Source organism: Mytilus californianus, unplaced genomic scaffold (genome assembly GCF_021869535.1).
Source record: "Mytilus californianus isolate M0D057914Y unplaced genomic scaffold, xbMytCali1.0.p SCAF_3, whole genome shotgun sequence".
In the NCBI taxonomy this organism is placed as follows: domain Eukaryota; kingdom Metazoa; phylum Mollusca; class Bivalvia; order Mytilida; family Mytilidae; genus Mytilus; species Mytilus californianus.
In genome coordinates this window covers 215,286-269,439 of record NW_026262679.1, presented here as the reverse complement: position 1 = coordinate 269,439, position 54,154 = coordinate 215,286, and the positions used below count along the sequence as shown (strand labels likewise).

General features: G+C 34.5%; 3 protein-coding genes and 1 long non-coding RNA gene across 4 annotated transcripts; 2 read left to right on the top strand and 2 right to left on the bottom strand.

Annotated features, from left to right (window-relative positions):
- The first annotated feature begins 12,928 nt into the window (after nucleotides 1-12,928).
- LOC127733780 (hillarin-like) lies at nucleotides 12,929-37,593 on the top strand. Its single transcript, XM_052243096.1, has 9 exons — nucleotides 12,929-12,992; nucleotides 13,427-13,528; nucleotides 27,653-27,772; nucleotides 28,222-28,469; nucleotides 29,170-30,271; nucleotides 31,423-31,588; nucleotides 32,243-32,517; nucleotides 34,639-34,824; nucleotides 36,698-37,593. The coding sequence occupies exons 2-9, from the start codon at nucleotides 13,445-13,447 to the stop codon at nucleotides 36,770-36,772; spliced, it is 2,256 nt and encodes a 751-aa protein (XP_052099056.1). The 5' UTR covers nucleotides 12,929-12,992; nucleotides 13,427-13,444; the 3' UTR covers nucleotides 36,773-37,593.
- Nucleotides 14,513-19,195, top strand: LOC127733782 (collagen alpha-2(VI) chain-like). Its single transcript, XM_052243097.1, has 3 exons — nucleotides 14,513-14,731; nucleotides 15,460-15,540; nucleotides 18,479-19,195. Exons 1-3 carry the CDS (start codon nucleotides 14,572-14,574, stop codon nucleotides 19,024-19,026), a joined length of 789 nt encoding a protein of 262 aa, XP_052099057.1. The 5' UTR covers nucleotides 14,513-14,571; the 3' UTR covers nucleotides 19,027-19,195.
- A 510-nt stretch (nucleotides 37,594-38,103) lies between the features above and the next one.
- Nucleotides 38,104-41,884, bottom strand: LOC127733783 (uncharacterized). Its single transcript, XR_007997152.1, has 3 exons — nucleotides 41,814-41,884; nucleotides 38,206-39,677; nucleotides 38,104-38,151 (listed from the first exon to the last, which is right to left on the bottom strand). It is a non-coding gene; the product is annotated as an uncharacterized LOC127733783 (long non-coding RNA).
- A 2,575-nt stretch (nucleotides 41,885-44,459) lies between these two features.
- LOC127733386 (uncharacterized) lies at nucleotides 44,460-51,712 on the bottom strand. Its single transcript, XM_052242757.1, has 3 exons — nucleotides 51,679-51,712; nucleotides 45,622-47,002; nucleotides 44,460-44,781 (listed from the first exon to the last, which is right to left on the bottom strand). The coding sequence occupies exons 1-3, from the start codon at nucleotides 51,684-51,686 to the stop codon at nucleotides 44,773-44,775; spliced, it is 1,398 nt and encodes a 465-aa protein (XP_052098717.1). The 5' UTR covers nucleotides 51,687-51,712; the 3' UTR covers nucleotides 44,460-44,772.
- Nucleotides 51,713-54,154: the final 2,442 nt, after the last annotated feature.

The window sequence follows — 54,154 nt, the reverse complement described above, 5'->3', positions numbered from 1 at the left end:
CCTTCTTACTCCTTCTACGACTACATGTACAATTTCAAGCTTGAACCTTTATATTGCGCCGAGTGTTTTACTTATATAGAGAGTGCATATATATTCTCAGGATTTTGTATTGTATAATTTTTCACGAATGACAGAGTGTTGAACTTTGTCTTTTCAAGTGAAATTTTGAATACAATTTGTAAGGTGCCTTTATATATTATCAAAATGTTAAAATGAGCAAACTCATTAAAAAAAATCACACATTTACACCATACAGTATACTTGAATAAGAATATGTATTTCATCAAGATATTGTTTGTATCTATCATTTTTACAACTAACAGAATGTTTAACCTTTTTTGATGGTTGCATTAAATGTGTCTTTTGAACACAACTATTTCTAATTGTATTGAATCGTCCTAAACATGCATGAAATATTTGACACACGGAAGTTGCGGTGGCATCACCCTTGTCTAATTTGGCTAGTAGGGTTAAGTTGAAGATTTGAATTTCTTTATAAGCTAATTATGCACCCAGTTAGGACGAAATGTAAGTAACCGGACAGGGGAAATGAAAACAAAATAACAAACACCATTCAGATCCCGTTACATATTGTCATACCTCTCCGTAAAAATAACGTTATTTGATATGCAGAATCGTCATCCCTTTTCTGTCAAATTCTTTGCATATCGGTCAAGTTTGACGCAATTTATCTAAAAAAACAGGGATAGTAACATGTTTGTTTCTATAAATGCACGGATTCAGAATACAATCATTGATATTCTGTTAGTTCTTAGTGTTTCTCCGTATATAAGAGATCGTAATGATTGAATAAGTGACGACGCTTGGCGTATTTATGAGGTCGTTTTCATTAAGCCTACTATGACATTTATTAGCACTTTCTTCAAGCTTTGTATTATCTAATTTAATAAAATAATCAATTTCCGACTCACTTTTATTATTTTTTTATAAACATTTTTGTCTCCCTTTTCTCCTTTCTCCCGCCCCTTCTCTCCTTTCTCCCGCCCCTCTCTCCTTTCTCCCGCCCTCTCTCTCCTTTCTCCCACCCCTTCTCTCCCTGACTCCCTTTACCCTGTCCGCCCCCTCACTATTAAACCCCTTTTTGGTTTTATAAAACAAAGAATAATTGACCAGGGTTTTCAAGAACAACATTCAAATATTTCAGCATCTCCAAAATTAACATTTTTCCAGAGTGTTTACAAAATGAGTGAACGTGCAGCCTATGTTGATGCTTTACGAAATGATCAGAAATAGAGAAATAGATCAGATCGATCCTCATTATGTAAATTAAGAGTTAGTGCTCATAACCTTGCCATTGAAAGAGGAAGATATTTAAAAGTGCCCAGGGGTCAAAGAATTTGTGAAATCTGCAAAAGTGGCGAAATTGAAAATGAACAGCACATGCTACTACACTGTAGAGGGTACTCCAGTATCAGATAGACTTTTGAATTCAAAATGTCCAAAATTACAAAAAATTAAAGGTATAGAGTGGGTGGCGCATATTCGCCGTGGACACATTTTCGCCGTTTTTGCAATTTTATCTGTAAATTTCGTGTCACTGTGCCTTTACCCAATTCTTGCCTAAATAGATGCTAAACGCTGTTTATAATGTTCAAACTGTTGATATTCCTTTTTACTCCATTTCCAATGTTATTCGCACATATAAAGAAATACGCAGGTGTTTTTGAACGATTTTGGCAATTATGTAAGATTTATATGGCACGCATGCGCAGTCATAAAGTAAATATTTGTTAGGAAAATCATATAGGAATGATCTCTCAAGATAATTCATGTAATTGCAAACAATTGTTTTTATAATATACCAGGATAATGAGGATGGTCAAATCATACATTGCGGCGAAAATGTGTCCCCCGTGGTACAAGAACAACTTGATTTCCTCTTGAGTTTGCGTTCATTTTAAAACATTTAAACAATGTTTTGAAGAGAATTCCTTTATCAAACATTTTTTTCATTTAGTAAACTTTCTGAAACCTACATAAAAAGTTTAAAATATTCAAATGCAGGTCGGATGTAGGTGGAAATGAATGAATTTTGCGGCGAATATGCGTCACCCACTCTAACCCCTCTGTACCATGAATATAAAACAAAGCTTATACTTAATAATAAATCTTACACGGTACTAAAACTATCTTCTTCTTTCATAACAAATTGTTTAAATGCGAGAAGTAATCTATTGCAATAGATTTTCATTATACATGTATCTTATATTCACTTTTGCATTTTACTACCATGTTTATCCATTCGGTCATTACCATTTATTGTAAATGGGTTTGTGCCAATAAATAAATAAATAAATATATAAATAAGCTTTATTTAGAGTCGGCAAGGTATACAAACAGTGACAACATAAGCTCTAATGAGCTTTTAACCGACATACAAGACATTTATAACAATACAACATTTAACAATACAACACATAATACACATGCAATAAATTACACAGCACAAAATGAAGCACTAAAAAGCATAATGGTAATAAGAAGAATATAAGCATAAGCTAGGTATTAAAGCTAAAAGCATATAAGTGTAAACTAGGCATAAAAGCTGGTAAAATGAATAGCATAAAATGTTTTAAAGAAAAAAAGGGGGTATGATCTAAATGGTAAATAATGTTAGCATAATATATTAACTAAAAATCTGCACAAACTGTGCACTTACAGCCATTTCCATTCCGTGACTTTAAAATATTTTTGAACTGACTAAAATTAGCAATTTTTCTAAAATCATCAGGTAGATCATTTCATAAAACAGCAGCTGTGTATTTAAAAGAGTTCTTACCATAGCTAGGTTGATGTTCGGACCCTAGGTATATCTACAATATTAGAATATCTAAAATTATATTTACAATCTTTCAATACAACTAAATCATGTAAACATGGTGGTGACAATTTATATAAAATTTTAAAACATTCAATAGCCATGTTACGCATACGTCTTATTTTCAGTGATGGAACCTTTGCTCATAAAAGAAGTTCATCATATGAACTAGCATAGTCTTCATATATGAATCGTGAAGCCCTTTCTTGAATTTTTTCTAATTTAGTGGTGTTATTTTTTTTGCAAAAATGCCATGCCAAAGGACAAAAATTAAAATTAGATAAAATAAATGTATGGAAAATGGTTTATGTTTATTAAATACAAAAATTAACAGAACATTCAGAACAATAAATTAAATAACACATATCTGAGAGGGTGATAGAGCAGATTGTTACCCCTCGAAAAGACATTGTCAACCTTGGCTTCGCCTCAGTTGACAATGTTTTCTCGGGGTAACAATCTGCTCTATCACCCTCTCAGCTATGTGTTATCTATATAATGTTAAAATTTTACCATTTAGATCATATCCTATTTTTACTATTTTATGCTCTGCATTTTACCAGCTTTCTAATGATGCTTAGTTTACTTTTTGTATGCTTTTAGCTTTTAGCTTTAATACCTAGTATGCTTTTAGCTTTAATACCTAGAATGCTTTAAGCTTTGATACCTAGCTTTTCATGTTTATCATCTGCTTATTACCACCATGCTTATAGTGCTTCATTTTATGTTATGTAACTTATTGCATGTGTATTATGTATTGTATTATTATGTTTTGTATGTCGGTTAAAAGCTCATTTAAGAATTGAATGCTTCTGTTTGTAAATTGATTGGGGTGTAAAAGCGTTGACCGAAGTACATTTTGTGTGAAGATTCTAAAAATGTGCGCACGGTCAACGCTTTTGCAACCCTATAAATATACTAAAAGAAGCATTCAATACTTATATGATTACATTGTTTTGCTAGGATCACGAAAACAAGATTTCTATCAAGTTTTTCATTTCTTTACCTGTGCACTTTATTGTGGAAGCTCGTGTCGTCATGAATGCTACATTTCATTATCAAATGAAAGTTGAATTTAGAATGACGCGTGATTGCTGTTAGCCAATCAAAATAACATATTATAATGAAACATACATGTAATGTAATTATTAGAGCTTACGTTATGTTCTTATTTGTATACTATTGCGACTCTAAATAAAACTTATATTTATTTATTTATTACAGGCACTTGTCTCTAAAAAAGATGAGGGTGGTAAATGGACCATATTAAAAGGGGGTGCTTGCACGGTAAAAACGTGACATAAGACATAATTTCGCGTTGAAAGTGAAATAATTTCTGTCATGAACGATGCACGAAAAATAAAGACTTTGATGTGAACCTTTTGTGACCAGGGCCGTAACTACCGATGAGGCAGACGAGGCAATTTCGTCTGATTTTCTGGCCGGCAAAAAAAAAAAATAATAAGACAAAAAAAAGAATATGGAGAAAGTTAGACATGCAGGGGTAGAAAACATCCTTGCATTTTGATATCAAGAATTAAGTAATGCATACTTCGAATAGTAATTAGTGTTGACGGGCAGCTTCTGTACTTTTATTTCAACTACATTAGGTATCGAACTCATTGCCTGATTACCATCGCCAGTAAACCGGCATTTGGTTCAGCAATTATGTATTTTCCGCGAAAAAGTCTCTTGAACAAGTTCAAACGTCAGATATTTTGGTTTCCCAGGAGAAGCTACTATTGACATTGGCGGTCGGTTCTTGCTCATGTGAGAGATCTTTTTCTGCCCTTTAGCATTTTATAAAGACATGACAGATTATGTGAATTAGCCATGCTTCACGTCCATCGTACGGACAAGGATTTGTATAGTGAGACTATGCAAACCCTTGGTACGGGTACGGACAATGTTGGGCAAGTGAACGCAGAAGCTGTTCTCACTGAAACGATGGGATCCTAGTGGCACAAGAAAGGTCGAAGAAGCATTCACATACAGTGACTATTATGACTATAGGTTCCAATCTTTGGACTTTATTAAAATGTTATTAAAATGTGTGTCATTTTTAATGAAGCATTGACCACACACACTTGTCCCGCTATTTATAATATAAAACATGTATCTTACTGTAAATTGATACATGTTTGATGGTACAAAATTCGAGGCAAGTATCTGTCAGCCGGCTCTGATAGCCTAATGCAGTTCTATATACGGTAAATATAAAATAAATACGGATGTAACAAGTTTTATTTAGGACCTTTATATTAAAAGTTTCGGCCGGGGGGGGGGGGGGGGGCTTTGCCCCTCCCCCTTGGACCCCCTATTAACCTGTGGGTCTCAGTCTGTAGCCGCCAAACGCCTGCCTCGTCTGTTTCCGATGCCTAGTTACGGCCCTGGTGACTGATTCACTGTCTTCCTGTATATATATAAACACTCTCTTTTAATACTTGATATCATCATCATCCCCTTACCCAACTATATCAGTCCTATTCAGGACCGATAACTCTGTCGATAAATATTGGCGGGTATACAATGTTGAAATGTATGCAATAACATATTTTTTGTACACAAGATAATTATTTTTAATGCCTAGATTTTGCTTAAAACATTGAATTAAAAAAATAAATGACAAAAATCATATGGAATGAAGTCTCGTTTAATTTTCTATGAAATAAAACAATCTATTAAATTAAAAATTTGAATTAGAATAATAATAATTTTTTTCAAACAATTATCGTGAAACATTAATATTTGTTTTTTCTTTAAGCAAAAATCAACTCATCGAAGAATTTTTCATAATGTTCACATTTTTTTTAAAGTTCTTGATGATATACATTTCTTTGGTAGTTTACACGGGAAAGAGAATTATATATTTGTACATTTTAGAAAGCTTGTGGATATCACTAAAAACTAAACTCTACATGTGTATATGTAACAGCCACTATGTTCCGTCAGTTACTTTGTTCCGGCGGAACTTTTCAACTAGTTATTTCGTTCCGATGGAACTTTCCAACTAGTTGTTTTATTCCAAGTGCAGTCGAAAAGTTCCGGAAAAAAAGTAGCTAGTTGAAAAGTCCCGAAACAATGTAGCTAGTTGAATAGTTCTGGCGGAACAGAACAACTAGTTACATCGTTCCGAATATACCATATTTCGTCCTTTTTGAAGAATGAGTATCAGTATATATAAGAGCAAATCATTAATTTACAAGAATACCCAACGCACTGAAAGGGGTTTCTTTGGGGACAAATATGCAAAATTTAAGTTGTATTTCATAGCTCACATAAAACGGAACAAGTTGCATTATCATGCAAATTTAGTATTCATAGTACCCTCAAGAGGGAAGAATACCCCCCTCCTCATGTGGTTCTTTGCATCAATTCTCCAAATGGAACTTTGTGACTGGTTGTTAAATTCTGTTGGAACTTTTGGGATAGTTTGTTAGTTCCGGTTTTGACTTATTTGCCAAAGAGGAACTTTGTGGCTAGTTGATAAGTTCCTTCTGACTATTGTAATCAGTATCTTGGTTTCCCTTTGAAAAGTTCAAATATAATATGTTGCGCTTTTACTTTGCATCAATTCTCCAAATGGAACTTTCTGCCTGGTTGATAAGTTCCGTTGCCCGGAACTTTTGGGCTAGTTTGTTAGTTCCGGTTTTGACTAATTTGGCAAAAAGGAACTTTCTAACTAGTTGATATGTTCCGTTGGAACTTTTCAACTAGTCACTTTGTTCCGGTGGAACTTTTAAACCAGAGGAAGAACAAAGTAACTAGTTAATAAGTTGCTCCGGAACTTTTCGGCTAGTTAGTTCTTTCCGCCCGGAACTTTCCAACGTCGGAACAAAAGAGCATTTACATATACAGGATGTTAATGTCACCTGATGGCTTCTAGTTTGACATGATTCCTTTACATTACCTGACAATTTGTCGTTCCGTAACATTACAACTTAAACGGAAAATTCGCGATTTTTTACTTACAGTTTGAATTGTCATTATAACATAAAATACATATTCACAAAGTTTTGTCGCTACATGTATACGTGCAGTAATAAAGATGAAAATCAATAATTAATATTTTTTTATTGACTACTTCCTGTAGTACGTGACGTCAACTCCTGGTATTGCATGCCGGGAGTTAAAGTACACTGTCATTTAAAGTCTTGGTCTTTGATCATATTTATTTTTATTTGATCAGTTTAAAAACGTAGAAATAATCTTAATAACTAATAATGAAGTGTTATAAAAAGAGAATATCATTTGAATGATCAAAACGATTTTTTATATATATATATATGAAATTGGTGTATCTAAACATGCTAAAGCGCGTTTTATTTACCTGATATGGTTAAAAAATGTACGGAAACACTCTAATCTAAATATTTGAAATCTTGGTATGTGTTACTTGGCCAAAAGGTGCTTACACGTATACCTAACAACAAAATTATTTTCATTTACCTGTGTTTAAAGTTATTGCAAATGGATGGTATTTTTGTTCGAGCATATTGTTTTTCTTTAATTGTTTAACATTTCTTACCGATATAACATGTTACTTTTATTATTCTTCCCTTAGTTTATTTATTTTGTATTCAAAATTATTTATTTTGTAAAAATATTTCCTTTCTCTATTGGTACTGTACAGGTATACCTAACAACAAAATTATTTTCATTTACCTGTGTTTAAAGTTATTGCAAATGGATGGTATTTTTGTTCGAGCATATTATTTTTCTTTAATTGTTTAACATTTCTTACCGATATAACATGTTACTTTTATTATTCTTCCCTTAGTTTATTTATTTTGTATTAACATTGTGTCATAGGTCAAATTTATTTGTTCAGTGTATGTTCAATGGTGTTAATATGTCCTTTGATTGAATTAAGCTATTTCAGTTGATATTTTATAGTGTGTCTTTCTATGTTGTGATGTTACACTATTGTTTCAGAAAAAGGGTGAAGGTTTGGTACCATTAAAACGTTTAAACCCGCTGCATTTGTTTGCACCTGTCCTAAGTCAGGAATCTGATGTTCAGTAGTTGTCGTTTGTTGATGTGGTTCATAAGTGTTTTTCGTTTCTCGTTTTTTATATAGATTAGACCGTAGGTTTTCCCGTTTGAATGGTTTTACACTAGTAATTTTTTGGGGCCCTTTATAGCTTACTGTTCGGTGTGAGCCAAGGTTCCGTGTTGAAGACCGTACTGTGACCTATAATGGTTTACTTTTATAAATTTTGACTTAGATGGAGAGTTGTCTCATTGGCACTCATACCACATCTTCTTATATCTAATTAGTAAACGAAATATTGCCTTAACACCTTTTGGCCAGGTAACACATACCAAGATTTCAAATATTTAGATTAGAGTGTTTCCGTACATTTTTTTTAACCATATCAGGTAAATCAAACACGCCCAGTAATTTCAGAGGAGAGTGATCTTTGTAAAAGTTAACAGACGACGAACGACGACGACGACGGACGCCAAGTGATGACAGAAGCTCACACTGACCCTTCGGGCCATGTAACCTAAAAACTGCTCCGGATGTACATGTAAAATTAAGCTCGTCCAGATGGGTCCAAACTAAATTCGAATGATATACCGCAATGGTTTAACATGGCTTCACTGCTTGACCTCCGGTTTCAGGCGGGGTTGTATTGTTCCATCTTAAGTTTTCTGTGCAGTTTTGTGGACTATTGTTTGTTTGGGCAAATTCTTGTCTATTTGTCTTAGCCTTATGGTTTTAGATTATCCCCTTGGTATCTCCTCTCCCTTTTTGTGAATTTAGAGATCGGCAACACCATTTATTTTTTTTTCAAAATGAAATTAATTACTTTATTATCATATAAGTCAACTGATGATGACAAAATTAACAAACCATGGTAAAATGAACATGTAGAAAGTACAAAATTTGATTAAGAAAATTTTGGTGTTTAACGCCACTGCCAGCACTATTGGCTATTTATTGATGGAGGAAGCCGCAGTGTCCGGAGAGAACCACCGACCTTCGGCAGAAAAACTTGCAATACTAGTCAATTAAGATTGGAGTCGATGAAGTAACTTCCTGAGTGTTGACAGGCTAGTGATACAGTAAATGAACTACTTTGACAACTCGGTTACCATGGCTCCTAAATGACTAGAAGAAAGCAGACATGTAATGTATAATTGATCAAACTCGTATAGTTCATAAGTCAATCACGAGTTCCCTAACCTTAGTTCTAACGACTGCTTAAAGTTAATATTACATTTTTTGATATCATACGTGTCAGTCTCATCGTTTTTATACTTTTTTCACCATTCTGTCTTTGTCTTTTGTTTATTTTTTTTTCTATTTTTCAGATTTTTTTTCAAAATACGGGTTGAAATGTTTGAAAAACCTTGGACTAATACATTTATCTATTGAAATAAAGATGAGTGGCCGTTCGTGTCATTTGCGCGATTATATACGCGTATATTACCTACATATACGCGTATATTGTGGTTTTTAACGCGTTATTACCAAAACATTATTATATAATTAATAAAACTCTTTTGATTCACTATTACCGAATTCACATTACTAGGCCCATACTACCTGCCTTTTTTTTTCTTTCTAAACTTGGCATCCTGGTTTTTAATGTTGTGCTCTAAAACACATACTTCTAAAAAAAAGGTTCATTGGAAGAAACCAAGACCTTGTTGATAGATATTCCGTCTAAACTTCACAAATAATACACGATGGTCTTGAAGTATAGATTCTAGGTACTGACTTTGTTTATCATCTTAATAACGTGTTATGGTATTCTTTTATTAGCCTTTGTAATTTATGACTCGAGCTGTTTAGCCTATTTTTGGCAGTGCTCATTTGACATGACTCGGTACTTGGACATCCCGTCATTGTGTTAATTGTGCTGTGGTATTCTTTTCTTATGTTTTTGTTAAGGCGCATTGTTATATGCCTTTTTGTTTGTGTAAATATAAAAAAGAAGATGTGGTATGACTGCCAATGAGACAACTCTCCACATGAGACTAAATGACACAGAAATTAACAACTATAGGTCACCGTACGGCCTTCAACAATGAGCAAAGCCCCATACCGCACAGTCAGCTATAAAAGGCCCCGAAATGACAATGTAAAGCAATTCAAACGAGAAAACTAACGGCCTAATTTATGTACAAAAATGAAGGAAACAAATATGTAACACATAAACAAACGATAACCACTGAATTACAGGCTCTTGATTTGGGACAGTCACATACATCGTTTGTAAATTTTGCTTCTATAGAAAGAACAATTTGTCCTTCTGCCATTTTGACAACATAATCATAAATTTACTTTCTGAAATACAGAGTGAGTACATACTTAACATAGTTTCACTAAAAAGAACATATCATATGACTTACAAACTTTCCCAGGTGGTTTTTGAAGAATAAATTAATTCAGGCTACCGAACCATTAGTTATTTTCATTGCAAGATGTTGTGTTTTTGTCCACTTATTGTCACATGCATCTCAATGATATCCTACAAATTGCCCGAAACTGAACAGGCAATTTGTTGAATTTTGTTTCAAAATTTCAGTCATTTTACAAATTGCCTAAATTTAGAAAATGCCTGTAACATATACAAGGCATACAAGGTCATGGCGTTTCGTATATCAGGGGCGAATCCGGGATTTAGGTTTAAAGGGGTGGGGGGTTTGGGGCGCAAACTTAAATTTTCGCCGAGCTCCGAATTTTTTTAGGTAAAATTATCGAAATATTCTTTATTAAGCTGAGGACGACCCATGCTTTGCAAATTTTTTTTGGGGGGTGGGGGAGGGGGCAACCGCCCGCCCCCGTATGAATCCGCCCCTGCATACTGTTTATTACTAAATTCTTTGGTTGTGTACTGACTGATACTTTAGTCTGGGAGAACAAGATTTATTTCAATGTTAGTTTTAATTGGCTTTGAACAAACTTTTAGTATAAACTCCAATACTCTTATTTCGGTGCTTTGTCTCTATTGCCTTGATGTTATAGTTGTTTCTTTTGAGTTAATCTAACTGCAACTGGCCGGATTTTTACAGTTTGTTCTTATTTTGTACTGTTACACCACTATCCCAGTTTTTAAGGAAGAGTTGAGCGCTCACAGATATGTGCTTGTCCCAAATCAGTTGCCTGTATTTGTCACTGGACGTTAAAAATAAGCAACCAACAATCAATCAATTTAAACTCGTGATTATTTAAGGGGAAAATCAATTAGTATTTTTTTTTGGGGGGGGGGGGGGGGGGCGATGGGTGGAAGACAGGAGGATTTCGAAAATGAATCTGGTGGCCTAGCAAGACCTGAAATAATAGGCATGATAAGCAATAGATTAAAATGAATAATAAATCTGCAAAAAATCCTCCTGCCCCCTTTCCCTACCCATGATTTATCGAACTTATCATCCCTACTAAGGCTGCCATGCCATAAAAACGTTTATCACAAAGCACACATTCTATTATAGCTGCATTCATAAATTTATTAATGTCATTTAGACTAAACGACGCCATGTTTGTTATGTGCCTCTGCCGTCTAAACTACCTATTTAAAAGGAAGAGGTAGAAGAGAGCCAGAAGATCTTCCCAATGCAAAAAAAACAACAGAAATTGACCTCTCCTGGTTCACTACCGAAAACAAAAAAAACACGCCCCAGGATTATAATTTAATATGCCAGTTATGTCCCCTTTGTGAAACCAAACGCAGTAACATGGACAGTTTTGATTGGATTTGAAATATTTGACACCTTCCCAGAAGTAACGAGTTTATATACGCGTATAGCACAAAGAATTTACATTTATTATACGCGTTTACACAAAAAAAATCATTTTCAGCAGTAACATGTATATATACGCGTATATTTTAACAATAAACGCGTATAAAACGACAATATACGCGTTTAAAACAACAATATACGCGTATATGTAGGTAATACGTATATAATCGCGCAAATGACACGAACGGCCACTCATAGTATGAGAAGTCAATAGAAGTATAACATTTATATAAAAAATATTGAAACTATACGCAGTCGCATATTTCTGTTTTGTTTTGATAGTACAAATATAAAAATGTATTGTGCAATGAAACATGATGATTTAAGTGATTTTTTTTTATAGAGTATTGCCAGTATTACAGGTATAAATGGGTACAAATAGAACTGGGCATGCCGAAATATACCTTTATTGGACTAACTGGGCATGCATAATTCTACAAGTTTTATTTGTGCCGAATGCCATAAGCATAATCCTGCATAATTCCTATTACATGCTCAATATCAATGAAATATTTTTGTAATTTTTGAGATGTCAAGATATTTGTTTAATTTGTACTTTAATATTTTTTATTAAACCTCAGGGGCCTCATGATTTAACGATTTTAACTCCTGCACCAGGGAAAATACCACACTTTGTACACGTTAGAGTACTATTTTAACAACTCCTTGAATGTTCTGTGGGTGCCTTCAGTGTTGCAAGGCAAAATGTGTCACTCTTAACAACATGTCCTTATTGTCCATTTGCAGTCGAAACTCTCCGCCCTTGATCCCAATCAACTGTTTTGTAGAGCCCATGTCATTTTTGTCGTTGGGTGTATGTCTCATTGACGTATTGCCCACGTCCCCTTAATTGAAATGAAAAGCTAGTGAAAGAAGTACGGGAAATTACCCTTGAAATTGTTTCATTCACTTGGGCAAAATTGGAAAGTTAATAATAACATATTATCTTTATTGTCGTAAAGCATATAAAGAAAGCTTGTGACAAAAAAATACAAAAACAAAAACAACATATATACAACAAATCTTATAAATGTTGTTAATGGAATATGCCTTAGAACTCGAATACTAACAAATAAGTAGCAAAGAGTAAAAATGATAATATTAAATATATTTCAGTTGCAATACGCAGCGTTGGAAACATAATTAATACAAATAGTAAACTAATCCACGTGCGTGAACTATTGTATATTATATTTAGATTGACTATAGAAATTTAATAACAATTGAATTAAACATATCTTCTGAAAGAAAGAAAAAAGTAATCACTATGACCATAAAGTGAGAATTTCCATTTAAATTCGGCGATCCAGTAAATGCACATTAAAACCATGACTGATTTAAACATATAAACAATGGTGTTTTGAAGCTATTTCAATAAGTAAAACAGAGAACTAAGGTAAATATATTTATTGTTTATCCTCAGTACTTTTAAGAAACTGACAGGACATCAGAAAACATACTTAAAGGAAACTTTTTTCTTAAGATTTTGGCCTTTCCATTTACATTATAAATAAATGGAGATGTGAGGAATACGTCATTCAGACAGCAAGACAACGACACAAATCTAAAAAAAACAAAAAACATCGAAAGGCCAACATACAGTCTTCAACAAAGAAAATGTATTTACATGGTATGACACCGAAATGCAATTGTTGATAAAGAAGTTAGTCTACTCACTGCTCTGGCTCTGATATTTATAAGATTGAGTCTTGTTCGATGAGCATTTGACCTGAAATGTTAACCGAGGCGGGATAGCAAACTGTTACTGCTTTTCCATGTTTATTAAACGTAACAGGTGATAGGGCAATCATTTAGTTCAGTTTGTTTCAGCATTCAGAAATTAGACTGATGGGCACCGGGGCATCTGTTGGGGAAAATTTACCAAAAGACAAGAAAACTGGAACAAACTTAAGGGAACCAGAAGAGGAAGACGTAAGTTAACTATGATTTGGTTTGGTGGGACTCAAGTGTCCCGTATTGTAAAAAAGTGAAAATATGTCAGTCGTAGAAATTGAAATCAATATATTTCCTTTGATCGTTGAATTTATACTGATTAAACCAGGTCATTGTTGCTGTAAACCCATTTCATATGAATTATTTGTCTTAACAAAAACTGGCACTTTAGAAACGACAATGAAAGCTTTAAGCCTGTATTTGTATGAATACAAACTGATGACACATATTTACATTAAATTTGCCCTTTTTTCCACTCCAAATTTATCTAAAACAATTTTCGTCTATAACCAGGAGATGCAAAACAGGATGGATTTGCTTTCCAAAAGTTTGTAAATTCCTGTTTTGTGAGAGTTCGTATTCACGGTTTATGAGAAAATATTAATCAGTTATGACGCAATGTGTTATAAACCATATATGAGGGTCTGGATGGGGATCCTTCATTTCTATATTCTTTATTTTTTTATGTCATTTTTCTCCATTCTTTATACTTTTTGCCCATTATTCTCTATTCTTTATATTTTAGCACCTCATTATTCTCTTTTCTTTATTATTTTGGTCCATTTTTCTCTATTCTTTATATTTTTTGTCCATTATTCCCTATTCTGTAAACCCCAATCCATACCCTTATATATTGATTTGCTCCCGTTTACTGATGTCCACCAAAACGTTTACCTTTTATGCTGTTGAATGGACATTTTAAGAACACACTGATTATATAAACCGAGCTTTCCGTAAAAATAGGGTCCTATCGTTTAAGGAAAATCTGGTGATCAAATTCGTAATTTTTGATAATTTGAAAATTTCCATCGCATTTACAGCTGGTCTTTGAGTCATTTCGTTTTATGGTTCATTTTTTTTTGTCGTGTTTCGTTCGTATTTATATAAAATTTCGCAACAAACTAATAGTACAATACTCTCAGACATCTATTTAAAAAAGTTTCAAATCGAGCGTATTTAGCGGAAATTAGATTACATTTTGTTGATGACGTTGCGCTGTCTGCAAAACCGAACATTTCACAATGGAGCTGCTTCTCTTTGCATTTTCTGTATTGTATTTGTGTGTAGCTGCCCAAGAATGCCAAATAAACAACATCCAGGATGAAATTTCAAGCTTAAAGACAGAATTATTAGGATTATCTTTTGATATAGATGATTTGAAAATCAAAAAAGTTGAACCAGGTAAGACACATTTTTTTCTCTCTCTAAGTAACTTTTTGAAATTCTCTAAATAAAAACAGAAACTATTGTATACTTATTTAGTTCAAATTAATAGACAGAAAACATGTTGAAAAATCTAATCAATTTTTGTCTTTTTTGTGAGTGGATAGGGATAGGTAACAATAAATGTAATAATTGGAAAATTGCAGTTCACTTTTTGGTCTATAATAATGAGAGTGCTATATACACAACCTATTGTGACAACTTTTCAGTTCACTTTTACTTTTACTTTTTAAATATTATTAAACTATCATTTTTAAAAGAACGATCAGAAAAAATCAATTTAAAAAGTACCTCAATAGATAATGAATTATAATATAAATGCTAAAAATAAGGATAAAACTGATTAGAATTACAAAATTACTGAGTTATGTAATTTATAAACTTCAGTCAAAATCAATCAGCAAATTTGTATTTTGATATATGTGTTACATTACAATATTTGCAATATCAAATTTACAATTAAAATGTATACAAGTATAAAACACATTTTTATTCACACAACACAAAGGGATAATTCAAGATGCCTTCATGGTCAATTAAAACAGTCTTGTAATTCACACTGTATCTTGATAGTAACAAAATTCTCAAATATATACAGAGTAATTGGATAATCTCGTTTGTCGAAGAAAATTGCAACCGACCGAGAAATACATTTGAACTGCATTATGAAAAAAATTCTTTTCCAGTTCACAGAAGAGCAAAAAGAGAAGCAGCTTTATTGGGAGCTCATGGTATGGTTGGACCTCCTGGACGACCAGGCCCTACTGGTACGTCTTCGAACATAATTATATCGATTTAGAATTACCTTATACTATATCATACTAATCATACACGATGAATGAACACTATCTACAGTTCATGTCATACTAATCATTCACGATGAATGATCACTATCTACAGTTCATGTCATACTAATCATACACGATGAATGATCACTATCTACAGTTCATGTCATACTAATCATACACGATGAATGAACACTATCTACAGTTCATGTCATACTAATCATACACGATGAATGATCACTATCTACAGTTCATGTCATACTAATCATACACGATGAATGATCACTATCTACAGTTCATGTCATACTAATCATACACGATGAATGATCACTATCTACAGTTCGTGTCTCATACTAATCATACACGACGAATGAACACTATCTACAGTTCATGTCATACTAATTATACACGACGAATGAACACTATCTACAGTTCATGTCATACTAATCATACACAACGAATGAACACTATCTACAGTTCATGTCATACTAATTATACACGACGAATGAACACTATCTACAGTTCATGTCATACTAATCATACACGATGAATGAACACTATCTACAGTTCATGTCATACTAATCATTCACGATGAATGATCACTATCTACAGTTCATGTCATACTAATCATACACGATGAATGATCACTATCTACAGTTCATGTCATACTAATCATACACGATGAATGAACACTATCTACAGTTCATGTCATACTTATCATACACGTCGAATGATCACTATCTACAGTTCATGTCATACTAATCATACATGATGAATGAACACTATCTACAGTTCATGTCATACTAATCATACACGACGAATGAACACTATCTACAGTTCATGTCATACTAATCATACACGACGAATGAACACTATCTACAGTTCATGTCATACTAATCATACACGACGAATGATCGCTATCTACAGTTCATGTCATACTAATCATACACGATGAATGATCACTATCTACAGTTCATGTCATACTAATCATACACGACGAATGAACACTATATACAGTTAATGTCATACTAATCATACACGATGAATGAACACTATCTACAGTTCATGTCACACTTATCATACACGATGAATGAACACTATGTCATACTAATCATACACGATGAATGAACACTATCTACAGTTCATGTCATACTAATCATACACGATGAATGAACACTATCTACAGTTCATGTCATACTAATCATACACGATGAATGAACACTATCTACAGTTCATGTCATACTAATCATACACGATGAATGAACACTATCTACAGTTCATGTCATACTAATCATACACGACGAATGAACACTATCTACAGTTCATGGCATACTAATTATACACGACGAATGAACACTATCTACAGTTCATGGCATACTAATCATACACGATGAATGAACACTATCTACAGTTCATGTCATACTAATCATACACGATGAATGAACACTATCTACAGTTCATGGCATACTAATCATACACGATGAATGAACACTATCTACAGTTCATGTCATACTAATCATTCACGATGAATGATCACTATCTACAGTTCATGTCATACTAATCATTCACGATGAATGAACACTATCTACAGTTCATGTCATACTAATCAAACATACACGATGAATGAACACTATCAACAGTTCATGGCATGAACACATCTAAGACATGCGGCAACTATATAAGCAAATATTGAGATGTGATACGATTGTCCAATGAGATAAATATCCATTTAAGCCAAAGGACAAAGATGTGAATAAATACAGGTCACTGCAAGACCATTCAACAATTAGCTAAACCCAAATTGTATTTTTAGCTCTAAACCGCTCTGGGATGACAAAAAAGCGAAACTAATCAATAGAGAAAGCCAATGACCTGATTTCTACTAAACTATGGGAGGCAACAACCAACTTAGTTCTCCTTCGATGTACCACTTTCTCTAAGGCACCGCCCATTAATCTTTTATGGAAAGAGGGAGGGAGCATCGGTGTTTTCTCGACTCTTATTTATTTTTTTCCGTAAATTTTCAATAGGAATACTTTTTTCACTTCCCTTCTGAAACTATTTTTTTTCAGAAATTTAGAATCCAACAGTATATTTTAAATAGATGAATGGTCAGTGCCCAAATAACGAACTGTCATATACTATTAAACATAGAGTTTCAAAGTAATTAATTTTCCACCAAGTTTTTCTTTGGTATTGAAATTTTAAAATTCTTTGTTAAATGAAGGAGTTACTGTGTTTTTTTAACTTTTATTGCATTTATTCTAAAATGCCTACAAATTAAATATACGGAGCAAGAAATCCTTGACCGTTAAAGGCATACGATACAATTACAGGGGAGGTAATGACGTTGCTATCGTAAAATGTTATTTTCGCGACGTCAAACTTTGACATATGGAGAAAAGATGCATTTTTCGACTAATTTTGATCATTCAGACTGGTTTAACTTGAAAACGAGTTCATTTACCCCTCTTTTTTAAAATGACATTATGTTTGATTCCGTATGAAGATTATTTGTACCAATTTTTATGAAAAAGTCACCTAAAATCATGAAACTTTGATAAAAATTAATTAAAAGAATATTACACAAATTTAGGGCATACTTATGTAAAGACGATTTTCCAAATGTTTTTACAGAAATCCGCTTTTGTTTATCTTTTGAAACAAAAAAGTAAGGTATGTCTATCTAAAGAATAGGAATGTCCAAATAACTGAAATTTTGAGTAAATGTCTAAAATTTCGACCCTATTTATCTCTTAAAGTAGCTCATGAAGGTATATTTGTTATTACATATTTGAATTGACTAGGTGAAAAATAGCTTGTATGCAAATTTTCGTAAAAATATCACCGTGGGATCAAAACTGTATCGTATGCCCTTAAAAGCAGTCAGATTATTTTTTTTTCATGTTTGTGATTTTAGGGCGTCCTGGAGCCCCTGGTGCAACGGGAATTAATGGACCTCCCGGTACTGAAGGATTAAGAGGGAAGAGAGGACTGAAAGGCGATAAAGGTCATCGTGGCGATATAGGACTGAAAGGTACAAAAGGAGAAGATGGCCCACAAGGACAACATGGTTCACCTGGCCACCAAGGTCATAGAGCTCCAGATGGTCGTGAGGGGCCAACGGGACCAAAAGGACACAAAGGACAGGATGGTTACCGAGGACAAAAAGGGAAGTCAGGACGAAAAGCTGTGAAAGGAGAGAAGGGAAGTCCAGGACTTCGAGGTAATGATGGGCTGTTCGGACTGCACGGTGATCAGGGCCGAAAAGGAGATAAGGGAATGCCTGGACCAATAGGAAAACAAGGAAAACGTGGCGTTCCAGGATTGCCCGGATTTTGGGGTTTTATAGGAAAAAAAGGAGACCCTGGACTTCCAGGACAACAAGGAACAAGAGGACAGAAAGGCGAACTTGGAATTGTTGGCGAACCAGGACCTCGCGGGCCAATAGGTGGAGATATTATGTAAAATGACAAAAACTCCTGGACTTTTTATGGTTATTTTTAAATTTTCTTAAAAAGTGAAGTTGTTTCATATCATAACGGATATTTGATCATTTTGAATGTAGCTTTTTGTTTTTTGTTTAACATCACTTTATACATATCAAAATAAGATAAATACATAAGATTAAATTTTAGTCTCACTTTTCTTAGCCATAGTTATAGCATAGACCTACAATGTGAATCATGTGGAAACAATCTATTTAGTATTGCCAATATTATATGAAATAGATGCGATAATGGGTATTTGCACCAGAGAACACTGATATAACATGATAGTTATATAAGAAGCAACGGAAAGAAACTGCTCAACATTCCCAAAAGTTTTAGAAAGATTCAATGTTGAAAAAACTTCTATACCTCACTGCCGGATCAATTGACCCTGTATAGCCATGTCACTTTAAGAGAAGAATAACTTTCCGATTATGAATTATGTAACTGTACTAAAATTGAGCTTACAGCTTCAACATCAAAAATGAATTTGAGCGTTCTGCTATGGTTTTTCGTTAGTTTTTATGATCCCAAATAGTTGACATGCCATATTTATTTTCTCGAGAACACCTGATTCCGTATGAAATATTATTTTATTATGTCTATAGCTACGACTCATGAAAGTCTACCGGATGATCCAACATATAAACGGGGCCTCGGTGGCCGAGTGGTCTAAGTAGTTACTCGACTCCAATCTTAATTGACTAGGATTGTCAGTTTTCCTATCGAAGGTTGATGGTTTTCTCCGGACACTCCGGCTTCCTCCACCAATAAAAACTGGCCGCCACAAAATAACCCAAAAGCGGTGCTTAAATGTGGCGTTAAAACACCAAAAATCAAATCAAATCCACCATATAAACTATACACACTATATATAGGAGTCGAGCGGATGATCCAACATATAAACTATACACACTATATATAGGAGTCGAGCGGATGATCCAACATATAAACTATACACACTATATATAGGAGTCGAGCGTATCATTCGACATAAAAACTATACACACTTTATATAGGAGTCGAGCGGATCATCCAACATATAAACTATACACACTATATATAGGAGTCGAGCGGATCATCCAACATATAAACTATACACACTATATATAGGAGTCGAGCGGATCATCAAACATATAAACTATACACACTATATATAGGAGTCAAGCGGATCACCCAACATATAAAATATACACACTATATATAGGTGTCAAGCGGATGAGCCAACATATAAACTATACACACTATATATAGGAATCGAGCGAATGATCCGAATCATGCATACAGGTATGGTGACATGTTTCCTCAGGACTGTTACATTGTGAACTAGCACGCTACAGACCCGTAAGGTCTAGTACATCATAATCATTTTACATCAGCACGTTCTCGTCCTTATATACATGTAATATTTGCAACTGAACGTTAACAACCAATTCATCCATCCTTCTGTATATTGAACTTGTAAGTTATCTAAATACGGCAAATATTTTGTAAATTGAGTACATAATTAGAATACAATATTGTTCCTAAAGGGTAGTATGTTATCGAAGACAAACGATCGGCTTTCGATTATTGTTGAAGACTATAAGTTGACCTGTAGATGTCTTTTAGCTCCACTCTCCGTTTTTCGTCTTTAGGTTTTTCCTATTTGTGTTTTTTATAGTAAGAAAGACAGCAGTGTCGGTTGCAACTGCAAATCTGGCATTGAAAATTTATGAAAAAAAAATGAATATCTCAATTATACATTTCAATTCAACCATGATGTTAGTTAATTTTTGTTGTTGGGTTGCTATCAATCGCGGTTATTCCACATTATATTTCTTTCACTGTTACTGTTAGTGAAAAACACAAAACGGTGAATGGCTGCACAAATTTCATAAAAGTATTAGAGTTTGATTTCAAATCACAATCAAGTAGGTCGATGTTGCTTTTTTCAGAGAACATTTTCCGAAAACTTGAATAAGGAATGCTCAGAATTCTTTGAAAATTAATAAAATATATCAACTTAAAATTTATCAAAAGTAGTATTCCCCTGCCAGACATTCCTTTGTCTGTCCTAGGTCAGTATTACCCGACCAGGCATTCCTTTGTCTGTCCTAGGTCAGTATTACTCTGCCAGACACTCCTTTGCCTGTCCAAGGTCAATATTACCCTGTCAGACATTCATTTGCATGTCCCAAGTCAGTAATACCCTGCCAGATATTCCTTTGCCTGTCCCAAGTCAGTATTACACTGCCAGACATTCCTTTGTCTGTTCCAGGTTAGTATTACCCCGCCAGACATTCCTTTGCCTGTCCCAAGTTAGTTTTACCCTGCCAGACATTTCTTTGCCTGGCCCAGGTCAGTATGACCTTGCGAGACATTCTTTTGCCTGTCCCAGGTCAGTATTACCCTGCCAGACATTCCTTTGCCTGTCCCAAGTAGTATTACCCTACCAGGCATGCCTTTGTCTGTCCAAGGTCAGAATTACCCTGCCAGACATTCCTTTGTCTGTCCCAGGCCAGAATTACCATGATAGACAGTCCTTTGCCTGTCCCAAGTAGTATTACCCTGCCAGGCATGCCTTTGCCTGTCCCAGGTCAGTATTACCCTGCCAGACATTCCTTTGCCTGTCCCAAGTCAGAATTACCCTGCCAGACATTCCTTTGTCTGTCCCAAGTCAGAATTACCCTGCTAGACATTCCTTTGCCTGTCCCAAGTAGTACCGATATTATCCTACTAGGCATGCCTTTGTCTGTCCAAGGTCAGTATTATCCTGCCAGACATTCTTTTGTCTTTCCCAAGTCTGTATTACCCTACCAGACATTCCTTTATCTTTCCCAAGTCTGTATTACCCTGCCAGACATTCCTTTGCCTGTCCCAAGTAGTATTACCCTGCCAGACATTCCTTTGCATGTCCCAAGTGTGTATTACCCTTCCAGACATTCCTTTGTCTTTCCCAAGTCTGTATTACCCTACCAGACATTCCTTTATCTTTCCCAAGTCTGTATTACCCTGTCAGACATTCCTTTGCCTGTCCCAAGTAGTATTACCCTGCCAGATATTCCTTTGCCTGACTCAAGTAGTATTACCCTGCCAGAAATTCCTTTATCTTTTCCAAGTCTGTATTACCCTGTCAGACATGCCTTTGCCTCTCCAAGGTCAGTATTACCCTGTCAATCATTCCTTTGCCTCTCCAAGGTCAGTATTACCCTGTCAAACATTCCTTTGCCTGTCCCAGGTCAGTATTACCCTGCCAGACATTCCTTTGCCTGTCCCAAGTAGTATTACCCTGCCAGACATTCCTTTGCCTGTCCCAAGTAGTATTATCCTGCCAGACATGCCTTTGCCTCTCCAAGGTCAGTATTACCCTGTCAGACATTCCTTTGCCTGTCCCAGGTCAGTATCACCCTGTCAGACATTCCTTTGCCTGTCCCAAGTAGTATTACCCTGCCAGATATTCCTTTGGCTGTCCCAAGTAGTATTACCCTGCCAGACATGGCTTTGCCTCTCCAAGGTCAGTATTACCCTGTCAGACATTCCTTTGCCTGTCCCAGGTCAGTATTACCCTGTCAGACATTCCTTTGCCTGTCCCAGGTCAGTATTACCCTGTCAGACATTCCTTTGCCTGTCCCAGGTCAGTATTACCCTGTCAGACATTCCTTTGCCTGTCCCAGGTCAGTATTACCCTGTCTGACATTCCTTTGCCTGTCCCAGGTCAGTATTACCCTGTCAGACATTTCTTTGCCTGTCCCAGGTCAGTATTACCCTGCCAGACATTCCTTTGCCTGTCCCAAGTAGTATTACCCTACCAGGCATGCCTTTGTCTGTCCAAGGTCAGAATTACCCTGCCAGACATTCCTTTGTCTGTCCCAGGCCAGAATTACCATGATAGACAGTCCTTTGCCTGTCCCAAGTAGTATTACCCTGCCAGGCATGCCTTTGCCTGTCCCAGGTCAGTATTACCCTGCCAGACATTCCTTTGCCTGTCCCAAGTCAGAATTACCCTGCCAGACATTCCTTTGTCTGTCCCAAGTCAGAATTACCCTGCTAGACATTCCTTTGCCTGTCCCAAGTAGTACCGATATTATCCTACTAGGCATGCCTTTGTCTGTCCAAGGTCAGTATTATCCTGCCAGACATTCTTTTGTCTTTCCCAAGTCTGTATTACCCTACCAGACATTCCTTTATCTTTCCCAAGTCTGTATTACCCTGCCAGACATTCCTTTGCCTGTCCCAAGTAGTATTACCCTGCCAGACATTCCTTTGCATGTCCCAAGTGTGTATTACCCTTCCAGACATTCCTTTGTCTTTCCCAAGTCTGTATTACCCTACCAGACATTCCTTTATCTTTCCCAAGTCTGTATTACCCTGTCAGACATTCCTTTGCCTGTCCCAAGTAGTATTACCCTGCCAGATATTCCTTTGCCTGACCCAAGTAGTATTACCCTGCCAGAAATTCCTTTATCTTTTCCAAGTCTGTATTACCCTGTCAGACATGCCTTTGCCTCTCCAAGGTCAGTATTACCCTGTCAATCATTCCTTTGCCTCTCCAAGGTCAGTATTACCCTGTCAAACATTCCTTTGCCTGTCCCAGGTCAGTATTACCCTGCCAGACATTCCTTTGCCTGTCCCAAGTAGTATTACCCTGCCAGACATTCCTTTGCCTGTCCCAAGTAGTATTATCCTGCCAGACATGCCTTTGCCTCTCCAAGGTCAGTATTACCCTGTCAGACATTCCTTTGCCTGTCCCAGGTCAGTATCACCCTGTCAGACATTCCTTTGCCTGTCCCAAGTAGTATTACCCTGCCAGATATTCCTTTGGCTGTCCCAAGTAGTATTACCCTGCCAGACATGGCTTTGCCTCTCCAAGGTCAGTATTACCCTGTCAGACATTCCTTTGCCTGTCCCAGGTCAGTATTACCCTGTCACACATTCCTTTGCCTGTCCCAGGTCAGTATTACCCTGTCAGACATTCCTTTGCCTGTCCCAGGTCAGTATTACCCTGTCAGACATTCCTTTGCCTGTCCCAGGTCAGTATTACCCTGTCTGACATTCCTTTGCCTGTCCCAGGTCAGTATTACCCTGTCAGACATTTCTTTGCCTGTCCCAGGTCAGTATTACCCTGCCAGACATTCCTTTGCCTGTCCCAAGTAGTATTACCCTACCAGGCATGCCTTTGTCTGTCCAAGGTCAGAATTACCCTGCCAGACATTCCTTTGTCTGTCCCAGGCCAGAATTACCATGATAGACAGTCCTTTGCCTGTCCCAAGTAGTATTACCCTGCCAGGCATGCCTTTGCCTGTCCCAGGTCAGTATTACCCTGCCAGACATTCCTTTGCCTGTCCCAAGTCAGAATTACCCTGCCAGACATTCCTTTGTCTGTCCCAAGTCAGAATTACCCTGCTAGACATTCCTTTGCCTGTCCCAAGTAGTACCGATATTATCCTACTAGGCATGCCTTTGTCTGTCCAAGGTCAGTATTATCCTGCCAGACATTCTTTTGTCTTTCCCAAGTCTGTATTACCCTACCAGACATTCCTTTATCTTTCCCAAGTCTGTATTACCCTGCCAGACATTCCTTTGCCTGTCCCAAGTAGTATTACCCTGCCAGACATTCCTTTGCATGTCCCAAGTGTGTATTACCCTTCCAGACATTCCTTTGTCTTTCCCAAGTCTGTATTACCCTACCAGACATTCCTTTATCTTTCCCAAGTCTGTATTACCCTGTCAGACATTCCTTTGCCTGTCCCAAGTAGTATTACCCTGCCAGATATTCCTTTGCCTGACCCAAGTAGTATTACCCTGCCAGAAATTCCTTTATCTTTTCCAAGTCTGTATTACCCTGTCAGACATGCCTTTGCCTCTCCAAGGTCAGTATTACCCTGTCAATCATTCCTTTGCCTCTCCAAGGTCAGTATTACCCTGTCAGACATTCCTTTGCCTGTCCCAGGTCAGTATTACCCTGCCAGACATTCCTTTGCCTGTCCCAAGTAGTATTACCCTGCCAGACATTCCTTTGCCTGTCCCAAGTAGTATTATCCTGCCAGACATGCCTTTGCCTCTCCAAGGTCAGTATTACCCTGTCAGACATTCCTTTGCCTGTCCCAGGTCAGTATCACCCTGTCAGCCATTCCTTTGCCTGTCCCAAGTAGTATTACCCTGCCAGATATTCCTTTGGCTGTCCCAAGTAGTATTACCCTGCCAGACATGGCTTTGCCTCTCCAAGGTCAGTATTACCCTGTCAGACATTCCTTTGCCTGTCCCAGGTCAGTATTACCCTGTCAGACATTCCTTTGCCTGTCCCAGGTCAGTATTACCCTGTCAGACATTCCTTTGCCTGTCCCAGGTCAGTATTACCCTGTCTGACATTCCTTTGCCTGTCCCAGGTCAGTATTACCCTGTCAGACATTTCTTTGCCTGTCCCAGGTCAGTATTACCCTGTCAGACATTCCTTTGCCTGTCCCAGGTCAGTATTACCCTGTCAGATATTCCTTTGCCTGTCCCAGGTCAGTATTACCCTGTCAGACATTCCTTTGCCTGTCCCAGGTCAGTAACCTCGTCAGTGGTTGTCTTTCGTCGTATCTCCTTTTTGTGTTATTTGTATTATTTGGTTTATTGACAGATCTTTTATAGTTTCTGTTTAATTTAACAACGTTTAAAGACGAGGGACGATTTAGCACATCACAAACTATATAAACACCTGTCTATAAAGCTCTATACAATATATGTACATTATAGAAAAATATATAATTAATTTGTACTAGCTTTTGAAACAGGAAAACAGCAAGTCTCGCCGAGCTTTTCTTCTGTTTTGTAGCGAGTTTGCAGGATGATTTGTTTAATACTGCAAGTTTGACCTCAACATGTCTTTTGGCTATTTGTGTAGTAAAGTTGTTATATCATTGACTTATTCACTTCATTTCTTAATTTTAATCATACAAAACGGCGGAGTGTTGAAACGTTCACTTCTGCGCAGATAATACTAAGGAGACTATGAATAAAACGAGATGTGATATTTACGTTAATGAAACAGCAACAGCACCCCAACCCAACTGCATACACATACAAATCTATTTGTTATAATAGCATTGGTATCGACACATTATACAACATACTGAATTTGCTGCGAACTATTCTGAGGTAAATCTTTTCATTTTGTTATATTAGAATGATAAATAGCTTTGACAATTTTTTTCTTGCACTAAATCCAACTGGGGTCGTTTGTTGATAACAAAGATGCCCCTAGATAAAACTATCCGACGCTTTCTTCAGCGTCGGTTGTGTATCGCAAAAAGTTCTATAGTTGGCTTTTACTAAAAAATAACACTTTGAAATCGCTAAAACGTTCAATATATACGTTCGTGTTTAATTATTTTTTACTAGAGTGAGTTTATAATGAATATTCTTCATACATATACACATGTTTGTCCCCAAGGACTCCATTTCCATCTTATTGTCTCCAAGGACTCCATTTCCATCTTATTGTCCCCAAGGACTCCATGTCCATCTTATTGTCCCCAAGGACTCCATGTCCATCTTATTGTCCCCCAAGGACTCCATGTCCATCTTATTGTCCCCAAGGACTCCATTTCCATCTTATTGTTCCCAAGGACTCCATTTCCATCTTATTGTCCCCAAGGACTCCATTTCCATCTTATTGTCCCCAAGGACTCCATGTCCATCTTATTGTCCCCCAAGGACTCCATGTCCATCTTATTGTCCCCAAGGACTCCATTTTCATCTTATTGTCCCCAAGGACTCCATTTCCATCTTATTGTCCCCCAAGGACTCCATTTCCATCTTATTGTCCCCCAAGGACTCCATTTCCATCTTATTGTCCCCAAGGACTCCATTTCCATCTTATTGTCCCCAAGGACTCCATTTCCATCTTATTGTCCCCAAGGACTCCATTTCCATCTTATTGTCCCCAAGGACTCCATTTCCATCTTATTGTCCCCAAGGACTCCATTTCCATCTTATTGTCCCCAAGGACTCCATGTCCATCTTATTGTCCCCAAGGACTCCATGTCCATCTTATTGTCCCCAAGGACTCCATTTCCATCTTATTGTCCCCAAGGACTCCATGTCCATCTTATTGTCCCCAAGGACTCCATGTCCATCTTATTGTCCCCAAGGACTCCATGTCCATCTTATTGTCCCCAAGGACTCCATTTCCATCTTATTGTCCCCAAGGACTCCATGTCCATCTTATTGTCCCCAAGGACTCCATTTCCATCTTATTGTCCCCAAGGACTCCATTTCCATCTTATTTGACCGTCATTTTACTGTTGCACTAGTTAATCTTTCATATATACTTTAATCGCCATTCTCCTTTGGTATGTTTTACTCAACTAAATAAATATATTTCTCTGTTCTTAATATAATAATCAAAATGCTAATTTGAGAGGAGACAATCGTCATGCTGTTGCACATTTTAAAAAAAGAGAAAACTCATATTTTGTCAATGTTACATGTTTTGCATTGTTTATTGTTTATTTGCTTAAATTGAGTAACAATCCTGTTTTTAAGGATTTTACACTTAAAAAATATTATCTTATCTTAAATCTACCATCTACTTTTCTGTTGAAAACCCTTGATGATAACATGGATGTTTATTTAAGGTGAATGTTCCAGATATACCGAGGGATGATATATATCCATCACCACACCCAAGTCTAATAAAGAAGAACGATATATACCAATCTTGGAAGTATAGAGATGTTGTTAACCATGTGATCAAGGTAACAAAGTAACATAGTTGCCTGACATATGTTCAGGATAATACTTATTTTTATCTTATATCGACATACACTGATACATTCGTTTTTTACTTTGAACTTAGAAAATCCAATCTCTTTACATACCACATGCTATTTATTAACAATGATATAACATAAATCTATAAGCATTATCATACATGAAAGAAATTCAACGAGGACTGAATATGTATGAGTCTTTTTCATTTCAAATAAAAAAAGACCTTTTTCTTCTTCTGAAAGTAAATTGTCGAAATGCAATGATTTTTGTCTATATTAAGCGTAAAATCCCATTAAACATATTGAATATATTCCTTCATGAATGAGTCAAGTTCAATGTACATCAAAGCTTTTTAGATTTGATTTGAATTTTATTGAAACATTAATTCTAATAATATTTTTAAGAAGCCATATGCTGTCTTTAATGATTTCAGGCACCCCCACGTTTGCAGCGATCATTTGATGACCTGATTGCATATTTGGCACATCCTTTTCGACATGAAATGCAAAAACTGCGAGCGATCTTTGTATGGGTGTGTACACAACACATTGACGGCATGTCATTTAAAGGATTCACAGATAACATGACAACACAAGATCACGCAGTCACGCCTCTCGGATACTTTAAATTGATTAAATATAAGAGAGCCTCATATGCCACATTCCTGGCACTTCTTTGCAGGTAAAATATCAAATTTGATTAAAAACCTCCAAAGATATATATATATAAACAACACAAAGTTTTTAGCCAACGCACATATCATATTTATGTATATGCATATGTATATGCTGTGTACAAGTTTTCATTTTATACAAATCATAATTTCTATTTGATTTAACGGGTAAGCTGGTATTAAATGTGTTGTTATCAAAGGCATTTCTATTTGATTTAACTGGAAAGCTGGTATTAAATGTGTTGTTATCAAAGGCATTTCTATTTGATTTAACGGGAAAGCTGGTATTAAATGTGTTGTTATCAAAGGCATTTCTATTTGATTTAACGGGAAAGCTGGTATTAAATGTGTTGTTATCAAAGGCATTTCTATTTGATTTAACAGGAAAGCTGGTATTAAATGTGTTGTTATCAAAGGCATTTCTATTTGATTTAACAGGAAAGCTGGTATTAAATGTGTTGTTATCAAAGGCATTTCTATTTGATTTAACAGGAAAGCTGGTATTAAATGTGTTGTTATCAAAGGCATTTCTATTTGATTGAACAGGAAAGCTGGTATTAAATGTGTTGTTATCAAATGCATTTCTATTTGATTTAACAGGAAAGCTGGTATTAAATGTGTTGTTATCAAAGGCATTTCTATTTGATTGAACAGGAAAGCTGGTATTAAATGTGTTGTTATCAAATGCATTTCTATTTGATTTAACAGGAAAGCTGGTATTAAATGTGTTGTTATCAAAGGCATTTCTAAGAGTATGGGTTACAATGTTGGTGATAAGGATTTATCGAAACTGAGAACAAAATGGAATGCAGTCTACATCAAAGATAGCTGGAGATTGATCCATCCATTGTGGGCCTGTAAGTCTGTCATAGGCAAGGCAGATTATACCTCTTGGACAGCCTTTTCTGAAAATGAAGAAGAAACTGTAGAAGGTTGGACCGTTCAGAAAATTAACGATTTCTTCTTTCTGACAGATCCATTGGATTTCATACATTTCTGTTTTCCTGATGACCCTGGATGGCAACTATTAGCTAACCAATTCACATTAAATCGGTATATCCAATTACCGTTCGTGCAAGAAGCTTATTTCCGAATGGGATTTCGCCTACTTACACAACATTCATGTATCTTGAAGTCAATGAATGGACAGATTGAAGTAGTGATTCGTATTCCAGAAAAAGAGAAAGTACAAATGAACTTTGAACTTTTATACAGTAAGAAAAACGTTACAAACATTGAAGGCGACCGGTATAAATTGGACCGGTTTGTCATTATGAGCAATGATGGCAAAAGATACTCGTTTTTAGTGAGATTTCCACATGAGGGTATTTACAAATTTTCTGTGTTCGGTGGAGGACTCAGACACTCAGTTATACCATGGTTAGCTGACTTCCAGCTTAAATGCGACAAAACAAGACTGAATGCCCAACCAATACCCGTTGCACCATGGATCGGCTTCGGTGTGACGTATGCCTTTGATGACTGTGGTTTGGCTAATCCAACAGAGAGAAATGGTGTTTTGTACATGAAAGTCTTTCACGACACGGTCTTGTCCTTTGATGTCACTCGTCCTATTCAAATCGAGATGAAACTCAAACACAATACTCTGAAGCAAAGAGAGCTTGAACATCGAATTACATGGAAGAAGTCTCCATCTCGTTTTGACGTTTTCGTGAAGATCCCACAGGCTGGAGATTATGTGATTAGAATATTTATAAGAGATAAAGGGTCAAGAGGCAAATACAGGAACTGTATTAACTATCTGATTACCACTGATGAACCCATCTACAAAACTAGAAAAGGATACGAGGTAAAATGTGCTATTATTTAACAACAAACACAATACAAACTTGTAAAAGGGTTGTTTATTCGCCAATTCAAATCTATATAAAAAAAATCCCATCCTCTTTTCCTCGAATGTGACCTACCGAATTAAAGTTGCCACCGGGCTTTTACTTACACGAGCAACAAGACGGATGCCACATGCATGTGGAGCAGATTCTATTTACCCTACCGGAGCACCTAAGATTAGCCCCGGTTTTTTGGTGGGGTTTCGCGTTGCTCAGTCTTTTGTTTACTATGTGGTGTTTTGTATACTATTGTTTGTCTTTTGGTCGATTGTTGCCATGACATTGTCAGTTCGTTTTCGACCAATGAGTTTTATTATCCCTTTGGTATCGTCCGCCTCTCCTTTAAACTCATAATTACTGCCAAACAAATGAATGATATACAACATTAGTTTTGATATAGTTTGTATGAAAGTATTTCAAAATAAGACAGATTAATCAATTTCTTTTTGTAAAGTTTCTATTTATTTCGGTTTGTAAATGTTAAAGTCTTTTTTTTTGTTATATTAAACAATAATTATTAACAGTACGCCATCATAAATGTTCGTTATACGATGAAATGGGATCTATCTGTATTATCTGATGATTATATTTACTCTCTGCCACAACCGAAGATACAACTCTTAATAAGGAATTCCAAAAATTGTAATTGCAACTTAAATTCGTAATAATGAATATCAAAATTTGCAATTCAAATTGATTTTTTTTGGCCTTCATGAGATTCCGTAATGCTGTTATCACCACCCCAGTAGTCAGCACTTCTGTGTTGGCATGAATCATCATTGTTATAGTAATAATTATAAATTAACTGTTTACAAATGATACAGATTGCCGTAGATGTATTTGGCAAAACCGTTCGGAATTTTGGCCCTCAATGCTCAACTTCGTACTTTATTTGGCCTTTTGAAATTTTTTGATTCAAGCGTTACTAATGAGTCGCTTGTAGATTAAATGCGCGTCTGGTGTACAACATTTGAATCCTATGATGTGTTTATTTACTGCTTGGAAATTGGTATCCAGGACACATATTATATAATGTCTTATGTTTCTTTTCTTTTTTTCATGCAAACTGCAGTTGAAAATATAACAACAAATGTTTGATTTGTGTCAATAGGATGCAGCAGAAAGAAATTTACGAAACACAGTAAAGGATGTAACAAGTCAGAGAGACATCAACCGTCTGAAAGATACGATTATCAAATTTAAAAAAGCTGGACTTGATGACAAGGGAGAATATACAAAAGCCAGTGTGAGACTTGAGCTATTGGAGGTTAAACAAGGTAAGCTGACTGTTAAACTTTGTTTTTGAGTAATGTAAATACACTTATAATATGAAAAACGTATTGAACATTTGATACTTCACCACAAACAAATCTTTCTGGCAATGACGCTTAAAACCTGTTACAAAAGAATACATTATCTACAAATAGTGTTCAACTGTCTGTCGATTTAAGTTAGACAAATGTTTGATGTTTTAATTGGTAGGATGTTTTCATGTTGGACACTGATATTTACGTTTTAGAAATAATCTATTTTATTTTTTTCTTTATATTGTAGCTGTAACTGTTGTGTTATGTAATGATAAAGTAATATAAATGAATGTTTTTCGTGAAGAGTCGAGCAATATAGAAAAGTCATAAGAAACAACACTAAAACATGTTTAGAAATACATCAGATGACAAAATCTATATCTACAATAACATTGATGTTTTCTATATTAAGATTGTCAGTACTGCTGTGCACGTTGATGATTTGAATTTAATCAGTAAACACATTTCATATTAAATGATACAACACAGATTTTAGCCGATTGACACGATCTCTGATATGAAAATTCCAATAGCATATGTATACTTATTGGTCAATACTGTTCTTGTTATACAAGGAAGTTTGAATGTATGTTATTTGTCAGAATGATTTATTTCTCTCGTTAGGTTTATTAGATGGAATAAACGCAAGGAATAAGGCCTTGCTGATTAAATCTATCCAAAATGCTAAAGACGGCGGCTACAGTAAAAAGTTGGCAAAACTCATTCAACAAGCAGAGGAAACGTTAGAAGAAATACAAAAGCTTGGATTGCATCCTATTCCAAATATTAACAAGAAAATTATATCTGAGCTGGTATCTTACAAAATTCCACACCAAATTGTCTATGACATGTCCTATGCTACTTTCATACTTCTTGGAGAAAAAGAAGAGAATATAAAGGTAGGACATATAACAAGAGAAGTTTTAAGATACCAAGGTCTTATTTTATAAACCCTAAACAAAAGCCTGGGTCAGACTATAAACGACGAAGTATTACATAAACAATGATATACATACACAAATACTACATATCCGATCAATGGTCGTGATGTACTCCACTAAAACCAGCAATGAAATCATTTGCTATATAAAAAAAAAACAGAGTCTAGTGCACCTTGGGTCTCATGACAAGAACTTTGACACTAGAAAGTCTCAATTTAAGAAAATGTAATTCCACACTACAACACATTAACGTATTAAGTTCATTTGTAATACAGATATTCTGTAACGGACAAGCAAGTCGTTACTACAGTAAACAAAACCAAAGTGTTAATCTTACTGTTAGGAAGCCGTAGCTTGGTTTTCCGTTGCAGGAACAAGCAATTGTAAGAAAAATAGCACCACCTTAAAATAGAATTCATTAAATGCATTTAGTGCTGAGATGCTTCTTCAAATGAATGGAATGTTAACAATGTGAAAGCTGATAAAAGTTTTATATTAGCCGGATCTCATAGGATGGTTTTAAATGCGAGAATTTATGAGGTTCCGGATTGGGTTCGTAGACTAGAGAATAATGGGTCAATACTGTAGAAAAGTGGGCCAAACGAAAAAAAAAAAAAAAAAAATAGAGAAAAAATAGAAAAATAGGTAAAAAAATTAAAGAATAGAGAATACTAGTAATGGGGTTCTAAAATGTAAAGTATATAGAATTATGGGTAAAAAATATAAGGTATATAGAAAAATGACATTAAATATTAAAGAATACATAAATGGACGACCTCCACCCAGACTCTCATTTATAACGGAGCAGAAACTCTCCATCTTCATAACAGATGTTCATCATTTAGTAATAGTAATTTGCTATGCGCGGTGATTCTTGAAAAAACAAAAATAGATAAAAAAAAAGCATGTTTTGTTTCTCGGATAACTTTGCTATAAAAAGTTGAATGTAAAGAGGATGGAATTTTCCATGTGATTGTAAAGGTTTAAAAAGGCTAATATTCAAGAATACTGATCGCACTTTGAAAGCTTAGTAACAAACTGACACACACAGTATGCAAACATTGGGGATTGCACGAGTCACAGAATGGAGTGAGATCAGGAACATTAAAACCATTATTATTTCTAGTGAAACTTACCACTGCTATCAGGTACGTTGTTCTGATCTGTCGAAATAGCATTATAAATGCCTTAATGTGATGACTAAGGGCAAAGAATGTAGTGAAACATACCACTGCCATCAGAAACTTAGTTCTGATCTGTCGAAATAGCGTTATTAATGCCTTCATGTGGTGACTAAGGTCAAATAATGCAGTGAAAAATACCACTGCTATCAGTTAGCTAGTTCTGATCTGTCAAAATACCATTATAAATGCATTAATGTGATGACTAAGGGCAAAGAATGTAGTGAAAAATACCACTCCTAACTGAAACCTAATTCTGATCTGTTGACATAGCCATGTCCAAGCCTTAATGTGATGCTATCAAACGCATATATCATTTTATCTATGGAATCCATAATATATGTGACTGTACAAGTAATATTATTTTGCTTGTTCGTTGCATCTTTAAAAGCTGGAAAAGTAGCACCCTCGAGGAATATATTTATACTTTAGATTTTCTACCCCAGGAACAGATTACCTTAACTGTATTTGGCAAAACCTTTCGGAATTTCGGGTCCTAAATGATCTTGAACTTCGTACTTATTTTGGTCTTTTAACTTTTTGAATTCGAGCGTCACTGATGAAACGCTCATCTGCCGTACAAAGTCATAAGCCTAGTATATTTGACGAGTTTTGTAATGTTAGAATGGCGATCGTTACATCGGCAAACAGAAAAAAAATATAACACACAAACGTATAGTTGCAAATAAAAATCTGAAAACTTGGACACCTGGCAAATCAAAATGTGCGCAAGTGTACACAAATTCCTTCACCTAATCCAGATGCCATTTAAATTTTCGATGGATGGCGTAAATTTTATCGTCTAAACTTAAAAGAAAAAGTCAGATAAATGTAAATATACAATTCTCTAAAATTATCATAATATTTGTTAACTTGAAAACAGTATGAATGATTGCAGGAGTGGGACTACATGAAAGGGCTGATGAAGAAGACGGGACGTGATAACATAATGAATCGTTTTAAGAACTTCAGACTTGACGACGTGCCCACCAGAGAAATCGGAATTGCACAGAAATTGGTAGTTGACTACCATGAATCTCAAATTAGACAAATCAGCATTGGCGCCACATCTTTATTTAACTGGGTAAATAATATGTTGTCTTTAAGCTGAATTAAGAAAAAAATTCAACAATATGAAAAAAGTTACGGTCATATAGTGATGAGGGACTTTCCGTTTTGAATTTTCCTCGGAGTTCAGTACTTTTGTGATTTTACTTTTTTTTATAGTAAGCAACTTAGAAAAAAAAAACAGAAATCCTGACGTTCAGATACGGTACTCAATAATAAACAAGCATCTATATCATATGTAATAAAATCACCGAGAGTTTATTCAACAAAATCAATTGCAACGAAACTCCTGACTTTTCTCAATTCTTGCTACACTAGTGGCATCCGTTGTAAAACCTCCGTGATAAAAAGCATTATGTAATAAGTTATAAATGAGGAAAGGAGGATTGTATGGGATTATAATTTAGTACACCAGGATGTAGAAAAACCTCATTATTTTGAGTTTGTTTGAAGGTTTTAAAAACAGACAATTTAAAAAATGACGTATCAATAAAATTTTACAGGTGCGGTGTCAACCGATCATACGCTTGGGGAAACGCAAGCTCTGAAATATTGAATCAACTGGGAGATATGCACTCCTTATGGAGGTGCTGCGCTAGAATGTTGCTACATAAAAATGGAAAGCAAACAATGTCAAAAGTGAAGTCATCTCTTTTGCCCTAAATAACCGTCGATTTCTAGATATACGTCATGTTTTGAAGAACATGTAGCTGTATCTGTGGTATCCATCAATTGCAATGCGATTTTCGACATCAAAATATTCACCAATCGTTTTATAATTCAGTAGAAGGACAATTCAATGTTAACAAAACTATGTTAATTTTAGTGATATATGATTATGATAAGACAGCCATTATTTGAGAACATAAAACACTTTGACGGCAGTAACATGTGATAATAAATCATTTTAGTAAGGCCTTTGCTTATGTCGAATTATGAATGAGAGTGTCTGGAAATGAGACTATGTTAACAGATCCCCTTACTCATGCTAATTGCAAGACGTTTAAAAATGTAAAACAAATATATAAGTCACCTGAAAGATATTGTTAGATGAATTTATGATACTTAGTGATATTATTTTACAAGAAACCAATGCAATGTCATTAATATACCTATTCCTTTTAGCGTCTATATGAAATACTATTTAGAATATACTATTTAGAATATACTATTTAGAATATACTATTTAAATCTCTTGTTTTCAATTTGATGCAGATGTCTTAGGTTTTTTGAAATATCGACTTTGCAATATACACATTAGGGGATCGGCATCATTTACATGTAATTATTCATAAAATACGGGATGCAGTTCAAGAAAATTTTCTATTCTAATTTTATTTCATTTTTAGATCCAACTAATATTTGTGGTTTCCAATAACAAAACGTGACATTTGTGGTATCTGCAGTAATTTGGGAGGACATTAATTTACGCTCTTTGCTGACAATTTTTTAGTTGCTGTTGGTTGATATTTACCCAACATCTCTCTTTATTCTTGCATCAGGAACTAATTAGATATACACACAGTATAAAAATAAGGAGATATGGTATGGTTCCAAATGAGATAACTATCTACAGAGTTCAAATAACGTGGGTTTAAGCAACCCAAGACCACCGTACGACCTTCAACAATGAGCAAAACCCATACGGTATTGTCAACTATGAAAGGCCCCGACATGATAAAATTCAGGTCTTCTTCTTTCGGTTATTTTTAGTATTTAAGAAAGAGCAGTTATTTATAAGATGACAGAACATTTCCTTCCTCTACACTTGAGTAAAGTCTATCAATATCGGTTCCAAATAAACATGGCTAGAGCTCTTACAGTCGTGTTCTATATCCATACTATCCAAACCTAAATATGAAAAGTTAATCTGACAAATTTTGTTGTAGCTTATAGAAATTCTGCAAGTTAAAAACGTAGGAAGTCCAACAGAGAGGAGCAACAATATAGGATATCCACGTTGAAGGATGTAAATACCCACAGCGCCTCTTTAAAAGAAACAACGTACAATACAATAGAGACAATCATTATTGATGTCGTTTAGTGATTCAGTTTTGAATAAGTGATCAAAATCTAAATCACTTTAAAACTTTTACTTTAATGCTTGACCTTTTAGTGGTGACATTATGAATTTGTAAAATGAAATGTGAAACAACCATTGCATTAAGTTGAATGAACTTGTGATTTTGTAAAATAAAAAAAAGGAAATTAGATATTAAATCAAGTCCAAACAAATTTGAAACATCTGTATACAGTGATACCCCTCGAATCCGCCAAAACTGTAAATCAGTGTAAACTGAACTCTTGTTTCATTACATACAGTGAATTCTCGTTTGAACTTTTACCAATGAAAAAACTGAATACTAGTCTTTTCATACCGAAAGTTTTTTTATCACGATGGAGTTCGGTTTTTACAGGTTCCTTTCCACAGTGGAAATTTTTGAGAATACAATCATCATTGAAACGACTGGAGAATTTTCTTCATAGGTGTGACTGTATATAAAATGTTATTTTATGAAAAAATATATATATTCTGTTGGTTATTCATAACGCGATATTTTGTCTTAACAGTTTTGTATCTTATACATTAATATTTACGATACAGTATTGATCGCTGAATTTGATATGGAAAAATATTGGACATTTGTGTACATGCAGCTTATACTAAATTCAATTTTTGAAATATTTAAAAGATCTTTGTAATGTCAACTTTATGGCGCATTATAACTGTGGCACAAATCCTATCAAAATAAAGAAAAAAAAATATAAATCAGAGCTACTGGTATACGTCTTACTTTAATCATTACCATTGGTCGATAAATACTGTTATTGAACTGCTTGTCTCCGAGAAAGTACCATTTGCACTGTAGTCAATGTTTCGAATTTGTTATTATTATAAGATAAATTTAGATGATTTTCGGATGACAAATTGTACTACAAAATTAGGTTTCAACTCCATAATGCCAAATTTATCTAACCATCTCGTATTGTTTGACATATACAGTGCATCAGTCTCTCAACTCACTAGCGACACGCAGGTTTAGAACTTAAGGTACCAGTATAAACGTCTGACCTTTGACATATCTTCCCAGGTTTAGAACTTTAGATACCAGTATAAACGTCTGATCTTTGACATATCTTCCCAGGTTTAGAACCTTAGGTACCAGTATAAACGTTTGACCTTTGACATATCTTCCCAGGTTTAGAACTTTAGGTACCAGTATAAACGTCTGACCTTTGACATATCTTCCCAGGTTTAGAACTTTAGGTACCAGTATAAACGTTTGACCTTTGGCATATCTTCCCAGGTTTAGAACTTTAGGTACCAGTATAAACGTCTGACCTTTGACATAGCTTCCCAGGTTTAGAACTTTAGGTACCAGTATAAACGTTTGACCTTTGACATATCTTCCCAGGTTTAGAACTTTAGGTACCAGTATAAACGTCTGACCTTTGACATATCTTCACAGGTTTAGAACTTTAGGTACCAGTATAAACGTCTGACCTTTGACATATCTTCCCAGGTTTAGAACTTTAGGTACCAGTATAAACGTCTGATCTTTGACATATCTTCCCAGGTTTAGAACTTTAGGTACCAGTATAAACGTCTGACCTTTGACATATCTTCACAGGTTTAGAACTTTAGGTACCAGTATAAACGTCTGATCTTTGACATATCTTCCCAGGTTTAGAACTTTAGGTACCAGTAACAACGTCTGATCTTTTCCCGATTGTATCTTATTCCCGATTGTGACATTTCATTTTTAACAGGACTGGGTCGATACCGCTGCTGACGGACTATCCTTTTACGAGGGTATCATCAGCTCAGTAGTCAGTACTTTAAAAAATAAAATACTGACATGATTTATAACAAACCTTTCATAAATTGTTCGTTTTTAAATTCAGAAATTACTAAGAGACCAGGTTTCAACTCCCTCAAGGAAAATAAAAATAAGAAGATTAGGTATGATTGCCAATAAGACAACTCTCCATAAGTAACCAAATGACGTAAAAAGTTAGCTACTATGGGCCATCAACAATGAGCAAAACCCACACCTCATAGCAAGCTATAAAACCGACAAATGTATAACCATTCAAACGAGAAAACCAACGATATATGTATAAAACAATAAACGAAAACCAAATATAATATACAACTTAAACGACAAACTTTACCTTAGATGATTTTGGCATTTTTGGTCATATTGTTCTTCAACGGTTTTGGTTCTTATACATCTGTAGTTCTCAAATATTCGGCTTTTAAGACAAATGCTTCGGACGTATGACATTTAGAAAGTATTATTTTCTATTATGTCTGTTTATTTTGCTCACACATTGCTCACATATTTTTGTCAATTTGGAATTCTATGCGACTGTCATACATCGTTTGATGTGTTCGAGCTTTTGAATTTGCCATATGAGAATGGACTTTCCGTTTTGAATTTTCATTAGAGTGCGGTATTTTTGTTATTTTACTTTTCATTTGTTGAGTGTGGATTCACTTTGCGGTTGATGCTTTTAAAGCAGGAGCCACTTCCTCTGTCGATGCACCCTGTCACACTCCTTCTGACAATTGTTACCTTAATTATCTGAACAGTTTTGCTGTTCTTTTTAGACTCCTTATGATAAGCAAACTCCTATATTATCATGTATTCCTTATGTACATAATAATTGAATGAATAAATGGGAAAGATCGTATGTTGGCATCATGTGCAATAAAATTGGACCGTTAATGTTATTATAAAAATTGACAGAAATAACATTAAGTTAATATGGAGTTCTAAAATAACAAATTTCTGTATCTGTACATCATTCTTCTTTATAAATTTTTCGTCCTAAATATGCATGAAAAATTTGCCAGTAAATGTACTATAGGTTGCAATTCTGTAAATATACACAATGCAATTTCCCATAGGAACTCCCTTTGCGGCTAAAACTGTGACACTTTTACTATGAAGTTTCGTGAAAAATAATATCCCAGAACGGAAAGTTTATATGCACTACTTTTTTATTCAAAGGTCAAAATATAGGGCTGTGCGGCATATTTTCAACATTTATATGCCCTGAACTTCTAAGAGTTTAAACTTATACTAAAATTCTATACTACCCTTACCTTCATATTTGGACTTCCTAAGAATTAAAATTTAGGCGCTACCATGTTTTTCTATACTGGTTACATTCCCAAGTGATGTCTCTATGAGATGAAACACAGAGATCATAAATGGGAACCAGTACATTAACAAATTAACATATCTATGAATATTATATATCTCCCCAAAAGAGGCGTGGTTTGAGAAACAGCTGTATTTACAAAGTGCAACCTATACAAACATTTATTCAAATAGAAAACCTTCTAAAAACACTTTTTCTCACAACAATATTTATCTATCAGAATTATAGCCTTAATGAGATCACTGCATATACTCTAAGTTTCCTTTTACAGTACATTTTATACCCCTACCCCTATTTCAGTTTTTTAAAGAATTTGAAAACAATACTTTAATCATTGCCAGCTTACCCTATGTGCATGTTTTCTGACATGAAATGTCTAAAACATGTTTGAAACTATTCTGATAACAAATTGAAAGCATTTTAGAATACTATAAATGTATTGTTTAGTAGTTAATCATTCCAACATTCAAGATTATACAAAGTATCCAATCCTGCCTGTGTCTCCAGTCCACATCTTACTGTATGCCTATTTGTCAATGAAAGTTCACAATTTATATCTCAAATAGTCAGTTAAGAATTCTTGTCACAACAGTATCATCTCTAACCATATAACTAACATAAGTTAGTTAATGTATGAACTAGAAGTGTCTAAACAAAGCCATATTTGCAAAATTGTATTTAAGAAGATATCAGTCTGGTGCATAAATTCACTAAAAGTTTGATAGAAATGACTGCTTACATCTTATTTTTGCATAACTTTCCAGCACAGTTATTGTTTTGGTTACAAAAGACCTTGAAAATAATAAAATCATAGCATTTACAAGTTAAATTATCTGTTTTATGACCCAGGGTAGGCATTTTTTTTCTGTTTTTTGCCCCCTGGGGCCTCACATTTCCTAAATATTTTCCCTGTTTCTAGCAATGTGGAGTATTTAGTACATATTTAGGATAGAACACACTATTGTAAGTTTTATTGAGGTCTTTTTGTAATTCTAGCTTGTACATTTTAATGCCGCGGTCACAAAAAAACACATTTAGGTGTTACGGCTTACTTTTGGGTTATCGACAGGACAAAAATAACCTAACAAAATTATTTAGGAAGGATCAACGAGTTGCAATGACTGCGAAGAGTAAATTTAAGCACTTCTAAACAATTTAAATCACAAATAGGCATATATTATGAATTATTTTGAATTCAGGGCTTTAAGTAAACCATGCATACTGTAAACTGTGAATTTATGCTGAGTCATCATAGTTAAGGCTCAGGATTTTCTCAATCTTCATGAAATATTTATAAAACTTCATATTTGAGTTAAATTCTTTAAAATCTCTGAGATAAACCAGATTTTGTGAAATTCTGTATGTTCTATTTTTTAACCCTATATAGGTTGCAATTCTGTAAATATACACAATGCAATTTCCCATAGGAACTCCCTTTGCGGCTAAAACTGTGACACTTTTACTATGAAGTTTCGTGAAAAATAATATCCCAGAACGGAAAGTTTATATGCACTACTTTTTTATTCAAAGGTCAAAATATAGGGCTGTGCGGCATATTTTCAACATTTATATGCCCTGAACTTCTAAGAGTTTAAACTTATACTAAAATTCTATACTACCCTTACCTTCATATTTGGACTTCCTAAGAATTAAAATTTAGGCGCTACCATGTTTTTCTATACTGGTTACATTCCCAAGTGATGTCTCTATGAGATGAAACACAGAGATCATAAATGGGAACCAGTACATTAACAAATTAACATATCTATGAATATTATATATCTCCCCAAAAGAGGCGTGGTTTGAGAAACAGCTGTATTTACAAAGTGCAACCAGTAAGCAACACACAATCATTTTTATGATGTTTACGTTACAGAAACTAAATTGACATGTAAAGGTTCAAAACGTAGATGTAATTTCTTTTTAGAATAAATATATATATATTTCAGGTCTTATAGTCATAGTCATTTTCTTCTGAACATCATATTTATCCTTTATCGCTGATTTTATGACGTTTGTTTTACTCGTCCTTCTTGGGATACTATTGATGACGAAATGTTTAACAGATAGTGGCCCGAAACGTTAAAAGCGTGGTTTGACATTAATCACTTATTTTCATAATGTATAATATGAAAAACTTTCAAGCAAGGACTGTACTATGCGGAAAAAATCTCGCAAACTAACATTCCGATCCTGTGCTAGTAATTTAAATTCAATATACAAAAACTAATTTTATATGAATCGCCTCAGCCACATAGATAGTTTGTCATTCAAAACGATGCGGAGTTATGTATATGCTTGTAATCATGAAAATTAATCTCAAAAAGATAACCACTCGCTTAAAGGGAGGGAGATAACAGGCAGGAAATCTTAAACCACAAACCGAAGTAAGACGGACAACACCATTTGCTCAGAAAAGATAATCACTCGCTTAAAGGGAGGTAGATAACAGACAGGAAATCTTAAACCACAAACCGGAGAAAGACGGACAACTCCATTGGCTCAAATAAGATAACGACTCGCTTAAAGGTAGGGAGATAACAAGCAGGAAATCTTAAACCACAAACCGGAGAAAGACGGACAGCACCATTGGCTCAGAAATGATAACCACTCGCTTAAAGGGAGGGAGAAAACAGCGGAAAATCTTAAACCACAAACCGAAGAAAGGCAGACGACCCCATTGGCTCAGAAAAGATATACACTCGCTTAAAGGGAGGTAGATAACAGACAGGAAATCTTAAACCACAAACCGGAGAAATACGGACAACACCATTGGCTCAAATAAGACAACGACTCGCTTAAAGGTAGGGAGATAACAAGCAGGAAATCTTATACCACAAACCGGAGAAAGACGGACAGCACCATTGGCTCAGAAATGATAACCACTCGCTTAAAGGGAGGGAGAAAACAGGCGGGAAATCTTAAACCACATACCGAAAAAAGACTGACGACACCATTGGCTCAGAAAAGATATTCACTCGCTTAAAGGGACGGAGAAAACAGGCGGGAAATCATCTCTGTTTTAAAGTTTAGTTCTCAACTGACACTTACTGTCACTTCTAGATGCAAGCCAAGATATGACGACTCTAGGAAAAACATATACCCAAAACGTCACAAATAATGTCGTCAATAAAACAAATCAAACATATTGTTAATGTAAAGAATGCTTATGAAACTGGTTTTGATTGCTGATTAATAAAAAGGAACAGTGATTTACTGATATTCAAAATTTTACATCAATTATGAATATAGAATCCAAGAAAAAAAACCTGAGGCAATTACTTGCACTCCAAACAGAGCAATACTGGGTTGTTGAACAGGGTATACATATCCTGTCGTGCAGCTGAGTCAAAATGATAACTATGAAATAGAACACAATCGGCAAATTAACAAATCAGATGACTTTTCTACTTATTAAAGATCTGAGGAGTGGACAATTTATTTTTCGTGAATTAAGACGTTTCGATCAACTAGACGATGAAAAGTACCGTAAAATTTGCGTATTGTCGATTTCCGTTGTTCTCTCTCCAAACCCTGCTGGATGAGTTTTGGGTTAGATTGTAAATGAAAACTGTATAACGTGAACAGCACACGAGTGACGCATCCATTTAGATATGTAAATGTCATTAGAAGGGATAGAGGGCTTGTTACTGAGAAACAGGAAGATGAAAACTGAAATTATTACGTGTGTCATTGGTCCTGGTTGGAAGTCGTCTTTTCGAGGCAATTTTAAAAAAGAGATCTAGATATAGCAAACCGTCTTGTTTCATTAAAATTCTTAGTTTCAGATTCACAGGAATGTGGGAGATGTAAGCACTTGCTAAAATGTGGATTATTAAGTGACAGAACCTCATCAATTTATCGGAACGCGGCGCTAAATAACTTTGCAAATAGTGGTTAAAATTGATTTCGCAACAAGTATCTTGAGGCTTTGGCAGACACACAAGAATATGACGTCGTTTGTAAAGACACTTATGTAAATTGGTAAATTGGGTATCCAGTGGAATGAAAGAAGATTCAGTTTTCAATCATTAGTAGAATTTCAAAAAGAACATAATTATATTACGTTTCCAGGAACGGCCAACGCCTAACTTCTTTCTTAATTAGTTTACACTAAGTAATGTTTTTGTTAAACGATATTGTTTGTGGTTTTATTTCGGTGACAGGAATATATATATATATATCTTCATTGGGCTGTATTACAGGCATATCCACAGCAGGGACAGAAATTGTATTACAACCCTATTAAATACAGGTAACCATATTCCATTTTATAGTTACTTGGAATAGTAACGGATCGAACCATCGCTGTATATTTTTAATAACGGTATTATTTTTTTAGACATATTGAATGAGTGAATTTTTGCATATGTTCAATATGTCATAACTGAAAAAAATCGCTGAATATACTTGTGGTGGTGCTGATCTTCAACAATGTTCATTTTATAGTTTTAAAAAATGTAAAAAGAACGATAAACAACCAGGGATTATGTTTATTTTGTATACGAACAACTGTTTTAAAAATAACAAAATATCGTATTTAGTTGTCAATGAATAATATGTAAGTACTAGCATATCAATTCCCTTGAATAAGGTAACTAGTGTTATTTGCAGTTTATATGTTCAATGGTACTTTTGAATATGCTATAAACTTTGAATAACGAACAGTCTGTCTTCTATTTATCATGGTTCAAAAAGGTTTTATAATCCTGATACCAAATATGTGATTGTCGAGAAACACTATTGTCTTCTTTGCAATGGAATTCATGTTTTTCTCTCGCTATTTCGTTCTCTAATACCCCTGTTATAAGAAAAATAATAATGTCACCTTATATACTTATAATAAACCATTTCACACAACTAAAAAATGCAGCTATATTGTCTTAAATGATTTTTTTGTTGGTACGAGCTATCATTGGTTCACAGCACAATTTCTCTTGCTTCATTTCAACTGCTCATATATATCCAATAACACATAATACCAACTCCTTTTGTATTTGTACTTTGTACTTACCAAGACCAACCAAACGTTTGCCACACGTGGAGCAGGATCTGCTTATCGTTCTAGAGCACCCGAGATTCCCATGATTTTTGGTGCGGTTCGTGTCGTGTAGTTTTGTATGTTGAATGAAATACGGCATAGTGTATAAATGCCTGAATACGTGAAAAGCTAGACGACCATCATCTGACTTGGAATATTAGTTTCTTAATTTATCAACTGAGAAATGTATGTTATAAATCATTTCAGTACGGAACACATGACTTCTGAACTTATTATCGTCTCGGGGACTAAAATCCTATCAGTATCGGTATCGACCCAATTCTAGTAAATAAATATAACACAATATAACAGAAACAACTTCTAACATTTTCTTAGACTGACGTTTCTGCGTACATTTGTTTTGTATTTTTACATCTATGGCTTTCGGACGCACGAAATGTATAAAGAGTAATTGGCAAATAGAACAGTAGTACTTTGACAACTTTTGTATGTTCCTTGCATAATTCCTAAAAGTAACGCGGTCATTCAATTGTTCTAAATTATTTTTATTTTTCGTTTATAAAAATAAATGGTAGCTATTTAAATCATTATTGATTACGTGATCGACATTTATTACCATACTTTCTGAACAATACTTACTCCTTTTCGGGATAAACCTGTTCTTGCATGATAGTTTGGCGCTTTGTGATATGCTAGTTCCGTTGGTCGTCCACCTCGTGTGGCAGATAATCTATTTCTATCACCCTCAAAAATCCTCCCTTTCACATTTCCTGACGGAGATTTACTAAAGGAAAGTAACTGTACTTTGTATGGTTTCATGATAAATTGTTTTTGTGCTTTTCTGTTCTCCCCTGTATGCCCTCTCGATCCTTCTCTCGATAATATTCCCCTTCTCATGGATTGAAGCTTACCCCTGTTGTTCCATTTACTGTGTTTAGATAACATAATACTAGCTTTCTTTGTCATAGTTTTGAAACGATTGGCATTTTCGCGTACCCAATTCAAAATTGCCTTCAAAGCTGGACTTACAGATAATGAATTGGCTGTATTGGAAACTGAAGGCGAGATAGAATGTTTTGTTTTAGCCCCTAACATGGCGATTCTTTTTAGTTGCATAACTGACTGTTCTAAGTTCTGTGAGTTCTTTTTGGTGACTTGTGACGATTGTAAACGTGAGCGTGAAATACGATGATCTGTTGGTATCTGAGTGATCACTGGAGATCTGCTGTTTGGAGAAACAATGATCTTGTCGTTTTGAAATGCGTTACTAAAATCCAAAATGACAGGCATGTCCAGTTGTCTGCCTACAGATATTGCATTATTAGAATCAACAACCACATGTTCATTTTTATGGTTCATTACGAAATCATTCTGAACTTGCGATAAAAGATTAATTTTGAAATCTTTGTTATGCAATTGATTGTCTGTTTTGTATTCAGGATACGATTGCCCACGTTCATTTTGAAGTCTCGCATCATACCTTTCTTTGAGCGGTAATTTCATTGGATAACTTGGTCCTGGAAGATTTCTTTCTGGATATTGAATAATTTGATCCTTACCAGATGGTGTCTTCTGATGAGACAGTTTACCTATTACCTCACCAGTATGAGGATCTATTATATCAATTTCATTATCCCGAATCCCAGAATCCAGCAAGCGTATTACCTCCATAGCCAGTGGAGAATGGTTTGATGGAGGTAGTTGACTTGCTTCAGGCGATGCAGGAAATTTTCGGTCCATTGGTAAGAGCTGTCTCTCAGTAATAACTAAATCTAATTTTCCGGTCTTAGGATTTTTCTCAATTGAAAATGTTGTATCTGGTACTGACACTTCAGGATTTTCCAGTGATGAAATTCTACTTTTACTTTGAATGGTGGCAGGTTTTGAGTTCTGAGTTGTGGCACTGTTTTTTCCAAAACGTCCATTGGATTTTGTTTGTGATAGCTTCCCGAAAACAGGTGTACTTTGAGGTGTCGCATAGCTTATGAATAAAGCTAAGGCAACAAACCACTGTCTAACCCTAAAACGGTAAACGAGAAACTATAGATCACTACAGATTTCCTTATCATACAAGAAATAATAATAATATATATATATAAGTCTCTAAAACTTTGTTATAAGAAACTTGGCTAGGAAACTACAAAATATACAATATAAAGAATATATGAAAGGACAAATTTTCAAGTTTAAAGATTGATGAAACTCTCTTATGGTAATACGCGAGTTATCACCTATGTATTAGACATTTTAGCAAAATTTACTTGTTCTTGATTAAACAAAAATACTGTTTCATGTCTAACCCTTCTAGTTTTTTGTGCCAAAAACTGTTTTGCGTTTATTTTGAATTTTGAAATAATTTTCATCTGAAAACTATATACAGTAAAACCTGAATAAACCGGTCGGATATGGGACTATGAAAAAGGGCCGGTTTGGACAGTGGGTCGGTTTATTCAGGATTCCGTTTTGACAGGAAGTATTTTGGATGTAAATGTTTTGTCTAATTGTAAATTGTTAACTGATAAATGCAAATACCGTAATAGTCTATTTATTAAAAGTTATGTCATGATTTGTGTGAAAATATTGTGACATGAACATTACAAGTGTTCCCTGCCTTTTAACAATTTAACTACGCACGATCGTTGTTATGAGTCTTCGTATTCATTGTCCCTCGAATTAAACAAAATAATATTTTAACTTTGTTTTACATAACCTCGTACGTCAAATCGACCTCGATAGCATCAGCCTCCGACTTGTCAGTTTCACTTTGATTTCAGGTCGTTTTTCATTTGCATCAAAACCCTCGCGTTGTTTGAATTATTCAACGAGAGTTTTGTTTTACATATACTTCCATCGTTCATTTCCTACTTTGGCATAGCCAATTAAAAACAAGGATTTTGAAAAACGAAATTGCATCATGATCGAAACATTATCGTACTTCTAGTTTACAAGAGTTCAGGTAAAAGACAATCTTCTTTTTAATTTTGTGTTGAGTGTATTGATAAAAAGTATTTAACTCAATAACATTTACACTTAAGAACATGAGATGACTCTCGGTTTTTGGTTGGGTTCGAGCTGCTCATTTCTAGTTTTCTATGTTGTGTTTTGTAGACTATTGTTTGTCTTTTGGTCTTTTTTCGTTTTTTTTCCATGCCTTTGTCAGTTTGTCTACGACTACGACAGTTTGAATACCCCTTTGATATCATCGACCTTGCTTTTGACGCAACGCTCTTGGCGCAATGATATACCAAATACATTGATGTTTAAGATGCTATTGCATGGTTAAATATGTTTATGAGCGACCAACCCTATCCCTTAACTGGGACAGTGATGTAACAGTCAACATAAGAACAATCTGAAAAAAGTTGCAATTGGCTTAATTCAAAAGATCGGTACGAAACACAAAAATAACTAACATAAAACCAATCGACACAAAGCACCGAGATAGAAGTACTCGCAGTTACTGAACGGTAGTTCAAGGTCAATTACAACTAATACTGTGTGTTACATGAATCACGTTCATCTAAACGTAAGAAACAATCAGTACACATCCAAAGGATTTAGTGTAAAGACGTCATAAACATTCTGAAAAACCCATGACGTTGTGTAATGCCAAAATATAAGTAAACAGTATCGACAGTATATAGGATCATGCATTCTCATAATTCTACATATATCGCAATATACTGTAAACCAATTTATTTTCGCGGATAGTTTATTTTGCGTTTAGCCAATATCAGCTGACTTTGCGGCGTTTTATTTTCGCGGTTTTCCAATTTTTCTTGATGTATTTATATGAGAGAAGACCCCAGTTTTATATTTTACGCGACGATTTATTTTTTGGGAATTTTTTCCACTCTCGAACGTCGCGAAAATAAATCGCTTGCGAAAATTAGGTTATTTACAGTATACTTACTTATGTGTTGATTACAAAAAATCAAATGTTGATATCGATAAAAACAATATTTGAAAATGTTGCTTCTTTGTTTAATTGATAACATTTAAGAATAAGTTTTTTTTTAAGGATTGATAAGTTAACATGACACGTATCTAAATTTACAGACTTTATAAACAAAATCACCGTAAAAATTAGAATGTAATATTCCGTTTTTGTACACGTACAACCAAACTTCCTAACCAAATCTTGTATCTATGAAAGAATTTGATACATGTTTGAATAATTTATTGTTACGAAATCCCTGATTTAATAATTTTCCAATTTTACATACATTACGTTCATTGAAATCTAAAACGCAAATACAGACACGGGTAATTTTTGGTTTTTGATGTTTTTTATGGCATTCGAACTGTTTCGATTATAGCGCCACTGATGAGTCTTATATAGACCAAAAAATGCGCATCTGGCACACTAAATTATAAGCCTTGTATACTAGATTAGTTTTTTTTTGTACATAAGTAAATTTGTTTTGCTAGCCAACTTATTAACATTTATGGTCTAAAATGCTGTCTACATTTATATTTTGGCATTGGACAAGGTTAAGCTTTTCTCCAACTACTGATGACTTCATACTAAATTCGTTGATGTTTTTACTGATTGATATTCTAGCCTGGGAGAACATTTTATTTATCAGTTGAGATTAGTCTTTGAGCAATCTTCCGGTAACTGTGTTCACTCTTAGATCGGCATATACAACTGACTTTTACAGTGTGTTCCTTTGCTTTGCGGTCACACTAATATCCAATGTTAGTGTTTAATGAGGGGTACAAGAGAGAGAGAGAGAGGTTAATGTCTAAAACATGTTTCATCGCGCAACTTTCTTTTTATGTATAAGAGTTTCTTTCCTTTGTTTGTAGAAAAATATCAATCGAAACAACTTATTGAGGTGATGATAGACTGAGTCTGATTCTTCTCTTATGAGTTCCACCAATGATAGATGCTTCGGTTATACTAAAATCTGTACTTGTATCATATATATATTTATATCAATTTATTAAAATTAAAAGGGCCTTTTAGTTGATATGTTACATTACTTTCGAAAAATTATTTTGTTTTTGTTTTGGTAGTTAAAAGTAGAAAGTTCTTCCAAAAAACGTTCGTATCTAAAGTGAGATGGATAAACACTATGGGGCGTCATCTTGAATATTTTGCCGATTATTTATCGATTTTAACAGTGAATGTTTTTGAATTTGCAAACATATAAACAAAAATAAAAATAAAAATTCCGTATTTATCACATGTGATTATTAAAATCCTGATCTGATTTTAAAAGATAGACTTTAAAATTTTTTGAATATTTAAGCTTTAATTTAAAATTAGCCCGAGACAGTAACTTTTGATAATATTATTAGTATACAGCAATCAAAAACGATTTTTCTTGAAATAACTTTAAAGAAGTGATTTAAAAAAATCTCCGTAAGCAAAATATTAAATTTCCAATTTTTTTGACTTTCATCAAATATTGATTTTCTGCTTTATATCTTAGATAAAACAAACATACAGTTAGGAAATGAAAACGGTATTTTTGAAACTAACTTGTAAATGCATAACGGTAATTTAAGAAAAGTTATCGTATAATAATTAATGTCTTTCTACTTGAAATGACGTATTTTTAAGTAATAACATATATGTCCGTGCACCTCCTGTAGAGCACAGCCCTGACATAATTTAACAAAATAAAAAATAATAATCTTCATTGAAAATGTTAACCTAGCATACTACTAATATTAAAAAATGTACATGTTTAAATGCATTAATTATTACAAAATGTTGAGATGATACACATATGAATAATATATACAAATTTATTACACTTTTACGTTCCAACCTTTGAAAAGAATCATGTATTCATATAAACCGTTTGTCTACTTACTGCTTATGAATGGAACTTTACAGTCGTTAATACTTTAGTTTTTCGTTTGAATTAAAAAAAAAAGATAGCTCGTGTGCTGTGAAATTGGGATTTAAATTCAATCACTAAAAAAACTGCGCTGTGGAGTTTACCTCAGCTGTTTCAAAGGACAATGTTTAGAGCAACTTTATTTTGAAAGCGCTTCCACAAAATCGCAATAACATTATTCTTTTTGTAGTTTTATCACGGTAATCTCACAATGAAAATACAGTCAATGTCCATAAGAAGTTAATTCTTATTCATATGTTGCAATTCTATTTAGTATATGTTCCTGGAAGTTGTGATAATTCCCCGACTTACATTTTTTTTTCAACGGCCAAAATTTTAACATTTTTTGTCATTTCTTAATTTAAGGGTTATATTCTACAACAAAATAGAAACAGAAACTTTCTGTTTGTTTTGAAAATATTAATTTTTTTTTTCAGAAATGATATTGATGAATGTTTGTGAAGGGTAATGTATTGTCTAGCATACCGAGTAAGAGGTGCTTATATAATGTATACACAAAACTCATTAAAGATGCATTAGCAAATCAGACAATTCAAAATTAGGTATTTATAAAAGTGATAAATATCTAATTTCGAGTTCTTGTAGTCTAAATTATTATGATTTCAGAAAAATACAGTATAGATACGCCATTTTTGAATAGAATGTTTTAATTTTGTGTTTATCAATTTTAAATGAACTATCCGAAGCAACTACGCTAAAACAATTTTTATTTGTATAAAAAATGAATTTTAATTTTTTTTTATATCTGTAGAGGAAAATTAAAGGCTAACACATTAATGCAAAAAGAAAATCACCAAAATGATTAACAAATAAGACTTACTGCATCATGAAAACAGTCACACCACAACTAACACATGGACAGTTATTATGTTAGTAATAAAATGTGTGTCACCCAAATTAAAATTATGTTAATTACTACCGTTGAGAAATATGGAAATAAGGACACGAGCAAAACTTTGAACCTGACTTCTTGCATATGTTTTTAAATTACAAAATCAATTAAAAATACTTCCTACGTATTAATTAATTTTCTCGCTAAGAATTAATGGCAGAGTTAATTTCTAAGTTTTGATAACAAAAAAGGAAGATTATAAATTACAGATAGTTAAAACATAAAATTTCCATTTCCTCAAACAGATCTTAACCTTACATTTGTTAAAACAATTGGAGAGTGGTTTTGTTGTGAAAATTCCATATTGATGTAGCAATTAACATTCGAGCAAATTATGGTGCAAACATCTCTCAGAGTGGAATGTCTAAGTTACAGTCCATTGTTACATAATACAACTTCAGATGGGTTAATAGCAAGTCAAATCTAAAAATGACCTACATAACTTATTTTATACTGTTATGGTATATATGAATAACATTGTGCATAGCATAGTTACACTTCCATCTTGATCATCGTTCTTCAGTCCATAGCTCCCACTGTGAGTTGATTCGCATGTCTAGTGATGAATACTCAGCAGGAAATACTTCCGGTTTTTCTTCTTTTAATTTGGAATTCATGTGATTCACTCAGTGTTTTTGGTTACTCTATTTGTCTTCAAAATCAATTTATGAGATTTAAATATCGGTTAACTACTATTACCTATATTTATGACCAGATTATACTAGATAGACTGTTACTCTCTGGACAACGTTTCAGCAATTGTTCACCGTGTTTTTTAAGGTGGCTAGGGCGTCTTAATTAAAGTCGAATAATTTGTCAAAATGAAGTATTTATCATGCTTTTTTCAAAAATATAATAAAAAGTATGAGTCACCGGACTTTTTTTCATGCTACAGGTAGTGCAAAATTGTCAGATTTTGTATAGATAATGCATGGAATATCAAATTTTGTGTAATAAAAAGAAAACTACCTGATAGAATTTTAAGATATAATGTGAGACGATAACTCTTATAACATGCTTTCAGATAAGAAAAAGAAAAACTTGTTTTCTTGCTACAGATTAAAATAGATAGATTCACAGCACTTTCTATTATAAAAATTCGTAAGGGTTCAGCGGAACCCAGTGTCTCGCCTACTTTTGCTGTTAATCGCAGGCTCAACAAAAATGAGGAAAAAAATCAATTAAAATATTCCTTAAGATACTATCTTTTGATTGTAAGAAGCTTCTGTCAAAGTTTGGTATAAATCCAGGATAGTTTATGATTGATTGATTGATTGTTGGTGTTTTAACGCCATTTTTAAGCGCCACATTTGGGCTATTTCGTGGCGGCCAGTTTTTATTGGTGGAGGAAGCCGGAGTGCCCGGAGAAAACCACCGACCTTCGATAGGAAAACTGACAATCCTAGTCAATTAAGATTGGAGTCGAGTGCACCCGCACGAGCGGGGTTCGAACTCACAACCTCAGTGGTGACTGGCTAGTGATTACAGTAGTACATGTAGAACTACTTAGACCACTTGGCCACCGAGGCCCCCAGGATAGTTTATGAATCTAATAAATGTTTTAAAAACTTTAACTGCAGACTGTATTTAATGTTAACTGGAAGAAAAACTAAGTTCATTTATAAGTAAAATACGGATAAACAGGTACAAAATTTTAACAAAATTTCCTTCTCGATACTATCTTTTGATCATAAACAAGCTTCTGTCCAAGTTTGGTACAAATCCAGGATAGTTTAAGAAAGTTATTAAAATTTTAAAAACTTTAACCACAGAGTGAATGTAATGTTTCCCGGCAGAAAAACTAAGTCCATTTACACGTAAAATACGAAAAAACAGGAATTTTATTTTTACAAAATTTACTCTGGATACTATCTTATGATCATAAACAAGCTATTGTCCAAGTTTGGTACAAATCCAGGATAGTTTAAGAAAGTTATTAAAATTTCAAAAACTTTAACCACAGAGTGAATATTTGTGGACGCCGCCGACGCCGACGCCGACGGAATGTAGGATCGCTATGTCTCGCTTTTTCGACTAAAGTCGAAGGCTCGACAAAAATGACTTTATCGGAATTATCTCCCCTTATTTGGCAAAGTTGAAAAAAAATTAATCAAACACAAATAAGGTGTTTTTGAGAAATTACAGCAATAATTATGATAAAACATACAATTTTCTATAATTGTATGAAAGTCTTACACATAAATTGCATACTACTCTCAAAATTTGCACATTTAATCAAAGATCTAGACCAACGTTATCTGATACTTCAGAATCCAAGATGGAAGAAGACATCCGAGCCACCTTAAGATCATCACAGTCACGTCTCAGTCCTTACAGCTGAAAGGACGTGCTGGATCAGCTCCTGATTACCCGTAGGCTACAACATGTTACGCTGCCCAGATGG

What these genes read in the sequence shown, in the direction of transcription:
- LOC127733780 (XM_052243096.1), top strand. Translation starts at nt 13,445, where the DNA reads ATGGGCACCGGGGCATCTGTTGGGGAAAATTTACCAAAAGACAAGAAA. An exon ending in TTGTTAACCATGTGATCAAG is followed by an intron (nt 27,773 to 28,221) that starts GTAACAAAGTAA and finishes TAATGATTTCAG; the next exon opens with GCACCCCCACGTTTGCAGCG. An exon ending in AAAAAGAAGAGAATATAAAG is followed by an intron (nt 32,518 to 34,638) that starts GTAGGACATATA and finishes GAATGATTGCAG; the next exon opens with GAGTGGGACTACATGAAAGG.
- LOC127733782 (XM_052243097.1), top strand. Translation starts at nt 14,572, where the DNA reads ATGGAGCTGCTTCTCTTTGCATTTTCTGTATTGTATTTGTGTGTAGCT. An exon ending in AATCAAAAAAGTTGAACCAG is followed by an intron (nt 14,732 to 15,459) that starts GTAAGACACATT and finishes ATTCTTTTCCAG; the next exon opens with TTCACAGAAGAGCAAAAAGA. An exon ending in TGGACGACCAGGCCCTACTG is followed by an intron (nt 15,541 to 18,478) that starts GTACGTCTTCGA and finishes TTGTGATTTTAG; the next exon opens with GGCGTCCTGGAGCCCCTGGT.